Consider the following 72,089-nt stretch of genomic DNA (forward strand, 5'->3'; position numbering starts at 1 on the left):
TGCTGTTGACACTAGTCTGGGAATCAAACTTTGACAACAACTGCTTTAAGCCATGTTATGAACAACCTTCTTATTTTACAAATTTAATTTAGTGGGATTCAACCGTCACGTGGCATGTAGTTCCCTTGGTTTAGAAGAAGTCAAAGTTCAGCAAGTGGGCTATAGCTTGGCTTTTTGGCCATGCTAGATTCCAGGTCAAAGAACTGCTTATAAAAAAAGCATAGTTGATGAAATGATTCGATGCTTGAAGATGTCAGACTGTAGAATCTCTACGGGTAAGTGTGTGATTTCTTCAGTGACATCACATTTGCCTGCAGAGATTTTCCAGTCTGCCACTTTGAAGTTGTATTTAAGATGGAAAAAAGCTGTCGTCATTCTACAGTGATCTTTCTTGTCTTGCTAAATTTTAAAACTATATTTATTCAAGGTTAAAATTGGATGGTAAGTAGGAGTTATAGTTGGGATTCAGATAGGTGCATAAATGAGAATGGATACTCCCTAATTTTGCCACACATATCCATAGAGAATGAAGGAAAAGATGAAAAGTGAAGTTTCCCAAGCCACAACCAGTGGATGAGACTAGTATACCTTGGTCATGGAAGAAAGACTAGGATTCTTATGCCATCATTCATTTTTTTTCCCTCAAATTATGCTGTTTGTTTAATATGTGCTTATTTTTACCAGTGTTTTAGTTACACCAAAAGCCTTATGGTCAATCCAGGTAAATATCCTTTCATTTCAAGCAATTTTATCTAATGTTAGACTTTGCAGTTTAGTTTCTCAGTCCTTTGTAATTTAGTTATGCCTAAGTAATAACAAGATTAGATGAGTAGAATGAGGAGATGTGCCTTTTACTTTTATTGTCTCCATCTTTTTTCTGCCTAATAATGGTCTTATGATAATACCATCACCTGCTGCTAATCTTTAAAGTGCTGGAATAATGCGTAATATGCAATATTTACTTTAGAGCTCAAAAATCTAACTTATGAATATTGTGATATTATTAACACTACAATGTCGGGTTTTGGGACAATGTCAACTATAAATTTATTTCAACATTTTCCTAGAACAGGGACTTTATATATTTTGTTATCTTCTATATCCCAGCACATAGAATAATTCCTGGCCTATAGTAGGTACTCAATAAACAATGATTGGCTATTACTTAGGATGTTTTTTGCAAATGCTTGTTTACCATTAGAAAGGAGATATATATATATTCACATATTGTATTAATATTAGAGTGACATGTAATTTCAGACAAGATAAAATGAGAGAATAAATATGTAAATCTTGGTAATAAAGAATCCTTCTACAGTAAAATGTATTATAATAAAATTTTTTTGTAATACTTGGTTTAGGAGTAGATTAATAACTTCCTTCAAGTATAACAATGTTATATTATGTTTTTGAGGCATGTAGTCGAATTTCAGATGATGAGTTTTTTAGTCCTGGGTTACATCCAAATTTATGTAATAATGAATCACAAAATTAGGGTTGATTATGTTTATACTATACAACACAGTGTCTTGATTATCTGTTAATCTGCTATATACACATCCTTGGACCTCAAGATGACTTTAAAAGCATCCTCTCAATTGCATTCTGACTTTCCTTAATAAACCATAAATAGAAACTTAACATTAAGTCTCTCATAAGTGTGCAGAGGATATAACAGGTGGCCCTGATCTGATGTAAGTGTAGCTAAAATAATGTGTTGAAATAATTGCAGCTTAGAAAGATAGAAAACATCTGGGCTTCAAGGGAGAACATTTCCATCCTTTTTGCTGCTTTTAAAAATAGAGAACTACATCATTCTGGGTTGCATAGAAAGAATGGTCTTGTGTTAGAAACTCTATGATCCTCAGTCTGTTCATCTAAAGCTCAAAGGATGAGACTAGTATACCTTGATTATGGAAGAAACACTAGGCTTCTTATGCCATCATTTATTTTCTTTTCTCAAATTACTATTTTTGTTTATATGTGCTTGTAGGGCCTGATTAACAGTGTCACTTATTCTCTTGAAGGAAAATTGAATTTGTGAACGATGGAATTATAGTTGCCATTTCTTTAATGTTGAAAAACATCTCACCAAAGAAGATATAGTAAGTAGCATATGAAAGGTTTTCAATATTGTATGTCATTAGGGAACTGAAAATTAAAATGAGGTACCACTAAACACCTAAGAGGGTAGCTAAACTCCAGAACACTGACAACACCAAATGCTGATGAGGATGTGGAGCAACAGGAACTCTCAGTAGTCATTGCTGAAGGGAATGTAAAATGGTACAGCCACTGTGGAAGACCATTCCACAGTTGTTGATATCTTGTTTGTTTCTTTGCTCCACGGGAAGGCATGAATGGAACAGAGCTTTGAGACAGAATCCTCATTTTAGTTGCCTCTATGAGTAGGCTTTTTAGAGGCAGCCAGACTATTAATATAGGGCTCTTGTTAGTTTAAGCACTTAGGTAGAAAAAGACCCCTCTATAAATGCAAATTTTTAATATCTAAGCCTTATCTGCCCTTAACATTAGTACAGATGAATTTATAAGATTATTTCTAGCAGACAGTAAAGATCTGAAAAAAAAATTGAACAGTACAGTTACATCTTAAAAGATCAGAGGCCAAGATCTACCCAGTGATCCTTAACCCTGGCTGTACATCAGAAACATTTTGGATTTATAGAGAAGACAGATTTCCAAGCCCCAACTAAGACCTCCTGAACCTGAACTTACAAGATGTGGACTTGAAAAGTCTCTTTTTAAAAAAAAAAATAGTAAACTTTATTTTTTAGGGCAGTTTTAGATTCACACAAGATTGAGTTGAAAGTATAGAGAGTTCCCATATATCCTATCCCCATCCATGTACAATCTCCCCTATTAATGACAGCCCCACCATAGTGATAACATTTGTTATGATGGATGAACCTACATTGACACATCATTATCACCCCCAAATTCACAGTTTACATTAGAGTTCATTCTTGGTGTTTTCTGTGTTTTGATAAATGTATAATGATATGTACCCACCACTGTAGTATCATGCAGAATAGCTTCAGTGCCCTAAAAATCCTCTGCCTATCCATCTCTTCCTCTCCTCTAACCCATGGTACCCACTGAGGTTTTTATTGTTTCCACAGTTTTTGCCTTCTCCTAAATGCCCTATTGTTGGAATCATATAGCATTTAGCCTTTTCAGATTGACTTCTTAACTTGGTAATATACATTTACATTTCCTCTACGTCTTTTCATGGCTTGCTGGCTCATTTCCTTTTAGTGCTGAATAATATTCCTTTGTCTGGATGTATCACAGTTTATTTATCCATTCACCTACTGAAAGACATTTTGGTTTCTTCCAAGTGTTGGCAATTATGAATAAAGCTGCTGTAAACATCCATGTGCAGGTTTTTGTGAGGACACAAGTTTTCAACTCCTTTGGGTAAATACCTAGGAGCCTGATTGCTGGATTGTATGGTAAAAGTATGTTTAGTTTTTAAAGAAACTCACGAACGGTCTTCCACAGTGGCTGTACCATTTTACATTCCCTTCAGCAATGACTACTGAGAGTTCTTGTTGCGCCACATCCTCATCAGCATTTGGTGTTATCAGTGTTCTGGATTTTAGCCACTCTCTTAGGTGTTTAGTGGTACCTCATTTTAATTTTCAGTTCCCTAATGACATACGATATTGAAAATCTTTCATATGCTACTTACTATATCTTCTTTGGTGAGATGTCTATTCGGGTATTTTGCCCATTTTTAAATTGGGTTCATTTGATTATTGTTGAGTTTTAAATGTTCTTTGTATATTTTAGATAACAATCCTTTATCAGATGTGTTTTTTTTTTTTTTTTTGCAAATATTTTCTCCCAGTCTGTGGCTTATCTACTCACAATCTCTTTTTTTTTTTTTTTTTGAGACAGAGTCTCGCTCTGTCGCCCAGCCTGGAGTGCAGTGGCTGAATCTCAGCTCACTGTAAGCTCCACCTCCTGGGTTTACGCCATTCTCCTGCCTCAGCCTCCGGAGTAGCTGGGACTATAGGTGCCCGCCACCTCGCCCGGCTAGTTTTTTGTATTTTTTAGTAGAGACGGGGTTTCACTGTGTTAGCCAGGATGGTCTTGATCTCCTGACCTCATGATCTGCCCCTCTCGGCCTCCCAAAGTGCTGGGATTACAGGCTTGAGCCACCGCGCCCGGCCTCTACTCACAATCTCTTAACATAATCTTTTCCAGAGCAGAAGTTTTAAATTTTAATGAAGCCCTCCTTATCAATTATTTCTTCCATAGGTCATGCCTTTGGTGTTATATCTAAAACGTCAATGCCATACCAAAGGTCATCTAAGTTTTCTCTTGTGTTATCTTCTAGGAGTTTTATAGTTTTGCATTTTGTATTTAGGCCTATGAACCACTGAGTTACTTTTGTGAAGGGTGTAAGATTTGTGTCTATATTATTATTATTTTTTGCATGTGGATGTCCAGTTGCTCCAGCACTATTTCTTGAAAAGACTCTTTGCTCCATTGTATTGCCTTTGCTCCTTTGTCAAAGATCAGCTAACCATGTTTGTGTGGGTCTATATCTAGGCCCTCTATTATGTTCCATTATTCTATTTATCTATTCTTTCATCAATACTACACTGGCTTGATTACTGTAGTGATATAGTAAGTCTTGAAGTCAGGTTGTGTCAGTTCTCCAATTTTATTCTCTTTGAATAATGAGTTGGTATTCTGGATCTTTTGCCTCTGCACATTAGCATTAGAATTGGTTTGTCAATATACACAAAATCATTTTCTGGGATTTTGATTGGGACTTCTTTGAGTCTATAGTTCAAGTTGAGAAGAACTGCTTGACAAAATCGTTTTCTTACCCAGGAACATGGACTACTATCTCTCTATTTATTTAGTTCTTCCTTGATACCTTTCATCAGAGTTTTGCAGTTTTTCATATAGATCTTGTACATCTTTCGTTAGATTTATAGTTGAGTATTTCATTTTTGGGGTGTTAATATAAATGGCAATGTGTTGTTAATTTCAGATTTCATTGTTCATTGCTGGTATAGAGGTAAGTGATTGACTTTTGTATATTAACCTTATATCTTGCAACTTGTGCTATAATTGCTTATTTCCAGGAGTTTTTTTGTTAGTTATTTTGGGCTTTCTATATATATGATCATGTCATTTGTAAACAAAGACAGTTTTATTTATTCTTTCCAAATCTGTATATTTTCTATTTTCTTTTTTTGTTTTATTGCATTAGCTGTAACTGCCAGTATGGTATTAAAAATTAGTGGAGAAAATAGACATTCTTGTCTTATTCTTGATCTTAGTGGAAAGCTTTGAGTTTCTCACCATTAAGTATGATGTTTGCTGTAGTATTTTTGGTAGATATTCTTTGTAGGTTGAGGAAGTTCCTTTCTATTCCTAGTTTGCTGAGTTTTTTTTTTTTTTTTTTTACCATAAATAGGCGTTGCATTTGTTAAATACTTTTTCTGCATCCATTGATATGATAATGTGATTTTTCTTTAGTTTTTTGATACACTAGATTACATTAATTTTCAAATGTTGAACTATCCTCGCATACCTGGGATAAATCACATTTAGTCATGGTGTATAATTGTTTTTATACATTGTTGAATTTGACTTGCTAATATTTTGTAGAGGATTTCTGCATCTCTGTTCATGAGAGGCATTGGTCTGAAGTCTTTTTTGTAAAGCCTTTGTCTGATTTTGGTATTAGGGTAATGCTGGCCTCATGGAATGAGTTAGGAAGTATTCCCTCTGTTTTTATTTTCTAAAAGAGATTGTAGAAAACTAATATAATTTCTTCTTTAAATGTTTGGTAGAATTCATGGGCAAGCTTATCTGGGGCTTGTGCTTTCTGTGTTGGAAGGCTATTAATTATTGATCTAATTTAACTAATAGATATAGGCCATTCACATTGTCCATTTCTGTTTGTGTGACTTTTGGCAAGTTGTGTCTAGGAATTGGTCCGTTTAATCCAGATTATCAAATCTGTGGTCATAGAGTTGTTCATAATATTCCTTTATTATCCTTTTAATGCCCATGGTATCTGTATGATGTCCTCTACTTCATTTCTGATATTAGTATTTATCATTAAGATACTAGTCTTATCTTTTTTTTTCTTTTTTAACCTGGCTAGAGATTTATCGCTTTTACTATCTTTTCAGAGAACCAGCATTTGGTTTTGTTGAATGTTTCTATTGATTTCCTGTTTTCAATTTCATTGGTTTCTGCTTTAATTTTTATTTTTTTCTGCTTTTCTTGGATTTAATTTTTTTTTCCTAGTTCCCTACAGTAGAAGCTTAGATTATTTATTTCAGATCTTTCTTCTTTCATAATATATGCATTCAATGCTGTAAGCTTCCCTCTAAATGGTGCTTTCACTGCATTCCACAAATTTTGATAAACTGTATATTTTAAATTTCTCTTGAGATTTATTTTTTGACTCATATGTTATCTAAAAGTTGGTTAGTCTCTAAGTTTTTTGAGCTTTTCCAATTATCATTCTGTTATTGATATTTAGTTTAATTCCATTATGCTCTAACAGCATACCTTGTATGATTTCTATCCTTTTACATATTTTAAGATGTATTTTATGGCCCAAAGAGTATTCTATCCTGGCAATTATTCCCTGTGAGCTTGAGAAGGATGTGTAATATGTTGTTGGATGAAATAATCTATGGATGTCAATTATATCCTATTGATAGATGGTGTTGTTGAGTTCAACTATGTCTTTACTGATTTTCTGCCTATTGGATCTGTCCATTTCTGACAGTGGTAAAGTCTCCAATTATAATAGTGGATATATCTGTTTCTCCTTGCATTTCTATCAGTTTTTGCTTCACATACTTTGGTGCTCTGTTGGGTGCATACATGTTAATAATTGTTATGTTGTTTTAGAGGATTGACCCCTCCATCATTATAGAATAGCTCTCTTTATCCCTCCTAACTTTCCTTGTTCTGAAGTTGGCTCTCTCTGAAATTAATATAGCTACTCTTCCTTTTTTAAAAGCAGATTTTCTGCTTTCTTTTGATGAATACTACATGGTATTTTTTTCTTCATACCCTTACTTCTAAACTTTTTTTTTTTTTTTGAGGCAGAGTTTTGCTCTTGTTGCCCAGGCTGGAGTGCAGTGGTACGATCTCAGCTCACTGCAAGCTCCGCCTCCTGCATTCAAGCGATTCTCCTGCCTCAGCCTCCTGAGTAGCTGGGATTACAGGTGCCCGCCACCACGCCCAGCTAATTTTTTGTATTTTTAGTAGAGATGGGGTTTCACTACGTTGGCCAGGCTGGTCTCAAACTCCTGACCTCAGGCTATCCACCCACCTCAGCCTCCCAAAGTGCTGGGATTACAGGTGTGAGCCACCGCGCCTGGCTTACTTTTAATCTTTATGTGTCTTTATATTTAAAGTGGGCTTCTTGTATACAACATGTAGTTGGGTCTTGTTTTGTAATCCACTCTGACAATCTCTGTCAGTTAATAGGCATATATAGACCATTGAAGGTTAAAGTGATTATTATTATAGTTGGATTATTATGTAATATATTTTTTATTGTATTCTATTTGTTCTTCTTGCTCTTCATTCCTATTTTGTCTTCTACACTTGTTGTGCTTTTGTAGTTTTAATTGAGCATTTTATATGATTTCATTTTCTCTTCTTTCTGAGGACATGTCACATTAAAAAGAAAACAGTAGTTTTTCCCCAATGTTTGCAATAGACATTTATAATGAATTCAAGTCCAGTGAACAATGTACTGCTTTATGAGCAGTGCAGGTACATTATAATAACAAAATATTCCTAACTCTTCTGTTCTGTCTTTTGTATCATTGCCATCATTCATTCACTTACATATAAGCATACATTAGCATATATATGTATGTTTATGTGTGTGCACATATATATAAAACATATAGGTGTACATAATTGAATATATCATTGCTATTATTTTGAACAGTTTTGTGTTAAATCAATTAAGAATAAGAAAAATAAAACTGTTATTTTACTTTCACTGATTCATTCTCCATTGCTCCTTTCTTTATGTAGATCTGAGTTTCTAACCTATATAATTTTCTTTTGTTCTGAAGAACTTCTCTGAAGAATTTCTTGCAAGGCAGGACTACTTGCCAACAAATACTCTCAATTTTTGCCTGAGAAAGTCTTTATTTCTTCTTTACTTTTGAAGGATAATTTCACAGTGTAAAGAGTTCTAGGCTGGTAGTTTTTATCTCCATAGTTTAAATATTTTACACCACTCTCTTCTTGCTTGCATGTTCTGAGGAACGGTCGGGTGTAATTCTTATTTTTGCTCCTCGATAGGTAACGTGTGATGGACCCACTATGTCTGGGTCCTCCTAAGTTTTTAATTCTCAAACTTGTCCACACTGATCTTCTAGCAATTGCAGTTCTGGTTTTCTAACTCTGGCATTGGCTCCTGAGAAAGAGACTGCTCATAGACTTCTGCTCCAGTAAGTTGTAAGTCTCTCTGTTTGTCTGTCTCTCCAATTTGGGGGACAGTGATTTGTCCTGTGACCTCACTTCTCTGACAGATCTAAGAAGAGTTGTTGATTTTGCAGTTTGTTTGGCTTTTTACTTGTTGTTAGAGTGTTGACTTCTTAAGAGCCTAACATGCTGGACCTGAAACTAAAACTCTTGATGACTTTACTTTTTAAGATGAGTCTAATGATTGGATAGGTTGAGAGCTGGCTTTTAAACTTTAAAAAGTAATGCCATCTTATCTAAAAAAAACTATGAATTTATAAATTTATAAAAGTAATAAAATTGATAAAGGGGGGCTGTTCTGGTTGAATTGTGTGTGTTAGTGAGGGAGGGAACCAGGGTTTGTCCTCTCACCCCCTTTCCTTATGACAACCCAAACAGCCTCTTCAGAGCTTCCCGTTTGCAAATCACACTGGTCTTTCCAGCATGAGAACTACCAAATGATCTCTGACAGGTTTTGGAGGGTATAGTGTGAAATCTCTTGGTGCCTGGAGTGCCAGTCAAGTGAAGGAGGAACAGCACTCAAAGGAGCACAGACTTTAGATATCAGTCTTAAAATTGCCACTGGAAAGTGAAGGGGGCAGAGGGGTGATGCAGTTGAAATCAAAGTTAGAAATCTGTTTGCTGGCAAAAAGACCATTTTGCAATTTGCCTTTTTAAAATGACCTTACCCGTGTAGGGTGTTATTTAGTTAACCCAGCCTAAGGGGATGTTTTAAAGATGGAGAATTGCCCTGGTGATGAACAAATATGAGAAATAAACTTCCAGTGGGGCTGGGTTGCCTGCTGACTGTGATTTCCTGATGATCTATAACAATGGTTATTCACTAACAGCTGGCGCATGTCTCCCTCGGACAAAGCCACTGGGAAGCACAGGCGCTCTGATTGGTGAACCAGAACCGTTTCCCTGGTAACAGTTAACTAGCACGTGTTTTATTGTTTCCAACTGCTTTTCCTGGGGTATTTGCAGGTGGTGGGAGATGCTTTCTTAAAGAGGGGTCATAACCTCATGAACTTTCAGATGTTGCAACAAATTGGGGAACAAAACATTTTTCCTTTTTCAAATATATTAAGTAAATCTTATTACATAGCATTTTCAAGACAGATGCAGCCCAACAGTTTTTCCTTTTTACCATTATTTCCAGATGTTATCAATTTTAAAGTCAGCGTTCCATTTTAAGAACAGGATCTATAGGAAGGTGATATGTAATCAGTAGAGTATTATTTTGCCCTTTTTGGAGGTGTGTTCTGGTTCTACATTTTGCCATAAAATGTGAGATCAAACCATAAAATGTGAGTGTATTTTTAATTGGCCTTTTAATCATTTGTATATTTTGCCTCTTCATTAGTTAATTAATGTTTTTGCCTTTACCAGTCATTTTCTTTGTCATTTTTAATGCACCAGAAAAATTGTAGTGTTTTTATAAAATACAAGACTAAATAAGACTTGATTATATTAGAATTTTCTTCTGTATTTATTTGACGTTTTTGAAAGGCTTGGTTAATTTCCAGATGGATAGCTCCCTCTTCTGTCTGGTTTGCAGAATTCACATCTTTTGAAAGCAGAGATGGAAGATGAAGTGTATATCACAACATTCTTTATCTTGGCTGCAGGCTGAATGTAGTTACTATATGAAGAACAACAAATTCATGTATTGGAATATGGAAAGTGCTTCCTTTGTAATAATTTGGTTTAAAATAAAATTGTCTATCTTGCCGTAAATGCTGGCTAAAAGAAAATGAAAACATTTCCTTAAGTTAATATTGAACTTTATCTGCAGACATCCCTGAAAAAATGCAGACCTGATCAATCACTTGACTGAACTCTACTTGAAACACTTGGACTTTGGTCAAATAAGCATTTGCCACTTGATTTGTACAGCATTCCAACAAAAGTGCAACTCAAGTCTTCTCTTGAGCCTGATCTGCAAGGTTGTTTCTGGTAAGTGTTCTTCATGGGATTGCAAACGTGCACCTACTTATAAATTAGATCAGTGGCATTCAAATACTCTTCTCCAGGAACTCAGAATTTAAAAAAATTTAAAACATTTCTTTAAAAAATATTTTTCCTTTGTTTCCTTGGATCCAATTCAATCACTACACCCAGAATTAGGGTTATGCTCTGAAAGTGAACACAATAAAATCATAACCTAAGCTCATAACCATAGAACCAAAAGAGCTAGTAAAATTATTTATGATAATAAGGATACTTATGTACAGTCTGTGTTTCTAGAGATACAATGACATGATGCATTTTTACTGTGAAGAGGAAAACATTAATTCAGACTCACCCTTCTTGTTTCTCTCAGTGGCAGGGTGAAAGGGGGCGGTGTCACATAACCCTAATTATTTGAATATATATTAAATTAGCACTGTTTGCAACTCTCTGCTTTTGTTGAGGTAGGCATAACTCAGGGCCTTCTGAAAGAGAAACGTTTTACCTCACACACTCCTGTTGGTACCATGTCATTGTATTCGTTCTTTTTAGATTCATTAGAGGAGTACAAATGATATTTTTTATATCAAGGAATAATTTGAATATAGTGAAATGAGAATCAGAAAATTAGTCATTATCAAAATTTGTAGACTTAAGCATATATTTGAAAATTTTAAATTACTTTCTTATCTTCAAGTAGGTAAAATAACCAAGTCATAAAGTATTAGATAACAATTCACGTGGAATGAGGGATGCTGGACATCACAGGCTGTGGAATACTCAGTTCAGTCTCTCCTTTCACAGATGAAAAATTAAGCCCAGAAGGGCAGTTGTCTTGTTCAGGGTCCTGCAGCTAGCAGGTGGCAGAGCTGTTTTCTCTGGCTCTTATTCAAAAGTGCCGTTTTGCTCAGGCCATGCTCTGTGCAGTGGTCAAGGAGTTCTTCCCTAAGGGTACTTGGCTGTGGCTCCATGAATACGGATTCTGTACTTTCTTCCCTCCTCCAAATGAATAAACTCTGGCCCCATTTCCCAGATTTGCATTCCAGTGACTTACTTCGTGAGTGACTTTGGACTAGTTAACCAACCTCTCTGTGCTTGTTTTCGCTTCTACAAAATGAGGGTAATAATAGTGCATCTCTCAGAAAGTTAAGATCAGTGTTGTGTGTGGCACAGTGCCTGGTACATAGAAAGCTTTCAAGAAGTGTTACCTATTATTTTTATTATTGTAATTTTCTGCCTATTTTTCTCAAGTATTTTGTCCAGTGTGTCTTAATTTATTCTGCAGCATGTAGTAATCACATTCTGAAACGACTGAAGGTTGTACACCCATGTGTATAGCAGCCTTATTGACAGTAGCCAAAAGGTAGAAGCAAGCCAAGTGTCAAACGGCAGATGAATGGGTAAGCAGAATGTGGTGCATATACATAAAATGGAATATTACTCAGCCTCAAAAAGGAAGGAAATTCTGACACATGCTACAACATTGATGAACTTTGAAAACATTATGCTAAATGAAATAAGTCGCACAAAAAGACAGATACTATAATGATTCCATTTATATGTAAGGTACCTAGACTACTCAAATTCATAAAGACAGAAAGTAGAATGGTGTTTGCCATGGGCCTGGAAGAGACGGGAATAGGGGAGGTGTTGTTTATGAGTATAGAGTTTTTGTTTTGTAAGATCAAAACAGTTCTGGAGATTAGCTGCACAATAATGTGAATGTACTTAACACTACTGAACTGTACTTTTAAAAATTATTAAGATGATAAATTTTATGTTATGTGTATTTTACTACAGTTAAAAACAACAACAACAAAATGACTGAAAGGTTTAGTGCACTTAGAACATACTAGTTACATTCGTTAGCCCTGGATATTTTGACTTCTTGGTCCCAGAGCTCTGGGCCAGTGCTGTGGGTTAGAACCAGAAAGGATTTGGTTGGAGACTAAGTATGGTATGTGGTCATAGTACTCAAACATTGTATCTGTTTTAGTTCTGTTTCCTTCCTCTAAGATTGCTGATTTCCTGCCAGAGATGGACTTAATTTCCAGAGCCTTATAGTTTATGAACTTGGATGAAAATACAGAAGCACACTTTCCCCATAGACACATGAAGAAACCCCTCAGAGACTCTTCAAAAAATGCAAACACATAAAAAGCAAATTTGATTCAGCAAGTTTGCCATTAACAAAACCTCCTTTGGGGGCAGGGATGGTGTAGTGATAGTATAGGCTGTTAGAAAGAAGCTTAGAAACTGCCCTGTTGAGCAAAGCAAGCTAAAGGCAGACAGAGAAAACGAGAGAAGAAAACTGCATTTTAGTTTAGAATATTTTTTGAAATTTCTGTTTAATTATCATCATTATCTACAGAGATGATTAAAAGCATCAAACATTTCCAGGATAAAACCCAAGCACAAATGGAAAGAGATTTATGCTAAATTGGCATTTGATAATTTCTTACAATAATCTGATGTAAGAGGTGTCTTCCTTTTATTTCAGCTCAAGAATTCCTTTCATCTTTTACTCAATAGTCAATATCCTTTTTATTTCAATTCATTAACATTTACTGAATATCTAATATGTAGTACAGGCCCTGTGTCTCAGAGAAAAACACTAGGGTAGGGTTTTTAAAATAAGTTTTAAAAGAAGGTAAATATTTTAAAGCTTAAATTTTTTTTTAAGTTCAATGTTCAAAATACTAAACTATACTGAAAATCATAATAAATGGTCATTCTTCCAAATAAATCATTCTTCCCTTTATGATTATGGGATTTCTATAAACTAAATATTTGCAGAAGAAATTTCTTCAACTATATTGTAGGTAGAATGTCATCTTTTCAGATATGCTGGTTGGGAATGATCACTACACTAGTGGAAATGTTTGCTCAAGCCAGCATCGAAAAGAGACAAGAGATTTCCCTTTATCAGCTTCTCAAAAATGACAACTAAAATTCTTAGTATTGGGACAGGACACAAGTCTAAGTCTGTCATTTTTTTAAATGCCACATTTTTGAAATAACAATCAGGTGTTTCACTTTAAGTGTATTAAATTTAAAAGTATATTAATATTTAATATAAATATTGAAATATAATTATTAGTTTATTCAGAAGCAAAACCCCAATCCTAATTTCAGTATCATCTTAATAGAAAGCCTGGGTTTATGAATCCACAGGCTTTTGATTAAAATCCCAAGAGGTCAATAACAATCTTGTAATCACAAAATATGCATAAAGGAGAACATCAGACTTACCAAGAAATATAGCTGTAACAGTGCATGACAAAAGGCACATTTTGGAGACATGATTCAATTTCCTGTTTTTCAGCATCAGGTACTTTATCTGGCCATCTGAAGCCTTTAGAAATAGGTGAAAAAAAGGAGTGAGTTTTTAATATTAAGAGCTGTGAAAGGTGAAAAACAGGCCCTGACAAACACATCTAAACAGATCCATGTATTTCATAATAGAAGCAGTTCTCTTTTCATTCTCAACATTTCTAGTTGAATAATTATCCACTACCCCAAGGATTCTTAATAAAAAACATTTTACCCTTTTGAGAGGAAGGCAGCAATGAGTTCATTTTGAAAGGTTCACATTTAGCTTTCAGCCAGAAGTGAACCTTTGGTGTCTTTTGAATCCTTTTTAAGTCTTGAAACCTTAGAGAGAAACCAGAGAAAGAGATCAGATCGCGGCCTACCTCTTTCAGCCCTTGAGAATTCCCTTTCCAAGTAGTTTCTTAAATAGTGAGGCTGCATCAGAACCCCCAGTTCTTCTCCTTAGAAGTTATTAAATCAGCAGAAAGACCGACAATAATGGCAAATGAAATCTAAGTTTTGTATAGGAAACAGGCAGGCAGTCTACACTTTGTTATTCACTTGATAGACAGAGCCATTTTGACAGCTCTAACCTTGGAAACCACAGGTCCTGCTGAGCTCAGCAGGAGTCAAACGCTGAGTACCATCTGTCAAAGCTTTATTTTTCCCCCTCCTCATCCACGCCTTTACTATAAGATGCTAACAAGAGCCCTGAATGAAAGTAGCTAACTACAGTTAAACTTGTGTGCATTGTAACACTAATGTTGGGGTAAGAAACTCACTCCCGGAATCTACCAAATTTGAGTGAACAGAATTGAGTATTCTATGCCTTTTCTTAATGGTTATCAATGTTGGAAAAGTGTGGGTTGAGAAACTCCATAACCACACTCCAAACAACTAATGCTCCAAAATAAGGAAATTGCACATCATCTTGTATGTTTTTGCCAATTCTGTAGCTAAAATAAATGGTTTGGAAAGTTCTCAACTCTAAGGCCTTTTTTTTTTTTTTTTTCTTAATGTAGTTTAATTAAACATGTGCAAGAACAACAAATTAATTTCTTTTTAAGAAATGAGATTTTGATGCGTTGAGCTTGTGTTTTATAAAATAAATCTCATTCAGAACAAACACTCCCTCTCTCTGGCATAATCAATTCTAAAACATTAACAGGCCTGATAATAATAAAATCAATTAAATCAAGTGTGGGATAGTTCATGCTTCACTTGTGTAGAGACAGTATATCAATTGAAACAAAAAGGAGCTCGCAAAGGCATTGCTTTCCACTAAGTACTACCAAAATGCTACATATTTTTTAAAGTACAAATTTATTTTGCTTGCATTTAAAATTTTTATATATTTAATGAAAAAATTAGATATCAATTTAAAAATCCTTAATTTAGAATACCATTTTTAGCACACAGTTCCTTAAAAAAATGTAGAGAACATTTCCATAAATGCAAATTTTAAAAAAGTAGCTTAGAAGTAAAACGCTGAAAAAAGCTGAGATCTTTTTAGCAGAATTATTCCTAATTTTAATTTTTAGTTATTCTACTTGAAATAGTAATGTTTCGTTTTTTTCTAATCTTTTTCCCAATTCTCCCAAATGCTGAAAATAGATATAAAATATTACTTCATGAGAATAATACTATATATATGTACTAGATATACTATACTATAGCAAGTAATTATTTATTGTTTAGTAGTTAATAACATTGTCAAGAAGATACTGTGAAGAAGTATTATTAATCAATTATTGTATTCATACAAGTGTGTACTTTTTTTTTACATTTTATTGAATGTTCCATGTGTGCAGATTCTGTAGGGATTTGAGAGACCTAGTGTATAAACACCTGAAATGCTTTATGTGAAATAGTTTTTATAAATCGCATATCCAGAAGGTGATTTTGCTTTTTAAAATGACCAGGTGGTGATTTATTTGCAATGTGAAAACTAGCTAACTCATAAGTAATAGTTTCTAATATCACAAGGTTGAATTTTGTCCATCAGTTTTGCAAGACAACTTCAGTTATATATATGCATGAATGCATCTGAAAGAAGTCTCAATAGGTACTATTTGAGGCTTTGCCCCTTCTCCTAGTTTTCCTCATCTGCCCTTCAGCCCAGGAGCGGCTGAGAAAGGAGGCTGCCTTTGCTGGCAGACAGGGTCCCTGATTGGTAAACACTTCTTCCACCACTGTGCTTATGCCTGAAATCCTTTCTTAAGGGGGCAGGACACAACTTTCACTGCATTGAGAGAAGATTCAAAGGCAAATGCCCCAGGGAGAGGGAACACGTGGATCTAAATTAATCTTGCTGACAGTTATTCTGAAAGCAAAGAGAAGCAAAGGAGAGCAGGAGGGGAGGCACCTCCAGATGGAGAAGGGGCAAAGACGGGGAGGCAAACTTGGTCTTCCTTAAGGTTTTACCTAAGAAGGGCTGCTTGGAGTGTCCATGTGTAGGTTTGCTTTGCATAATGCCTGTTAGACTTTCTTGATTGTCATTGTCGTGCTTTTGATTTTCAGAATCTCAGAATCTCAGAGTTGGGGGAATGTTAAGGGTCAGTTAGTTCAACCCCTCTTTACAGAGATGAAGAAACAGACCTAGATAAGGCTACTCCATGGTTTATCCAAACCCTGATTTTTTTTTAAAGCCCCGTCTTTTTGTCTGTAAAATAGGGGTGATCATATTACAGACATCAGAGGATTTAATGAGCAATGTTGAAGCCTTTAGTACCAGTCCTGAGCCCAGAGCAAGTGCTCAATAATTGTTCATTTTTGTTATCATCCATGGAGTTCAGAGCCAGATTTAGTGACAGTTTATAGTAAGTGTATTAGGTCTCATGGTTAATAATTTGTTTTCATTTCCTGTTCAAAAATTTTTTCTTGTAGGGAGCTAATAGAAACAATTAGCAACTACTGAAAATTTATAAAACAATTACCTATATTCTACTTATCTTGATAAAGTATGATGCATTTTGCAAATATTTTTCTTTTTTTCTAGCTATGTACATTTGTTTACATAGCTGGAATCATAATGTACTACAATTTTATATCCTGCTTTTCCTGTTGACATCATACCAGAATTTTTCATGTGGCTACCAATTCTTGGTGAATATCATTTTAAATGAGTAAATGTCCCATAATTTAATTAGCCATATCTTGATGACAGAGTTTGTTGGTTGCTTTCAGTTTTTCTGTTATAAATAATATTCTGGTGACCATTTTAGTACATATAACATTTTCTTCTTTGGATGTGTTTTTTAGGTTACATTTTCAGAAATTAGATTACAAATTAGATTAGAACTTGTATATTTTTGTAGTATTTGCTACTTACTGCTAAATCATGGCCCCACTTTTCTATTTTTGTTTTATTAATCTTATTTTATAAATGTCCTTTTAAAAATTATTATTATTTTGTAGTTACAGGATCTGGCTATATAGACCAGACTGGTCTCAAACTCTGGGCCTCAGGCAATTCTCCCACCTCAGCCTCCCAAAGTGTTGGGATTATAGGTGTGAGTTACAGTGTCTGGCCTAATGTCTTTGGGCTTCTAATCTGTTTTTTTAAAGATGTAATTGTTTTCAAAGTCATAGGGATGAGTAATGGCAGAACCAAGACTTGAAGCCCTCTTTTTACTACACCATAATAATAATGTGAACGGGAAAAACTTCCCAACGTTAAGATGTGGAGGAATCATCCATTCCTTAGGTACTAGCTGAGGTAGCAGAAAGTGCAGAAGTCTAGGAGTTGGGAATTCTGAGTTTGAGTCCTACTACCACTAATAATGAATTGTAACATAGATTCACAGATTCTTGACCATATTTCCTAGAGAGTCTGAGATTTAGAGAATACACTGGAGTGCTCTTGAAGCTGTGTAAATCTCTGCATTGGAGAAAGGCAGTGTCTCACACTCTGAATCCTGAGAACTGAGTTGCTCTAAGAAGCTGTAGCATAGAGCTTCTTAGACATGATATTGTTACATTCTGGATCTCATTAAATTCTGTTTCAATAGGTTTGCGGTGGGCCTGAAATTTTGCATTATTAAAAAGCTCCCAAGTAATCCTGATGATGATGCTGGCCCAGGGACCACTCTTTTAGAAGTAGCCACCCTGAATGGTTGTTGAGTTTCATGGATGACTGTCCCCATGGTACAGAGCACCCTTAATCACAGAGCAATTTTAATCACTGGATAAAGGATGGGGATTAACAGTAGTCAGCCAGATGCTCCCGAAGTGGTGTCTAATATGCAGGAGTATGTGAATATTGTGACCTGTATGTGGAGGAAGTATTATGTGATCTGTTTCCTCTTTGATGCTAGAGATCCTCAGAACCTAGGAATGTCCCTTTTCCTGAGATGTGGGAGGAAGTGGAAAGCAGCCACCTGGAATAATAGAGTAATATGGAAAAGCCCTGGCCTTTTATTATCATTTCCCTTATCTGAACACAAACTCATTCTTATTTTATATTATCAGAGATTCCAACCAAGGTCCCTTAAAAGCTGACCAAGAAAATTTGCCAGAAGCACTTTAGAAGCCATAATGCTTTGTGGCAAATGTTTCCAAACATCTGCTGCGTGAAAAGGAGCAAAAATCCTGCAATGACTAAGGGCAAGAGGGCAACTTGGAAGTGGAATGTCTTGGCACAGCTCTGTGGAGGCCCTTTCTCTGAGCACAGGCGTCCCCAGGAGGCCCCAGCACCTGTTCTTACATATTCCTGCTGGCTTCTGTTGTCTGCAATTGCTGTCAAAAGCGTCCCAGGAGAGGGTGGGGACAAGTCTTGTCAGGGAACAAGAAAAGCTGGGAGTGTGGCGGTTGGTCTCACAAATGTGAGGATGTACACCATCCCAGTAGGGACTCTCATTTCCCGTTTCACATCACCATGTACCTGATGTCAAAAGTAAATCTTTTGAGTTTAGGAACTGTGGTAGAGAACAGTCTTTTGAAACTCAGGTGATATCGATAGCCTAGTTTCATTATTCTAAAACTGAAATGCCACGAGTGGGATTTGGAACACAATCATTAGGTCTTCTGGAGTTATTGTCTAGAGAGGTGGATGGTGCATTTTAAGAAAGAATCCTAGGTTAGGAGTAGAAGAAAAGTAGTTTGTGTGTTAGGCCTCAGCTTTGAAAGCCTAGCTTTCAAGGAAATAGTCAAAGGGAGAATATGATAAATGTCCTTTTATTTTTGCTCTGAAGATATCCTTGATAGAATTGCTGCATACAGTTACTTCAGCTTGATAGGACAAGTGATTCTGCCCTTAACTGTCACCATAAGCTTGCATTTTAGGATGCTTGAACAGTTTTTAATATAACAAAGACATGGTTTTTAACATTTTTTTTTGTATTGTCTTATTATAAGCAGAAGAGAAGAGAATTCTTTTGTCTCTTGTTTATTGGTCATCAAAGTCTCAGTTTAAAATTTAAAAGTCTGAAAATAGATTCTGAAATACAGAGAACTACTTTTCAGGGAATGTTTAGCCTGCAGATCTTATGTGACTAAAACTTAATGCAATAAAGTTAATAAAACTTAATGCAATATAAGGTGCATTATTAATATGCCAGAAAGATAGTGTTTACAATTAAAAATCTCTGTCTTTCTTTAGCATGAACATTCCTTCTTCCTAGTAGCTTTAGCACAAAATGAAATTACAGTCTGGGTTTTGGAATAAACTTATTTCTCAAAGACATAATCACTATTCTGGTCCTGAGTTTTCTTCACTCAAAATATTAATATTATTGACCAAATTGAGTTTTGATTGTGATAAAAAATGTCTGAGCCACTTTTTGAAGCTCTTAAAAATTTAAATTGCAGGCCGGGCGTGGTGGCTCAAGCCTGTAATCCCAGCACTTTGGGAGGCCGAGACCATCCTGGCTAACCCGGTGAAACCCCGTCTCTACTAAAAACTACAAAAAACTAGCTGGGCGAGGTGGCGGGCGCCTGTAGTCCCAGCTACTTGGGAGGCTGAGGCAGGAGAATGGAGTAAACCCGGGAGGCGGAGCTTGCAAGTGAGCTGAGATCCGGCCACTGCACTCCAGCTTGGGCGACAGAGCGAGACTCTGTCTCAAAAAAAAAAAAAAAAAAATTTAAATTGCAGAAAAACAATAATCCAAGCTGTATGTCTTTGAAATGGTCTTCCTCTTTTGACCAAGTATAATAATTAGGTTTTGTCTTAAATGATATTTATTATTTTAATCCATTTAAGGTTCTATGTATAGTATAACATAGAATAATCTCTTTGATAGATTTTTTTTTTAGAAAACGATAAAATGATGTTTTTAATGTTAACTTTAGGTCATTTGGCTACCAAATAAATCATTATTTTCCTTTGTAGTTTTTAATTCTCTTGTATTCCTTGTTACAATTATGGTCTTTTAATGTAAATTGCAACTATATGATTTTACAATGGCTACCAATTGTTAAACTAGTGGAACAAGAGTTTAAAAAGTGTTTTTGAAAACACTATGATTCACAAGTAAAGAAATCTGATTTTCAAAATGTCTACTTTTAGCTGTTGTAGAATCTTGGATAAGATCTATAGTGCAAAATTCAGAAAGGTATCTGGTCACCTTCTCTCACCAAGACACCTGAAAATGCTTAGGATTAAAGCTGTCAACCTAAAGGCAGATGTATTTTCATTCACTTACACATAGAGGAATGCCTTCTGCCAGAGGAAATTCTGCTGAGTGTTTTGTAAGCCCTGTTAATGAAGGACATTGCCTGCTTTGGCTATTTAGTGGGTGACATCTCTGCAAGCTTGGTTCTTACTCTGATATTCTTACTTAGTAGTGAATGGAGGAACTCTCCAAGCTTAGGATGGTTAGAGGCATTGTCAGAGGAAAGGTAAAATTGCTGTTCTCATAAAGGGGGCATAAATTGCAAGCCTTTCTTTCAGCCCTTCAATGTCCTACTCACCCTTTTCAATCTCAGTAGTGGGACACTGACTCCAAAGAGGAACATTATCACTTCAGGGAAGGAACTGGGGCTGTGGGATTGGGAACTATCCTCTGATATCCAGTTTGTCCATATGCAGCAGCATCAGAGAGACTGCTAAATAGAAGCCCACCTCTAAGGGAGAGGTGCCTTTGGTGTTGAATGTTAGTAAAGAAATACCTCTATATGGATATCCAGACAACTTTCAAATGAGCTTTTAAATTCTATTTTGGAGGGGCTCTGAAAAGAATAAATCTCTCTCTGGAGAAAAAAATTGCCCAAAGATAAACTCCAGTGCAAACTGGTCAAACCAAATTTAGTTTTTTTAGGTAAAAGTAAAAATAACTGGCTGGGCACGGTGGCTAACGCCTGTAATCCCAGCACTTTGGGAGGCTGAGGTGGGGGAATCACGAGGTCAGGAGATCGAGATCGTTCTGGCTAACACGGTGAAACCCCGTTTCTACTAAAAATACAAAAAATTAGCTGGGTGTGGTGGTGGGCGCCTGTAGTCCCAGCTACTCGGGAGGCTGAGGCAGAGTGGCGTGAACCCGGGAGGCAGAGCTTGCATGAGCCAAGATCGCACCACTGCACTCCAGCCTGGGCAACAGAGCAAGAATCCATCTCAAAAAAAAAAAAAAAAAAAAGAAAAAGGTAAAAATAACTATAACATTGCATTTCATAAACTTGTAGTTTTTAACATTCTGAAAGCATACATATTCATTTGTAAGCTCATGTAGTATTTGACTTACAGAAATCTTGAAACATGTTCTGTCAGAGTAAAATGCTGTTTCATTGTATTTATTCAGCTTATAGAATGGACTTCTCTTACACTATATCCTTCCTGCAAGTTGTTTATTTGTATATGCTTTATGGGGTTAAGCACTTGTGGTACATTTTTCACATCAGACAACCTACGGAAGCTAGTATAAGTATGGCACGATTTAGTTTATAGGTCATGAGATAAATTTACACGGAGAGGCAAGTTTCCAGCTTCAAGCAAATGACTTATCTGTAATTTGATGCAAGTAAAATGACTGACCTTTCAAATGTTTGTTGGGCTTCAAGTGTCCAGAACAATCAATATGTACATTATTGTTTATATTTTATGCTCCTGATCCCATTAATGTATGCCTATGGAATGCTGGGACGCCATTAGTTTCTGATACTTCTGAAGTATTGGGTGGCATTTATCAAACAGAAAGGCAGCACATATTGACTCGTGACAGTTTTTGCATTTCTTGAGCTCAGTGTTTCATGAGCTGCTTATTCAGTTTTGGTGAGCAAGGCTTTTATTGCTCCAAAGCCTCCTCAATTAAATAATAATGAACCAATTTGTTTAAAACGAATCTTTAACTTGCAGACTGATTAATTTCTCCATTGTGAGCATGAGAAGTTGTGTTCTTAGGCAGGAGAGATCAGAGAAGTGTGGTGGAGTGGAATAATTGCTGGATGTGGAAATTGGAAGAATGATTGGCGCTGTCTCTAACTGTGTGACCTTGGACAGGTCTCTAAGTATTCCTGAAACTCTGGTTCCCCAGTTGTAAAAGGTGGTCAGGTGGACCAGATAATCACCAAGATCCCTTTCAGCTTGGACATTCAATGGATAACGGAATATCAATAGAGAAACACATGAGCAATATGCAGCTCTACCAATAAGTGCAAGACTGAGAAGTGGGGAAATCTTTTGACCACTTTACCCCCCACTTCAGAGAAAGATTTAAGGGAAATTTGTATTCTTTCCTATTTGTGTAGAGTATGTTGGACTTATTCTGGGTCTCTGGGGGAAAGATATTTGGGAAGTGTGCACACACACACACAAACACATACACACACACACACACACTACACATAGGCCGCTCTCTTTCTCTATTTTACTCCTTTCCATTCCACACACCTAATCCTCATCCCGCGCACCTACTCCTCATCCCATGCAAAGGTGCTTAAACTAAAAAGTGCCACTTGTTGTTGGGGTGGAACAGGAACTCAGTTCTTCACTGAAGAGACAGGAAACAGTTACTCACTTCTGTATTAATTAACTCTCCTTTTCTAGGGTTTTATTATTGGAGAGTCTAATGACTTAAAATTAACCATCCACAGTCCAATTAAAAATCATGAATTGATGAATTGCTTTCTAAATTCTCTGTTATTGACAAGTTGCTGCATCATTGAAGCTATAAGACATGTCATCCATTATTAACTTTGATGGTATTAAAACAGATAAATTAGATCTTTTAAGCAGAAATGAGTTCTCACAAAGACTGCTCTTCTAAAGTGCACACGGTCTCAATTTTCTCTGAATTTCAGCCCACTTATTTGAGTTTATTCTTGTTTCACTTAGATTGTATTGATTGTTTAGTAAACATTAACTGATGATAGAGGCGTCTTAATATGAGCAGATAATAGATAATCAATGTGTAATGCAACTTAAGTGATAAAATACTTTTGCCAGGAAGATACAATCTGCCATAAGGGCTGGAAATGCCTGCATTAAAAAAAATTAAAACGTACAATGAACATTTTAGAAAGGAAACCTGTCTCTTCAATGTATGAAAAGTTAAATTTACTCTCAAGACAATGACAATAGATAGCAAATATATGAAAAATGCTATTTCTAAGGCATATTTAAGATATAAACATATTTATTTAGAAATAAGTAAGTGTTCTTTGAACACATAGTTTGCATTAGGATGGGGTAAAAGGCAATAATAAAAACATGATTAAAATACATTCAAAATTTGAACTTAATAATTGACTTACTACAGAGGCAAAACATTCTTACCTTGGCTTTTGCAAAATTCCTTATTCTTACTACTATTTACTTCTTCAACTGAAAACAACCTTTTGTTTCATAATCAGAATCTTATTTTTCTAACATTGTAAGTATGAATTTACTGTTAACAGCTTCAGTATCTGCTGTGTAACACATGGTATGCTGGGAGTAAAAAGGACTTACACACGTTTTTAATACTTCCAATTGGACCCGCCCTTTATCCCACAATCCCTTTTGTGTGTCTCGTTCTTGATCACAGTTATGCTGTTCTTTGAACCCTGGGAATTACCAGGATAGTGTTTTATCTATTTGTCTCTTTAGCAAAATTGTTGCCATCTTTGACCTTTCAAAAATGTTTGTGACAAGGTGTTTGCTGTTAATTGCACGCAGGAAGGAGTGAAAAGCCTCCCAGTTGAATCTCATGTTTACCAGAAGATGAGATTTCTTTTTTTGGTAAAATCTGAGTCTTAAGAGGAGACAGGTTTGGGTTGTTGTTTTTACTTTAACATAGCAATGTAGCTTGAAATGTTTACTATTTTCTATTAGCAGATTCATTAACAGGATAAAGAAAGGATATGGCTTTATATAAAGTATATTGTAGCTCCACTTGCCTAGATCCATTTTTCACTGCTAGTGGAAATTCAGTTCAATGGAGATATAAAATTGCAGGACTGGAAAGGGCCTTAAAGATCATATAATCATATCAACAGGTGCAGAAGAAACTCTTAATTAATGCCAGACTCTGTTCTATGCACATATAGAAAGCACTTATTAATTCATTTAACCCTTAGAGCAACCTTATGAGGCATGTACAGTTTATTATTATTTCAATTTCCCTTTCTTTCATAGATGAGGAAATTGAGGCACAAGGAGGTGATGCAGTTCCCTATAGCTAATAAGTGTCAGAGTAAGGAAATGAACGCAGGTGGTCTGTCCCCAGTAGACAATCTCCTTTTTCCTTCATACCCTGCTTCCCGGTTACTGTGCCAATTTGATTTTCTTTGTAGCATTTTTTTGCTAGTTGAAATGATCCAGCTCATTTTTTCCCCTCACTCCCTCTGCCACATTAGACTCTAAGGTCCAGGAGAGCAGGGACTCTTGCTCACTGCCATTTCCACTCAGGTCTGGAGTAATGGTGCATGCAGTGGTTTCTTAATAAAAAATCAGTGAATGAATGAATGATTTTGAGAAAATGCAGTAGGGACAGTGAGAATGGAAGAGGCTGTTGGGTTGGAGGATGGCTCCCTAGTGAATGTGATGGGAGAATCCTCTTACCTGATGAGAGTGGGAGTAAGGGAATGGGGGCATCAAGAGTGGGCTTAGTTTTCAAGAAGGTTGGCAGTAAGGAAAGCAGGGGCAGGAGAAATAGCAATTAAGGTTTTTTTGCTTTCATCAGAAAACCTAACAGTAACCTTCCTCTTTTGCAATGGAAGAATGCCCCATTGCCCCTCTTTAATGATTATTATTATGTGAAGACCCATCTCTGGCTCATTTTCTCATCGATTTGATCTGCTTACACACTGAAGTAATGGTTTGACCACAGAATTATCATCTGCCGTTATGCATTTCACCCGGGGTGCACTCCTGGGTAGTAATTTCCCAGGATCATCCTTGGGGGAGCAGGCCTTTCCTCATCAGTATCTGTGGAGTCAGAAACCCTATAAAGTACCAGCAAATTGGCTTTGAATCCCGGGAAACATGTCCTCTGTCCTTTTCTACACACTCTTTGAAGTTGCCTATAGCTTTATAATTTCTTTTCCTGGACATTACATCAGAATAGAAAACATAGAAAGAAAGAGTGATGTGTTGACATGGGTGGTGCTGAACCACCCCATTGTGGTCTGTGTCCTGCGAGGCCAACCAGAAACATTTCCATGGCATAGTTCTGGTTCTTGATGTGTGCAGTAAGCAGCCCCTTGTATCCCTATAGCATTTCCTACCATCCAAAGGAAGGTAATACCAGAAATTTCACATTTAAAAGTTAAACCCCTTTAAGATGGTTTTGGTTAGCTTTCCCTATGGTTTCTCTAATTAGGTGCTTGTATGAAATCACAGTGGAGGGAACATCTTGTTTTTACAGAGACTCTATTTTGAAGCCAGATACTGCTACCATTTCAGGGAAGAAAATATTGCCCTCTTATAAAATATAGTAAAACATGTTGTCTCTGTCTCAGCATCGGTTACAAATCAAGACTCTCTTCTAAATTCTTTTTTTAATCTGTGTTCTCTTGTTCATAATTTAGAAATGTTAATAATTCAAGTAGGACTCTACTGGAATTAGTAATACTAGCATTATCAATCAGACAATAAATATTAAGATTTAAAGTGCAGATTTTGTACCGTGACATTACTTGGCCCAGTGTTTCTCAAAGGAGGTGCTTCAAGCATTTGGGGGACAGGCAAATCTTCCCTATGAGGAGCTTTCCCAGATGTTGCAGGATGTTGAGCTTCCTTGGTTCTGGGTCACAACTTCCAGTAGTACCTGCCAGTTACTGGATGACTCAAAACATCCTCATGTGTTTGCAATAGGCCTATAAGGGAAGGTTGTATTTCCCTTGGCCATGACCTGGCTCAGGAATCATAAACACAAATGCTTATGATGCCAGAGGCCAGCCAGATAACATAAATTTGTTAACCTGCCTCAATGTAAGGGAATTTGGAATGGTATGCCCTGTGCTTGCTGGAAAAGTGTGCACGATTTGTTTGGAGGCATTCAAGATCAAAGTTGTAATAAACACTATACTGGTCAGCAAAATTCGCCTTTCTGCCAAATTTGGCTCCCCAACCATCAGGCTTTCACCCCAATCTAGCTCCTGTCTATCAGTCCAGCCCACCTATCCACTCTCCACTTTGTACGCAATGATTTAGCTACACTGACTCAGCACATCGGAGGCTTGGCTTAAATACTAGTTGAATAAATGAATAAATGAAAATTATTCTAGGCCTTTAACCAATTTATGAGAAGTTTATAAGAGGAGCATTGATTATTAAAATTTCCCCCTAGGCCACAACTCCTGTGGGTTTTTAGGTGGCATCCCTCGGTTTCCTCTAAGTCCTCTCCTGGCATATGAATTGAGGCTTATTTATAGTTCCTGCGTCTGTTCCATTTGTCCAATAGTGCACTGGTTTTGATGCACAATAGGTATAATTTAAACCTTAGATTATAAAAACTTACCTCACGAATTCTCCTTACTGTGCTTTGCCCAGTAGTGTGCTGCTTTCTCAGAAATGCCAGGGAGCAGTGACCTGAGATTTCTTTATACTAGTAATGTGCTCTATTTCTTCTAGTTCATGGCAGGGGACAAGGAATTGCTCCCACCCCAGGCTGATCTGGCCTTATTGGTGCTAGAAAGTGATTTTAGTGGAACTAAGGACTCCTCCCATTTCAAAGAGTTTTCCGAGTATCCCCTAAATTCTTCCTCCCTTTCTTCCTTCTCTCTCTCAAGTAATTTTAACCTGTTCCCCTGGGTTGTAACTCTCCATGAAAAATGAATTTTGCTGATTTTTCACCCTCTTCTTGTGATCTTATTTGGTCATATAACTCCCAAACTGAGCAGGAAATGTGGCATTCAAAGGTAACAGAGTAAACTTCTCCTCTGTACCCAGGGGCTTAAGCAACTCGGTCTCCAGAATTTTATGTAGAAAATCTTTTTACTAATGGGTCAAAGATTCCCAGATGCTCACAACATTCAATTTTTTTCCCTTGATATTATTATTTCCTGAGACTATTCACACACCCTTTCACACCCTTTTTTCTTCTTTCCCTTGCGCAGTCTGCATGCATTGGTTTGGTTGGTTTTGAAGGAGAACACACACTTCACCAGCCATTTGGTTTCCCACAGCCAATATGCACATGTCCAGGGTGTTCCCCTGTGGTTTTCAAGGCCTGGTTTTCTTCTGATAAGGTCAGAAGCACACACAGCTTATCCACATCTGCTGTGTTCCTTGAGGTCAATCAAAATATTTTTCCTTCTGGGACTAATGGGAATCTCCCAGAGAGAAACAATTATTGCACGTGAAAAATCTATTGATTTGCATTGCATGGTTCACCTATTATTTAGGGTTCAGGGACACTTTTTTGAAACTGGGAGAGCAATTCAGGGGATTCAGAATGGGAAGATACTAGTGAATACATTCATGCCATACATTTCTGAGTATTTGCTTTTACTGCCATTAGAAGTGCAGAATGCTGAATTCAGTTGCCACAAATTGTCAAGAATGTAAGTCATCCAGCATTACTGACTTCATTGGTTGAATTATAAATACACGGTAATAGTGTTGGGCACAATCACAGATTAAAAAACGATCAGCAGAATTGTGAGTGTTCCCATTTGTGTGATTTCCCACTTTTCTTTTTTCTTTGCTTTAAATGTGAGGCCCATTTTCTATGGCTCCTGATGCTGATTTGGATGGAAACAAGGAGCAGATGACTCCATGTTGCAGAAGGCAAGAGCACTGAGTTTCCAGTAATAGGGGTTTACTTCTCATGTGGTCCATGTTGATTCAAAAGAAATGTGGGACCATGACAACATACTATGTGTTGTCATCTGGATCCAGGAATCAAGCAAATAATTAAAAGCCTTCAATAAACTGTCTACCCTTTGGCTCTTTGTTTCAATATATTTTTGTCACAAAATATTTTTTCCAAAGTTGCAAACCAATTAACTAGACTCATAGTCCCTTACCCTCCTTTAGGAATTAGATGACCTGCCTCTAAATCTCAGTTGCAACCCTGATTATCAGCTGTCTATCTCTTTTTTCTGGGTTTATACCTATGGAATATGAAAGACACTAAGCATCTCATGATCATCTTGTGAAAAATAAATAAAATAACTCACAAAATATCTAGCGTAATTGACACTACACATTAAACAACATTAGTCAAATTTGTATCTTTACATTCTGAAGAGTCTAAAAAGTAATGAAGTAACCTAAACGCTGAATAAGATGCTGAATTATAATTTTCTTACGAAAGTATTTGGATGCAAGTTTTTTTTTTAAATTTATTTTATATTTATATTTATATTTTTATTTTTTGGGATGGAGTCTTGCTTTCCTGCCCAGGCTGGAGTGCAGTGGCGCCATCTTGGCTCACTGCAAACTCTGCCTCCCGGGTTCACACCATTCTCCTGCCTCAGCCTTCCGAGTAGCTGGTACTACAGGCGCCCACTGCCACGCCCGGCTAATTTTTTTTTGTACTTTTTAGTAGAGACAAGGTTTCACCATGATAGCCAGAATGGTCTCGATCTCCTGACCTCATAATCCGCCCGCCTTGGCCTCCCAAAGTGCTGGGATTACAGGCGTGAGCCACTGTGCCTGGCCAGCTTTTTTAGAAATAAAGATATTTTCTGCAGGCTTAAGAGATGGCAACTTGAAAGTTGTTATTACATTTGGTATAGGACTAAGGCAATTCTCTAAAGATTTTGTACTGGGGTCTTTATTTCAGGCCCTTTTACTTTCACATCCACCGAAGCAGTCAATAGAAGATGCATTAACTGGTAGCCTTAGTCTTATCATCCGTGAAACTGGGTTAGTAATTGTGATGATATCATAGGATTTGGTGATGATTGGATGAGACAAAGTATGTAAGGAGCTTTGCATAGTGCCTGGCACAAACTAAGTATTCAATAAATAGTCAATTAATAGTATTATCATTATTTATAAAGATCCTATCACAGAAGTTGCTACATTTCCATAGGGAGATTGAAAAGGATGGAACATATTATATCCAAGCTCATTCTAGCTATACCATTTACACTTCTGTAGTTTTGATAAATCTAAGATAGTAGAACAGTATTGAAGACTCCATTTTTGACTTGGATAATTCTGAATGGCATTTCTCATATAGGAAAATTCACTTTTTAAAATCTCAAAATGGTAAAAAGCCCCAAGACAAACACTAAGTAGCATCTAGCTATTTCTCCCTTCAAATGGGTATAATTTTCTGACAACATCCTTTTCAGCTGCAGAGACCTTCAAATCTGTTTTAGAGTTATTCTGTTTTTTTCCCTAGAAAAATAATAAACACAAATGGTAATAAATAAATCTGTATGATTTTTTTCTCCTGATTAGAGGGCATGATGGCTTCAGTTGTTTGCAAGGCAAAAGTGCTGATGCGGAAGGCCTAATTGATTAGAACAATATGTGGTCTGGCTTAATGCTTTAGGTCAAATCCTTGGAAAATTATACATTCTTTACGCAAAATTAATTGTGTTGCAAGCATCTTTCCCGTCAGATGTCATTTTTTTTCTTTTGCCCATTTGGCTCCAACTTTGACTTGTGGGGATGAGTCATGAGTAGCATTGTCACATAGATTCAGATGCTGTTTGTGGGCAGGAATTAAGTTACGACTATTATTCTTGTTATTTTTACATTTTGTCAATGTCTCCTTTTGCCATTAGAATAGCTCAGCATTTCTCTTTCTTTTTGGGAGTCTGCAGGTTGTGGTTTGGTCCTATTGTGGGATAGGTTTTTTCCTCTCTGGCTGACAGACTTTCTCATCATGGGCTTTGGCTCCCTGATGGATGGGTATTAGGCTTATGCTCAACCTGCTCTTATAGTGTCATGGCCCTCAGAGAGGCTAGAGATACCTTCACTCGAAATGGCATTTTTCCCATTATATGCTCTCCCCTGTAGTTTCTTGTCCTTGCACCTTACTGCACTGGGTTGGGTTGTTTAGATGTGGCTGAGGGAACAGCAGGCCCTTTGCTCCTCCCTTTCTCCTCTGAAGCGCTCAGAGTCTAGGCCAGTTCATTGTTGATGCACTGGCAGGTGGGGGCTTTCTGGCCTAGAATTGACTGGTCATGACAAGTAGGTGGATGTGAGGATTGAGGGAGATGGGGGACTTTGAACATAACTCTCAGGTTTACAGATTGGGCCAGTGGGTGGCTAGGGCTGGAGATAACTAAGATAAAGAATGGGAAGTAGGTTTGGTTGGAAAAATGGTAAGTCCAGTTTTGGAGGTGAGTTGGCTCTGCCTTCAGATCATCCTTCAGGTGGAGATGCACGTGTGGGCTCTTGTGAATGAGCATCTGCAGCTCAGCATCTGTCAGGCATAGGAGCATGGAGGCTCAAAGGGAGGCTCTGCTCTTTAAAGCCACTTTTAAAATTGCAGTGCTGAATACATCTGGCTCCCCAAAACTGCTGATGTTGTTGAATATACCAGATGTCTCAGAATTTTGAAGAGCAGGAATCAGGGTAATGCATTCCCAAACTCAGCAGCACAACTTTGTATTATAACCATATGTAGAAGAAAGGTGCCTGCAGGATGGAAGTCTCCCAAATGCAAAGCAGATTAGGTGAGCCTGAGTCATTTCATGTATGGGGCTGGCATGAGGCACTCAGAGTGGTTTATGCAATTCCCTTCAATACCTTACACTCAACTCAAGCTTAAATACAACACAATAAATTAATATTAATCAAACGATAGAGTTAGTTATCCTAATTGTCATCAACATACATTTATCAGAATTCCCCTATTTTGGGGTTTACTCAGGTTTGTCACTATTCTTGGTTACCATTGAAGTCTTTAGTTGTGAGGGTTTAAGAGTGATTTTCTCTGAAAATTTCATTCCCTTACACCAAACATTGCATGGCTAAGTGAATATTTTGCTGTTGGTTATGTGATAGCAAAAAATTTTAAAAGGAACTTTTAAAAATCAATTTTACATATGTGTCTTTATCGTTAGCCTTCATCTTTAGGCCATGGACCTTGGGATTTTATTTTCTCTGTAAAACTTTCTACCATCGCTCTGATTAAAAGAGGGAAAAGCTAAAACCCACATATTTAGAGGTGTGTACAGACTGGGTTAGGGGCTCTTGATCATAAGCCTGAGAATCGGGAACACTTCAGTGAACTCTCTGGGACATTCAAGAATAAGAGAAAAATGCTGAAAGAATCTAGCAATGTTGGCATTGTATAGAATACCTTTTTTGAAAACAAACATGCCGGGAGGGGCTTTGAGAAATCCTCTTGGGGCTTCCTTTCTTTGGCAGCTGAAGCAGTATTGTCCTCATTGTGCGGCCAAGGAACTGAATCCTGGAGAGCTTCAGAGAGAGCTTTGGTGACTTGGCTAACATGCAGCACAGAAAATGCAGTGGAGGCTAATGGAACACGAATGTTGGCCCACCATTCTCACCACCACCTTACTCTGCCATCCATAATAGAAGGCCATTGTCAGCAAAAGGAGAACATGAGCTTCCTTAGCTCTCTCTAGAGTTGAAACTCCTGGAGGTTGAGCACCCATGACATTTCAGAAGGCCTTCACTTTTCAGACTTGTGGCCCCATATCAAGCTCAGCAGAGACACCACAGTGGACACTGGTTAAGAACTCAGCACTGGAGTGAGATAGTCCCGGGTTAAATGCCTTCTTTGCCACCTACCAGTTTTATGCCCTTGGGCAAGATACTTAATGTCTCTAACACGAAGTTTATTTATCTGAAAAGTGGGGACAATATAACTATTTGATTTTGTTGTCAAGATTAAATGTGTGATCATCCCTGTAAACCACGCAGCACATAATGTCTAGAAGCATCGGCCACTGTGGTTGCTGTCAGCTCACCACCCAAGGGTGGTAAAAATGAGTGCTTACTCACACTCGTTTGACTTGTGTCTCACAATATTGAACATGCTCATGCACATCTCAGGCCTTTTCCCTCTGTGTTTTCCTTTCCACATCCCCAGCTATTGCTAACAATTTACACAATGTGAAGAAAGCAAAGCCCCTTTCCTTTGTCTCTTCACCTTCTATTTCTTTCACCTTCTCTGCCCCTCTTTGGAGACACTGAGTGAGGAGATTCTCACATTGGCGCTTGTGTGTCTGGCACTGCCCACTCTGCCTATTCAGGCTCCCACTCCCTGGACCCTTTACTTTCTTTTCAGCCAATCAGAATTTACTGTTTGCTGCCTTTTACCCAGATTCCTGGTCTGCAGGTTGGATCCAACCTCAGAAGTATTTTCTCTGACGGGCACAATGTTTAATTTTTTTAAAAAAATTATTAGTTACTTGGGAAATTTCATGTAAAAGCCGAGAAATGGTATGTGTCTTTGGGTCCTACCTTTCCTAATGGCAGTCACTAGCTGAATAGCAGCTGTCCTCTCCAGGCGGGCATGTGCTGCTCCCGTTCACCACAATCCTCACCCATCACACCTTGTACCAGGCTGCCATATTATTTGCATTCCTATCTGAACCCTATAATCATTTACTTTTGTGACCTAACAAATGTAAATCCCAAAAGGTAGTAATTGGTGGAGTGGCTTAATGTAGCCTGTGACTTTCTTACATTCTCCATATATTAAGCATTAGTGTACATTAACTGCCTTTTTCATGCTGGGTTAAGGCGACGAACAGACATTTCAAGCCGACGCACAGTAGTACTAATTGCTAGTGTAGACTTGGGAGTATTACTGTCTTTTCGTATGTCAGTATTTGGGTAATGTTTGCATCTGTATCTGACTTTTGCTTTTTCTACTTCAAATGTTATAAAAATGAATGGAGGTGAGAAAGGAGCTAATATCAATGTTATAAAGTTTGATGTCACTCAGTGCAATATTTGTTAGTCTCGTTCAGTCGTTCACTGAGATTTAAGCTGGAAACTTAAAGAGTATATGTCAAATGCAGGAAACAAATCTTCAAAGGCCAGGTCCATAAGGGGAGGTATATTTTCTAACATTTTAGCTTTCTCAGAATGGAGCTGCTCTTAGAATGTATCAGCCTATTGTTCCATTTTTCAACCTTCAAATCTGATAGAAGTTTTCAGGAATATTATATGCATACAAAATGCTCTGCCTGTATTTTTGTTGGCTTATTTTTCAGAGTACTCCTAGAGACACAAAGCTTACTCAAAGAGAAAAGATTTCACTGGTAGATTTCGTTAGGTCTGATACAGGCCATGGGGGGAGATTGTTGGGGAATATATACTAAGCACCTAGCAGGTGTCAGGTTCTCTTGAGCTGTCACAGCAGTCCTGTGAAGTAGGTTTTGACCCTGTTCAGTGAGGCAGCATGGTGTCTCAGTCTGCCTACGTCTGTTTTTTTTTGACTTCTCTGCTGATTTGCTCTGGGGCCTTGGGCAGGTAACTTAACTTATGTTTTTTTTTTTGAGCCAGGGTCTCACTCTGTCACCCAGGCTGGAGTGCATTGACATGATCTTGGCTCACTGCAACCTCCACCTACCGGGTTCAGGTGAATCCCATGCCTCAGCCTCCCAAGTAGCTGAGATTACAAGCGTGCACCACCACGCCTTGCTGATTTTTGTATTTTTATAGAGACGGGCTTTCCCCATGTTGACCAGGCTGATCTCGAACTCCTGGGTGATCTGCCCACCTTGGCCTTCCAAAGTGCTGGGATTACAGGCGTGAGCCATCACGCCTGGCCATAACTAAACTTTTATAAGCTTTAGTTTTATCATCTGTAAGATAGTTTATGGTAATACATAAAATAATAAGTGTTAGCAATTCCTGGCACAAAATTAGTGGTCAGTATGTGTTGGCTGTTGTTATTTACAGTAAGGTCCTGAAATCCTTCCATTTCAGACAGCTGACTGCTCTTCCTCCAGGCTTAACCTACCAAAGGCAGAGGTGGTTACTCTCTGTTGTGGGTTGGGGGTAGGGGGCCCTCCTCACTTCACAGAGTCAACTGTAGAAATTACTTGGAACTGGAGATTAGCTTTTTGCCACTCTGGTTCTGTCCTTGGTCCCTGCCTTTCTCACCTGACCTTTTGCACAGCTTGACTTCCTGTCTACTGCTTCTTCCTTGCTTAAATGAAGTTAATATCCCCCTCTGATACCCTTCTCCACAGTAGCCTACATGTTATTTCCCCATAAAGCTCAAATGATTTCATTGAACTTTATGATGCCTGTGAAAGATGTAGATGATTATCCTCAGTCTGGCCAGCAGTTTTAATTAGAGTGACTGTGAAGTGTGCTGTTAATTAAACAAGGAGTTATTTTTAGATATACGTGTTCATTAGTCCTCTGGAACACCTCTTCCTTCAGATTTTTAAAAATACAGGTTAATTTATGGTCTGGATAGGAGTCATTAACTCTTTAACTTCATCTTGTCTAGCAAAATCCCTCCTGGGGTTTCTCTGTTGCTAGAGAACCAGAGTGAAGGAAAGGTGGACGTGGCATCTGGAGAGCAAAGCTGCCTTTCTTCCCATTGTGTGTTCTCTTCAGTGACACCTCCCAAAGACAGTTTGAAGCTGCAGAGATTTGCTCCAAAATACTCTAATATTAACTACTTTTGAGCTTCAAGATGGAATTCAGGCCTAAGAACGATTGAGCCCTTTTAAACACACAGAGCTATGCTGTCGTCATGAAATGATTCACCCTTCAGTTTGCATTCTGGCAAACTTACCCCCAGGGCTGTCTCTAATGTCTTACAGATTGGATCAAATTAAACTTAAAACATTTTTATAAAATTTGAGGCAAGAATATACCAATTAAACATATGTATGTTATTGTATGTATATGAGCCACATATGTATTTTAAAAAATAGATGACTTCAAAAGATACATACTGTATGATTCCAATTTATGTACTTCTTGATTCCATTTATAGAACATTCTCAAAATGACAAAATTATAGAAATGGAGACAAGATCAGTGGTTGTCAGGTGTTAGGGACATGGTGTGACTATAAAGGGGTAAACGGGTAATTATTTGTAGTGATGGATTAGTTCTGTGTCTTGATTGTGGTAGCTACATGATAGCTACATGATAGTTACATGAATCTTTACATGTGACCAAATTTCATAGAACAAAACACAAACACACACAAAGAAAGACAGAAAAGAAAAGCAATCACAGCAAAATATTTATGTATTATGACATGTATTAGGTCAACTATGCATAACTACAACAAACAAAATAGAAAGTAAATAATTGCATGTGGCTTTCCCTATGATCAAGACATAAAAATCTCAAGTTAACAAAGGGTTATTTTTGCATTAGAATGTAACGGGGCTTTAACACATGAGTTTATAAATGCTCATTCTTATTGTGAACATTAGCCTCTGTGTGGTCAGTCATCAATAACGCAGAATTTATGGGAAATATCTCTTTTTTCTCTTTCCCTTTATCACCATCATCTCACTTCGATGTGACTATTGACTGTGATTGATTTTTAGGAGTGTGACTGTAATTGAGAAGACCACCTTCTCTCTGTTGTTGACTCTTGATTTTCTTGGAAACATTAACTCCTTACACATGCCCAGTCTTGATAGATTGTGATGGGTTTAAGCTTATCTTGTGGGATTTCCCCCCTTCTTTGTTTAATGGTTCCCAATCAGTGATCCCTCACACCAAATTCCTCATCCCTTCATGGGGGAGGGGTACTATTTCTCATGGTGGAAAGTGATCTAACAGGTAAATAATATGACAACATGTTGAATCATCTTGGGGTAATTCTTTTTTTTTTTCTTAAGATGGAGTTTCGCTCTTGTTGCCCAGGCTGGAGTGCAATGGCGTGATCTCAGCTCACCGCACCCTCTGTCTCCCTGGTTCAAGCGATTCTCCTGCCTCAGCCTCCTGAGTAGCTGGGATTACAGGCATGCGCCACCACGCCCAGGTAATTTTGTATTTTTAGTAAAGACAGAGTTTCTCCATGTTGGGCAGGCTGGTCTAAAATTACTAGAAAAATAAAAGTAATTCATTATAGCAATTTATTTAAGTTATTCTTATATTTAAAATACCAGCAGTTAAATATGCCTAGAAAGATCTAAATAATGACCTATTGGTATTGGAAGGAAATTGGGGCAGTGTTTAACCTAAAGGGATGACTAACATCAGTAGCATTTCAGTCACTGTGATACCTGGGAAGGGAAGAGAATTTTTTTGGGAGGTGCACGCAGTTGGCTTTTTTCATGCTGTTTGAGTTATAATAATCAAATAATTATCTAAATTGAGCATGAAGGTTTTCTTACTTCTTCTTTTTTTTTTTTTGTGAGACAGAGTCTCGCTCTGTCGCCCAGGCTGGAGTGCAGTGGCACAATCTCGGCTCACTGCAAGCTCCGCCTCCCGGGTTCACGCCATTCTCCTGCCTCAGCCTCCCGAGTAGCTGGGACTACAGGCGCCCGCCATCTCGCCTGGCTAGTTTTTTGTATTTTTTAGTAGAGACGGGGTTTCACCGTGTAGGCTAGGATGGTCTCGATCTCCTGACCTCGTGATCCACCCGTCTCGGCCTCCCAAAGTGCTGGAATTACAGGCTTGAGCCACTGCGCCCGGCCTTCTTACCTCTATATGTTCAATAATGTATTGAAATTTAAAAATTTATGTAAAACAGAATTTAAGGAGTCTGTTTGCAAATCTTAGTATCCCTAATAGATTTTAAGTTCTCTGAGAGCAGGGGCTATGCCTTTTACAGCTTTATTTCTCAGTACTATATAGTAGAAATTTTATATACTTACTTATAGTTAATATCATTAATATATTTGATAGTAGATATTTAATAAAGATTAGTAGATTGGATATGTTGATTTTTTTTTTTTTTTTTTGAGGCGGAGTCTCGCTCTGTTGCCCGGACTGGAGTGCAGTGGCCGGATCTCAGCTCACTGCAAGCTCCGCCTCCCGGGTTCACGCCATTCTCCTACCTCAGCCTCCCGAGTAGCTGGGACTACAGGCGCCCGCCACTTCGCCCGGCTAGTTTTTGTATTTTTAGTAGAGATGGGGTTTCACCGTGTTAGCCAGGATGGTCTCGATCTCCTGACCTCGTGATCCGCCCGTCTCGGCCTCCCAAAGTGCTGGGATTACAGGCTTGAGCTACCGCGCCCGGCCATGTTGATGTATTTTTAAAATTTAGTTTGTTTTGAAGCAGAGCCTGACTCTGTTGCCCAGGCTGGAGTGCATGGCGTGATCATGGCTCACTGCAATCTCTGCCTCCTGTATTCAAGCGATTCTCGTGCCTCAGCCTCCTGAGTAGTTGGGATTACAGGCATGTGCCGCTTTGGCATGGCTAATTTTTGTGTTTTTAGTAGAGATGGGGTTTTGCCATGATGGCCAGGCTGGTCTTCAACTCCTGGCCTCAAGCAATCCACCCGTCTCGGCCTCCCAAAGTGCTGGGATTATAAGGCGTGAGCCACAGCACCTGGCCAGATATATTTTTAAAATTTAGATATAAACATACTATTATATGAGTGAGAGCAATCACTAATTGCCGTATTCATGTTCTCTGTTTTCTGGTTCTCCTTATTCTCCTTAACTGATATCATATTCAGGCCCCATATAGCACTAATTACATTTTTTGTCTTAATATTCTTTAAGAGGTCATTTGAGATATTAGTGTTAAATTTATATACATGTAAGAAAATTCTATTTTATGTCCATTTCTTAGTTTTTTTGTTTTTTGTTTTTTTTGCGATGGAGTCTTGCTCTTGTCACCCAGGCTGGAGTGCAGTGATGCGATCACAGCTCACTGCAAGCTCTGCCTCCTGGGTTCACACCATTCTCCTGCCTCAGTCTCCCGAGTAGCTGGGACTACAGGCGCCTGCCACCATGCCTGGCTAATTTTTTTGTATTTTTAGTAGAGATGGGGTTTCACCGTGTTAGCTAGGATGGTCTCAATCTCCTGACCTCATGATCTGCCCGCCTTGGCCTTCCAAAGTGCTGGGATTACAGGCGTGAGCCACCACGCCTGGCCTAAGTTCATTTCTTGAATATATGCTTCCTTGCTTAAGAAAACTGTGCTTTGGAGAAATGCCAGCCTCTTCTATAATGAACATCCATAGTCATTGTTTGAAGAGAAAATTTAATTTTACTTTTTCATAAAAGTAGCAGATGGCCAATATACAATCCATATCATCAATAATCTTTTACTACATTTCTGAGTTTATTTTTCCAAATTTCATTCCTAGGAGTTGAAAAACAATTATATATTATTTTGCTCTAAAATAATGTTAAACTTTCAATTCTATCTAAGAAAACTCTGAAAACTGTGGAAGAAAAGGGTTTTAATTTTTGTTTTTTTCTTTTTATTTGTTTATTTTTAAAATCCATGTTACCAAAGTCAGAAAACATTTTCTGTAAAGAGCTAGACAGTAGTAATTATTTTTCAGTTTGGCAGTTCACAAAGCCAGTTTTTGTTGCAACTACTCAGCACTGCCTTTGTAGGGAAAACAGCCAGAGACAAGATGGAGACAAATGGGCATGATTGGATTTAGCCTGCAGTTCTTAGATTCTCTCTCCTGTTATAGACACTATTAAGCTAGTGTTATGGAGGAGATTTACCTGGAGGCACTACTGAAGTTTCAAAATGTTGGCAGTAATGAATGTGTGGGAGGAGATGGATGATAAATCTGTGGAATCTGCAGTGACTGAAACTCAGCATTAGCACTAGCTTTAAGCACAAAAACCAGGTCCTCTGGTGCCCAAATGAAAGGAGAATACTTTGTTCTTCACTCTGCTTTAATGGTATCAGTTGGTAGATGTCCATTGGCCCTGTCACAAGGTGATGTGTGTACAGCAGATGGTACCAGCACAAAAGCAAGTAGAAGTTTGTTTTTGATTGGTTACTCATTGCTTCCTCTTTGATACCAAACCGATAGCATGGGCTCAGTTTCTATAGTAGATAAAGGAAAAAAATGGCAATCCATTATTCTTCCATTTAGACCAATCCAAATTGATTGTCCTCATTTCCAATTTATCCTGCCCCATGACTCTTTTAAACCATAACTTCAGGAGCAAAAGTATTTATATATTTTTGCTGAGTTCAAGGATTTAATGTGCTGAGCAACATATCATTCAAGGAGCTGACCTACCAGTTTCTGATTGATAATGGAAATGTTAATGTATTGTTAGTCCTCTTATTTTTAGCCTAAAGTGAGCTAATAACTAGAATCATTATGTTGTGCCTATAAAGTGTTCAGGCAAAAGGGAAGGTGCAGAAGTTGAGGTCTATTTGTCAAGTTAATTATAATATTGGAAAAGCGAATTAGATTGAAGGAAAAATCCAATTTCATACCCTTTTGCTGGTAAAAGGGCAATGGAATATCTAATTTCTGAACTCTTGTAATGCTATTCTTTGGATAAGCTTATTGCTGAAAATTTTACCCATTAAATCCATGTCTTATAATAATTATTAGCTCAACACTTACTACTGTAAAACCTAATATTTCACTGCATGAAACACACCGTTTCTCTGAAACTATTGTCAGTCTCTCTGCCCTGATTCTCTCATGTTGCCATGGCATTCCATAGAGCAGCCACCTGCTCACCCTGGGCCTTCTAGCTCTATGCTCTACAAGGTACAGGCTCCTACCAAATCTGAAGGGGAGTGAGAGAAAAGATGAAGGCCCACCCTCTGGGTGGGCCTGCAACATGCATTCTTCATGGAGGGATATCGCCCCTCCCACCTCTGAGTGGGGAAGGGGTACAAATATCAGTTTTTGAGGAGCAAAATACTCTGAGGCATGACAGTGGCTTGTGGCCTTTCAAAGGGTCACAGTACATAAACAGATATTTAAACAATATATCTGTGGCATTACAATGTCAAGGGGGAGCAATTAGAAAAAAGGCTAAAAAGACTCCAAGGTGGGGGAATATACTTTTTAAAAAGTTCAGATATACTGCTGTGTGATGGAGAAGGAGGGCCCCTTTGCCTTTTTTCTTAACCACTCCAAAGCCCCTGATTTGGCCAAGTGAACAATGGACACCCTTGTGCTGGCAGATCACGTCTGAAGTCCCAAAGGTGCCCATGTTTGCCTTGTTGCAGGCAATGAGGGAAGCTTGGGCAACCCAGGCTGTCTTCTCCACTGAGCCTCATCTCTAAAGCACTGGTTCATAGATGGCGTCTTCTAGCTCCAGTTCTCCAGATCCATATGCCTATTTGAAAAACACTCAGACACCAGTTGCAGTGTTTCGAGCTACTTCACAGAGGGGTGTTCATGAAGAGTTATTGGCAAGGAGAAACTCCAAAAGACTTGAACATCCTGGGAGCATTTTCATGCTAACCAGTTTTGCTGTCTTTAGAGAGAAAAGGATTGGCATTTTTCTTTTCCACCAGAATAATATAACCTTAAACTCTTGGTAAATGTCAAAATTCCAAATAACACTCCTCTAATATGTTAAAGTGGAAGGGGAAAAAGAATGACACACATCAGTTGTCCTTTCCTTGGTCTCTTGATCCCACACTCTCCCTTGGTGAGGACCAGCAGAAGTAAAAACGGAGCACTCTGGAAGAGTGAGGATTTTCCTAAGGCCGCCTCCTGTGCTTCCTCATCCCCAGCTCTCCATTTCTGGAGTAAAACAGCAGCTGTGCAGTGAGGACCCTGAGCAGCTGAAGATCCAATTAACAGAGTCTCGGACTGATGTGTTCACACTTGGAAACCTCTTTGGAGACAGGCTACATGGCAGTTACAGAAAAGATGTTCTTGCCTCTGAGATGAGCTCTGTCAGTCAGAAATTTATTTAAAACAGTTACCCCCCTACCTCCTGCAACAATTAGTGAATTTGGGAAAGATACTAGAGTCTAATGATCTTGTTTCTTTGCTATATATTCTCACAAAGTGAATCTGACAGAATAAAAGATTCATTGAAGATTAACTGAAGGTCAAGGAGATATTTGTCAGTGCCAGGCACTGCTTTCAGCACTGCGGAGGAGTAAAAAGCAGTCTGGGTGTGAAGAAGCTGATGGGAGATAAGAAAGTATAAGCTCAACAGCAGGAAAAAACAGAACTTGAGTATGCCATGAGAAAGGCACAAGAAAGGTACTGTGAGTGATCAAAGAAAGGTAGATAACATCTGATTGGAAGGAGTAGGAGAGGCTTCCTGGAAGAGGTGACATGTGAGATAAGCCTGTAAACAAGCATACGATTTGAAGGCAGGATGGTGGGAAGCCTATTCCAGAGGGAGGAAAGTGTGTGAGCATAAGCTTGGGTGGGAAAGCACCAGGTGTGTCCGGGGAACAAGCAGCTGGTTCTTGGAACTGGAAGTTCCAGGTGATGTTTGAGAGAGCAGTTATTTATTTTTGTTTTTTTTCCAGTGTAGGGCAGAAGTCAGCTGTAAGAGTGAAGGAAGGAGGAGGAAAAGAGCTGGCAGAGGCTGCAAGGTCAGATGGCTCTTCAGAAGGCCTGAAATGGAGTTGAAGGACAGGGCAGCTCATTCTGCAGCAACCCCCATATATTTTCATCTGAATTTTCAAGGATTGTGTGAGCTGACTCCCTTAATATCAGGCCAGACATCTTGGTGTCTGTGTGACAGGTTAGACTAGGGGGAAACGGAGGAGAACCTTAGAGGGGAAGGCTCCTTTCTCTGTCACACCTCAAAATTTAGTAAGTCTCTGCAGAATCCAAGAGGAAGTCCTAGGGAAAATGTGTGACTCAGGTTGGATGGACACCAGAGCACCAGCCTGCAGACCTCTGGTCTTACTAGAGAAGTAAGACTCATCTCTAGTTTTAATGGGTGGCATAGTCAAGTCCTGACCAATCTGGGCCTCATTTTTCTGTTCTTGTGCATGGTACTATTACCTTCCCTACATACACAAGATCCAATTACAATCTAAGATGCTCGATGCTCACATCTGTGAAAGCACTTGGAACATTTTTTTTTTTTGGTACTGGTATAAGATGGTAGTGTGAGTCATAAATTACAGGTTTTTTAATAAGCTCTTTGCTCCACTGGTCTAAAATGTAGAATCTGAGACTCTAGGGGTTATTTTAAACTCACAGATCCATAGACTGTAAACATTGAAAGGGACTTTAGTACCATCTAAACTCCCCTTGGTGAAAGGCAGCATACCATCATGGTTAAGAATGTAGATGCTGGAATAGATTCAGTAGATGCAAATTTCATCTCCACTACTTACTATTACATGATTTTGAACAAGACTATTTTAACCTCTCTGTGCCTCAGTCTCCACATCTATAAAGTGGGGGTGAAAAATGTTCTCTAGGTCATAGAATTGTTGTGAGCTTGAGTTTGTATGTGTAATGCCCTGAGAACAGTACCTGTGTGTAATAAGTACCATATGCACTGTGATAGCTAGTTCGACTGACTGGTTTTTCACATGAGGAAACAGAAATCTAGCGAGGTGAACTGACTTGCTCAAGGCACTTATTTGCCCTGTGGCAGGGCCAGGACATTAGAATGTGTTTCCTGACTCCCGGGCCAGTATCTTTCTACTTCCTCTCAGTGTCCTCTGTTGATTGAGTCAGCAAAGTTTGCTTTTGGTAAAAATGTTTAAATGAAGAAAAGCATGCCAAAATCTTTCAGGTATTTTCAATGGGGAAAAAAAATCACAGAACTTCAGGAAGAAGGAAGGGTCTCTCAGAAAGACTTCTGTAAAATCTGTCCTTTGACTTGCACGTGGGCCACTGAGGAGAGAACGTCTGGTCTTTCACTGACAACATCTCTCAAATAGCCTTCATAGCATCCTAACTTGGAACAAATGTAGACTTTCCAGATCACAGCTGGATAAAAAACAATATTTCAAATAATAATATTATTTGTAGTAGTCATTGGCTAAATTTATATATTTTTATTTTTATGCCTCATAACAATCCTGGAGGTTGGATGAATTATCTTTATTTCAAAATGAAGGCTGGGTGAGGTGGTTCACACCTATAATCCTAGCACTTTGGGAGGCCAAGGCAGGAGAATTGCTTGAGGCCAGGAGTTTGAGACGAGCTTGGGCAAAGTAGTGAGGCCTGTCTTGACAAAAAAGTTTTACAAATTAGCCAGGCATGGTGGCATGTGCCTGTAGTCCCAGCTACTGACTCAACATCTCTAGTGGTGAGGTCAATAAATCTGTATTTCTTCTGCACGCAAAAATTTGAGCAGCACTGTGCTACCAGCCTTCTTCCCAAGTCCCATTCTGTGTTAGCCCTGCAAGTGCCCAAGCTTTAGGACAGAGATGCCAGGAACTGAGCGCTCATCGCTTATTTGGCACTGGGGCCCGATGCTGTGGGCCACACCACTTCCCTATCACTTTCTGTAACCACGCAACAACTGCTGAAGAAGGTTCTCAGGCTCTTTAGGAAAGAGCCTTACATTCTACATGCGAAGACAGTTATCAGAAGGGATGACAAGTCACGTCGATTTCTGGAATATGAGGAACAATCAGTTGTAATTGTGAAAATACCTCTATGTTAAACCTTCCGGTAACACTTTTACTACAAAATAGGAAAGAGAGAAGCTTACTATGGACACAGAAATCAATGTCTCTGGATTTCAAAGGAAAATAAAGGAGCTTTAAAAAAACAGAAGCAGCCAAGGGCAAATGGTCAAATCTCTCGCCTAAAGAGGAAGAACGTTTGTGTCCACTTTGAAATGAGTGAACATATACAACCTGTTGTGTTGCCAGATGCTTTGACCTAACATATCCCAGGTACTATGTTTTTAATTTGTTGGTGACTCAAAGGCACTCGTAGGGTGATCTGGCAGAATCCATGAAGACGATTTTTGCTATTGCTTTTAATGGCAAAAACAGCAATTACTTTTGTACCAATGTAATGTTAATAGTTACTTATAGATATCTCTCTCATCAAAATGCCTGAAATGCCATTGTTAGAGATGCGTTGCTTATGGCTAAATATTTCTTCCAGGCATCTTTCCTAACAGATCTGGGGAAATATGGTGTGTTGACATTAAAATCCCATTGTGAGATGGGACTCTGGAGAACTGGAGCATGTGGGGATATTGGGGTGGAGATTGGAAAAGGAGGAAACTTTGCAGAAAGGAAAATAATAACTTTCTTAAGGTTTACCTTGTGTGAATCCATCACTCTTTCTAACACTTTGTGAAGCTCCAGCTAACCAGCCTAGAGCCAACTTTAAGAGCTGACAGCCCTGCCTTCATCAAATACCCCTGGTCAGAGAACCCTGAGCAAAGACACAGTTGGTCCCTTTGACTTTGGTCTGTGATTGAAGAAAGGGCAATTTCTTTTGCCAGTGGGCCATTGCTGCCAGCAAGCTGTGGGCAGTGCTAGATCTTCCTCCCTTCACCTGGTAATATGCAGCCAGGTCACATGCCAGACCCTGACATATACCTCCTTCACTTTCTGATCTCCTTTTCCAAATATCTCCATCACCTCCCATCCACATCTGTAATTGTACTCTTTGGGTCTTGAAGACTTCAGAAATCCCTTCTAACATGAAATATAGCTGGGTGTGATCATACTTTGTTTTCTGTTATCTCCTTAAACATTACTTAATTCAGCAGATACTAATTGATGGTCATTGAGAGCAAAAAGGAGACAATTTGAGAAGATTATGATATGATGATGCCAAAATATTTTGCACAGAGGAGGACTTTGTAGAGATGTAGAAAGGATAATAAAAAATAAAGTGAAAAAAATATAATTTACCAAGATAAATAACAAGTTGTTCTTGTATGTAAAATATGTGAAAGAGTAGTGTTGTAAGAGGCCCCAGAATTTGTAAATGGGAGTCATTTAAGGCATTGGGTTTTTTCTTTAAAGTTGCTATTTAATAGGATTCAGATATTTAGATGCATTTTCTATAGCTTTGGTGTATATGTATATATGTTATATATAACAGGTATATGACATAATATGTCCATTTATTACATGTATTTGTTTAATTTAGATATAGCAGAGGATAAAAATGGAGGAATTTCTGAAGGAACTGGATTGTAAACCAATTTGAAGAAGCAGGTATTGAAGGAGAAAATTGCCATTTAGAGGAGATGGCATAAGCTCATGGAGGGGGAAACCACACATAAGGGGGCTACAGGCTGCTTGAACGAGGCAGAGTGGCCAAAGGGGCGAGGCTGGCCGTGTGAAGTTCAAGCCAGGTGGAGGGAGCAGCTGATGAAGCAATCTGTAGGGGCAGCCTTGGTGTGGATCTGGAGGGTTCCCAGTAAGCTCCTGGGCAGAAGGATGACTCCATATGAAGACTGTGAAGGTGGCACTGGACAGATAGCTGGGTCAGGGCTATTGAGGGAGACAGGGGACTAGAGTAAATAAAGTGTCTGGTTGATCTCCAGCCATACACAGGTGAGTCTGACGAAGTGGGCAGAAATAATGTCTCCACCTCTTTCAGGGTGGGTGTGGAGGATCTGCTCTCATTTCCCTCACCTAGGCAATTTCTGGCGTAAAGATGAAGAGACTCGGGGGGATGGTTCGCTCTAGGTAAGGCCGCAGAGTGGGTCAGGTGGTCCTTTTCAGATGGCTCCTGCCCCTCCCCGCAGAAGGGGCTCAGGCTCCCTTCTGTGCATCATTTTTTGAGATGAACTATTAGGAAACCCATCGTGTTCAGGGAGCTGAGTCTTTTGCCTGGTGGTAGAACAATGACACATGCATTCTGGCTGATGTCTGGCTCTATTTTTGGAACCCTTAACAATTATTCCTTTAAAATTCCAGATTGAAATGGAGAACTGAAATCTGAAAGTGGCTCTTCAAATGAGTGGGGCAATGTGTTTTAAGCATTTAATCTCAAAAGACTCCACTCGCCTCCTCCGATTATTTTAGAGGCTGACTTCCTCTGAGAATAGAGAAGCAAAGAGAGGAAACTCATTTTGATCTAATGTACTCTTAGTCAGTTTAGGGGGCTGAGGCCACAACTGGTGTTTGCAGGGAAAAATATAGAGCCCCAAGTGGAGCCAGGAAAGCTTCCATTTTCTTCTCGGCCTTAACACACCCTCAGCAAATGATTGAAGCCTGGGAAATTATGAATATCAGATTAATTGAACAGGAAAGCCAGTGAACAGCTGCAATTTTCTGCCATGGATTTTTTTTTTTTTTTTTAAATTTAAGTGATAGGAAACCTTTTTATGCATTGGGTTTTCCAAATTGATTTCAAGAGTGTACTATGCTAATATGTGGTAATTTTACACAATAAAAAATTGGCTTTCTACTTGGAATTTTAGGCATGAGAGTTGCATCATGATTGTTATACTTATTTGTTCTCTGATGAAAGAAAAGAAGATTGAACATTAAAAGCTGAAGGTCATCCATACAGTTGTCCCAATAGCAATCTGTGTACCTTTAACCCTGAGGAGGAAAAGTAATTACCCTTTGGCTTCTGGTGACCTCAACCAACCTTTGTTGAAGGGCCAGAGAAAATAAAAGCTGACCATCAGCCTGCCCTGGCTGCCCTGGGCTTAACCTGCTGTGTGAATGAAGAACAACCCAACAATAGGATGAGAGGATGTTGCCATGGAAATAGCCCTGGACGAAGGAGCAAAAATCAGAAATTTATCACAATTAATTGTTCTATTAAGAACCTCCCATCTTTTGGATTATTCTCTGGGGGTAGGGATGGAAGATGTGTTCTCATTTAGATCTTATGAGAGAAAATTCTGCTTGCATAAATGAGGCAGCCCATATAGTAAAACCATTCTAAGTAGTGGCGAGAATTGGACAGATTTGTGAGAGATGGAAGGATCTATGTCTCCTCATAATCTATAAAGATGCAAATGTAAACAGCCAGGACGAGGGCCAAAGAACCTCATTCTATCAGGGGAACCAGCTGAAGTGTGGGTCTGGACATACGTCTTTTTAATATTTTCAGTAGACTGTTGCCTGCACTTTCATGCCTTGGCAAGGTCTGCAAAGTACAGGTAATGATATTTTAACAGTACAGAATTGTGTTGTCATATTTTATTCTGCTTATTTAGCCTTTCTGTTAAATAGAATCCAAGTTCTCTGTATTTTTAACATGAGCTTGTTTAGATTAGAAAATAGAAGCTTGCTATCCAATTATGCTCAGATTAAACTAGAGTAATCCATGATGCTCTGGGTGCTATAGACTAATTGCAGAAAAAAGAAATAGAGTGAGAAATAGTTCTTTTATGGAGAGCCTACAAGTTATCTCTTAGGTAGAAGCAGATGTATTTAAAAGTAATAATATTTTTATTTTTAACGTGAGAATGTTTTCATTTATATTCATCATACAAAGATGAAATCAGACTTTAAAAATATGGACTTTTTGATCAGTTCTTTCATTTATTTGTATTAAATGGATTAATTAATTATTGAGCAAAGGACTGTATGTCAGCTTAACTTCTTTTTCACATGACAGATAGCAATATGAAACACTATTTGCTGTATTTCCTAAATAGTGAGTTACTTGTGTTAATCAGTTTTTAAAATAATTTGTGGTGCTAAAACAAAGCAGGTGGTTAAGCTCAGACATTGATTTTCTCTTTAATGGGTATTTCATCAGTGAAATTTTAACCACTGATGAAGGTGAATATAAACCATAGTAGGTGTTCACTGAAGACTCTTGCTTACAATGAGAAGATATGTTTTTCTGTCACAGCATAAGATGCCAACATGAGTTTCATCCATGAATTTATGAACCTATGAATTTTAACTCCAGATGTTGATAAGAAATTAATCTCATACTGGGGAGCATTGTCAGCTTTCATTAGAACTTGGGAAGTTTACATTTAGTAGAAATAAACTTTTTAAACGACAGGACATGTGTTGGAAGTGTATTAACTAACAATGAAATCCAGCTCTTGGGCTTCTTATTTACCCGTCTGCTCCCTGCAGTTAGTTTATTACGCGTTTGGTGTGATTCTGGTATTGTTAGGGCCAGGATTCTGTTTGCTAACCCCCCAGGTACCTGTGGTTGGAAGGCCCATCTCAAATAATATAATAGACTTGGCCAAACTCATTGAACACTCTCCGTGGCCTTTGGCAGGCTTTTAAGCTTTTTCTCTGCTATAGATAATAGTTTTTCTGAAGTGGCAGCAACATAGCTCTAAAAATACATCTACAATAAGGTCCTAGTTGTACTTACCTTATAGTTCAGCAGCACCTCGCTGGTGGCGATCATGCTTCATAATTTCCATTTGCTTTAGTTTGCTGGTAAGCACATACCTGCTTGTAGGGTGCTAAGAGTGTTCTTTCTGGCTAAGATGTTTGCAGCATTGGGCTTCGTCTTTACAGTTCTCAGTTTATTTGGACCCTCTCCAGGTTTTCTCTGTTTATTAACCCTTACCTGGATGGCTTGGCTGAGGCAGCGGAACCAAAAGTAAAGATGGTAATGGGTTTCTGTTGTTTCACCTGTCTGGGCCAATAGAAGAATGAAAAGGAGAATGAGGAGCCAGATCAAAATGTAAAAAACAGTGCTAATCTTTCCTTACGTAGAGAGAGGCAGCAGATATCTACTTCATCTCCCCCATTTAAAATGGTTATGCATAATTTCTGCTGGTTTGGATAATCAGTTCTGTATTATAATTATGTACAGTTTGCTTATGGACTACATTTTTATTGTTCTCAGTTTTGTTCAGAGGAAAAAAATTATATATATTTAGTGAAGTTTACTTAGAAATCTTCCCAAAATAATTCTGTAAGGAATAGGGTAGATCAAATCTCTCAATGACTAGATATTTAAGTGCAGACATGAGAGTATTTGCTGATTTATAACTAATAAAGCTTCAACTTAACTACTCTTCAATGACACCTATAAAAATGGTATTAAAGTGTGATGAGCAATTTAAAAGACAAGGACTACTGAGAAGAGTTTTTTATATTTTGTAGCTATCTGCACTTTATTTTTAATCTTTTATTCTATGTGTGCAAACTTATAATTTTGCACACATAATACATAATTATGTCATAAATGAAAGCAAAAATTAGATGATAAATATATGTGTGGAAAAATGCCAAAAATTGCCATCCAGGACACTTTGAATGTACGTATGGAAAAACCAACATGGAATTTTGTGAAAAGAGTTCAAGATAATTTTTATAGGGTTAACATTACGTATTTTAAACAGCATGGTATTTAGTCAATAGAGTTGAAGATAATTTATATAAGGTAAACATACAAATTTTTAAAATTACATGGCATTTTGTCAAGAGAGTTTATGATAATATTCGGTTGAATAGACACTTTCAACTGAAGGGGGAAAAGCTATTTTAACAGTTTTTGGGTGTTAACACTACCAGCTCCCAATTAAGCAAACATTAACAACGTGACATTATTCTGACATACTCAGTATTTAAAATATCTTTCCATGGATTACGTGTGGTGTAATGAATCATATACAGAATATAGGATATTTTAGTGGAATATCAAACTGTGGTGTTAATACTGTGTCTGGGTTAAAGAATGTGAAAACATCATAAAAAATTATATGGCATCAGTGTTCCTCATAAAAGGACATAATTCAGTCTTGTTCAACAGACTGATGGAAATGAAATGCTGTCAACCTTTCTACATTTTCAAGCACAACGTATAAAGAAGGTAACTCATGAAAACAAATTTAGATCTATTTAAATACACCGCAGAAAACAAAGATATTCCAAAAAAATAGTCAAATCTGCCTCTCATCAAGTCCTGCAAGGTTCATCCTGGATTGAAGCAGGGAATTTTATAAACGATTATGTTATTTAATAAACATATATATATATATATCCATATATTATGTCATCCTGAAGCAAATGATTAACCCAGTTTAAAGTCACAACTACTAGAATTCAATATACAATAGTACCAGGTATCCAGCTGTGAAGTAGCTGGGCTTGGGGCTTTCTATTTCTACCTCCCCACCACAAGCACGTAACTACAGTTCATATCTAAGCTTTGAGTAAGAATATCAGCTACCCTAAAAGTTACCTTCAGGATGAAATACCTTTAAATGCTGCAGTGCCCTGGATTTCCAGTTAACCAAACTATATTTCCAGCAGAAACTCCTGGGGTATAGAGTAGTTCTCGTCTGTAGGCTCTTCCCGCTGGTCTTCTTAGGGAGCGTTGCTGGAGCACTTTATTTATTTATTTTTAATCCTGTTGATAATTTGACTCTTTGTCAACTAATGCTTGCCGACTCATCACTAGTCTTTCTTAGGGTGGAGATGACTGGAAGGTTGAAGGACTGCAGGCCATACATCATTCTCCCCTTCTCAGTGCACCTTAATATGAACATGGCATCATGACTCTGAGGAAAGGAGGGGAAAGCTGAGCCATCAGATATTCCACGAATTGCAGGCTTTCCCTATGTCCTGTGGTGCCGGAAAGGGGGATTATTGCTGCAGAAAAAAAAAAAAATCTGGCCACACTGTAGAAATAATCACTGCAGTTGAGCTCCCTGCTATCTCCCCTTGTTTCTTCTCTCTCTCTTTCTCTCTCTGTGTCTCTTCCTCTCTCTTTTTCTTGCTCTCCGTACGAGGCCCCAGCTGATTCAGGCTGCATCCAACCATACATAAATCATTCCCCTTATTCTATTGGTTACATGGTACATGGCAAGTATTGATTTTTTCCGTTGCCTCATTGCTGGAGAACACTTGGTTTTTGTGAGACAGAAAAAGATAAAACCAAACCAAACCAAAGCAAACAAAAAAACCCTCACCAGAGTTTTGTCTAGATAAGAAATAATCAGGTAGATGTGTACCATGCTGATGATAAGTGCATTCTAAAAACAGCATACTTTTGGGAGGTCTTTTACTGTCTATTTGTATGTTCCCAATATCTCCTGTCTCAAAATTAAAAAAAAAAAAAAAAGAATTGTTTCTAGTGGTGGAGAGCTCTGGGCTAAGGACTTAGGAAGGATACACACAGAGAGAGATCTTCTCTAATTGTTCCGGGTAAGGAGGCAACTAATTGATCACTGCTAACTCCAGGAAAAAAAAGAAAGTTTAGTTAAAACACAACTCACTCACAAAACAGGAATAAAGGGCAAACATAATGTCTCCTGGCCAAATGACAACATATAAGACAGGAATAAAGAGATGTTTGCCTACGTTTATTTTTTGTGGTGATAAAATGTGCAATTACGCCTTGTTTGTGTGAAGTATAAATGTAAAACACTGTCAAAATATTGTGTCTTGTAATACTCAGAGGCGGGAAATAGCAAAAAAGCAAGTGTGTCTTAGTTTAGGATTCTGACATTTAATTCTTCAGAACCTAAGTTAAAACACACAGGAGTTTTAATATTTGTCGCCAAGAGCCATTTGTTTTAAAGTGATAGCGGCTCTTGGACTCTATCCAAAGGGGTTTTATTCCTGAAATATCAAAATGACTTCTTTATGAGGTAATGGTGTCCAAAGGAGCATCCCAATATATGAGGAAATTGTTATAACGAGGAAATCATTAGAAGAAGGTGATAGTGCTAAGGTAAGATGTGAAAAGATGGCAAAAACTCACTTTCATTTTATGAGCCTATGTTACAACTGATTATTAATCTAACAAAAGGCAAAGTTTAAGAATAAAACAATTCAGTGAGTTACACAGGTGGCAGGGTATTTCTGTTTTTTTGTTTTTCATTTTTTTGAGATGAGTCTCACTCTGTTGCCAGGCTGGAGTGCAGTGGGCGATCTCGGCTCACTGCAACCTCCGCCAGGTTCACGTCATTCTCTCGCCTCAACCTCCCGAATAGCTGGGACCACAGGTGCCTGCCACCATGCCCGGCTAATTTTGTTTTTGTATTTTTAGTAGAGGCGGGGTTTTACTGTGTTAGCCAGGATGGTCTCAATCTCCTGACCTCGGCCTCCCGAAGTGCTGGAATTACAGGTGTGAGCCACCGCACCCAGCCAATTTTTGTATTTTTGGTAGAGGCAGGGTTTTACCGTGTTGGCCAGGATGGTCTTGATCTCTTGACTTCATGATCCGCCTGCTTCAGCCTCTGGTGGCAGGGTATTTTCTTTTGTGTTCTACTTAGAGCTGTCAGCTAATACATTTACCATGTAAAAATTGCAAGTGAGAAGTGTAATGGCTTCTTTAACCTACTTTATGAAGTTAAAAAATTTCTTTTAAACCCAAGCCTTTACCCCTTACATAAACAGAGTCCATTAAACTGTCACCAGCCTCAAAAGTCAGACTACGATTTCTCCTTTTTTATTTATTTATTTTTTTTCCACAAAAGTTGTGCTGGAGGATTCTTTTTGTCTTTTTGGTCTGTCAGTTTACTGTGTGGCCCTTGGTCCTTAATCTATGTTTATGATAAGGTCTGCCCAACAGAGGATTCTGTAGAGTTGAGCTGTGAGGGCTACCCAGGTAGAGCTGTGGCCAGCCCTTTGAGTGTTTAGCCTCTCAATGCACAGAATACTACTCATCTCTCTTGTCTTTATCAATCCCTTTTATTGAAGCACTCAGAGCTTTGCTTTTTACATTTAAGTACTGGTTTATCTAAATTGCCATTTCAAGGGAAACCATGAATTAAGATGTGGGAGAAGGCCTTAGGAAACCTGTGTGGAATTTTGTAGATATTAATGTTTTGTTGTTTTGTGTGTTTGTTATAGTTTAGGGTTCCAGCCCACTACTTATTTTCTCAATCATCTCATATCCATGTATTGGAGAGAGTAAGATTGCCTGTCAACTTACCTAGATGGCAAAAGAGTTCCTAACGGACTTTGAACACTTTGAATTTAAAAGGAAACAGACAAGAAAATGACAAAAACTACAGGCAATGCTTTGAACCTGACCTTTTTTCTTTTCTCTACCTCATCCTTTCCTAACTCAACAACTTGAACATGTTTTTTGACCATTAGTTGTTGCCAGTGGTTTGCTGGGCCGAGGGGAAGGTGCAGAGCTAAATGCCCATGCCCCTCCAAATGCAATGGGCTCACTGGGCGAACACACAGGCATACAAACTTCTGCACAAGCAGAGGTGCATGTCCCACACATGGTACAGGTTTCTGCTGTGTAACTCTCGTACTCTCTATAGGTCTGTTTCTCTAGGAAGATCATATAAGAACCTTAAGTAATGAATACCAAAAGTGCTCTTCGTTTCCATGTTTTATTTTCATTCACTCTAACAAGATTTTAACTGACAAGCAGAGCCTTGCCCACAGTGGACACTCAACAGGCATTTGTTTGTTTAGCTTAGTACAGTGTGGGCTCCAAAGGAGAGGTAACTATAACCAAGGCTAGCAATTATTATGCAGTTAGGGGGTTACATGTATTACTTCATGTAATTCCCATAGCAACCCTGTTTTTAACCAACCTTATTTTTATGCCCATTTTAAAAATGAGGGCATTGAGGCTGAGAGAGCCTAGGTAATTTGCTGAAGGCCACCTCGCGAATCAAAGGTGGAGTTGTGTTTCAGATCCTGTTGCTGTTAACCATCACCCAGTGAGGTGGGGCCGTGGCTGCCTGGCAGAGGCCCTTTTTGCCAGCTGGGAGTCTTGAGCAAGAGCTTCAGCAAGAGCATAGCTTCTGTGCTGGACTTGAAGCACATTGTATCCCATGATTTTCATATTCTGTGGGTATATGTTGGTTCACCGTAAAAAAAAGAAATCTTTAGCATTTCCTAGTGGCGATTGCCATTGAAAGGAGTTTCTCTGTGAACGTTTTGGAACATGAATATCATTTTTGGGAGGAAAATATCTACCTGCTAACTGGTGTGGTATAGCTAATGTGAGGCTCACACATGGAAGAAGTGACGGTGGCAGGGCCCCAGCACATGAGAGTGCCAGATAGAACCCACACCCTGCTCTGAGGAACCGTGATTTTCTTCAGAAAGTGGTAAGAATGCTCAGTTGAATTAATAGGTTTCTCTGAGAACCCAAACACCACTCTCTCTTTTATCTCTTCTACTGAAACACTGCCAGGGGAAACAACAAAGTGAGTGGGGCTTACCTTAGATGGTCTCCTGTAACAACAGGTCGTAATGGCTTCAAAATGTTAAGGTAGGAAGAAATGTAGTTGAGAAGCTGGTTGTTTATCTTGTCTGCAGCAAACTCCTTAGAGGAGGAAGATGGCTCAAACCTATTCTGAGGGGACTAAACTGAGGTTTTCCTGCCAGAGTCCCCTTTCACGCAGTGCTCTTGGTCTCTGTAACAGGGTGTTTTACTTAAAAAGCATTTATGCTTAAGTATTGAGGGCAAGTATGTATTTCAAAATGTAAACTACTACTACTACTACTACCACTAATAATGAAGTTGGTAACTGATACGGGCACACATCACCAGGCATCCATTTACCTTTCTTCTCGTCACATTCCTGCCATTGTTTTTGCTCTTCTTCGTGCCCATCTGACGGATATATTGGCCAATTCCCAAACTAAGATCTGGAAGGGGCTTTATGACAGTGGCTACCTCAGAGCACATCCCAAGAAATACTGCTGCCCAGCCATTTGCTTACTCCTGGACTGCATTAGCAGTTGATAAGTCCCAGTAAACAGGGCTGTTTCCAACTCATCGGCACTCATTTCATGGCCTGGATAGAAAAACAAAAGAGGTGTGAATGGGCTATGGGAGAAGACAGTGTAACCAATACCCTGTGTTCTAAAACTGGACCAAAAAGAACCAGGGAAAGGTATTTTACCTGAATTCATTGCTTAGCAACAAATACATTACCTCCAGAGAATGCTGTCTATAGGTTACCGAGTAACTGTCTGTGACAATTACCAAACAGCTGGCCTACTAATCTACATGCCCTTTAACCCCAGCCAACTGAAAAGGGACCATGGACAGTTCACAAACAATAGACACACATCTAATGTTTTATTTAAGAGCTGACAGAAGTCACAGCTGTATGGGTCCTGCAGCCACTTGGCTTGAACTGTTGTAACTTGGATGTCCTGCCCTCTAGGGTCTGTGGCACATGAAAAAACAGTTTCTACCAGAAGGCAACCTGGTGGAGCTTTAGGGAGGAAATACTTCTTGTAACTAACACCAAAGTGCAAAGTTTTGTTGAGGAGGAAGAACTGGATGCAAAGAGTCATTTAAAGGCAAAATAAAATCTGCTTCCTCCCCATTTCTAATTGATAAATACTGAGTTGGCCTGGCAATCGAATATCATATACAACAGATTAGAGACTTACAATATTGTTAGATATAGACAGTGCTTAGCACAATTTTGACTTCAGGAGGGTTAGATTCAGATATCCTTATTCTAAAAGACCACATTATAAGCCAGGATTTCTTACTAAGTAATTTCTTTTCTGGGACTCTGAGAAAAAACCTTCAAACCAAGATGTATTTGTCCACATGTATTAATCACGTGCATATCTTGAGGATTTTTAATTCCTAACATCGGAAAGTACTTTCCTCTGTATCTGTGAACCCTCAAAAGGTCTACTTGCAGGCTGATGTGAAGGTCAATCTATTGCATGATGTACTGTCCAGAATAATTTAGAGGAGGTCTCACTACAATCCCCTGCCCCACCTGCCTTCGTAAGACCCGTTGGGGGCATCTGAGAGACTCTATTTCTAGTAAATGGAACGAAATTGGTCTTTAAAAATGAACATCCCAGAACCTCCAGCCTCCACAACTAAGTCATGAGTTAGGACTGGGAAGCTTTGCTTCCATTTCAGTTGTGCTGCTATTGAGTGAGACATCTTAGGAACTCTTTGGAACTTGTTTACCATCACATAAGGAAGCCCATTATCTTACTTTTTAGACATGTTTCATTTTGGAGCAACCGAGAAAAAAAAGGCCAATAAAAAGAAAAAAATCTGACCCTGCTTATCAGAATGGCACAGTAGTAGTGCAGTTGGATGATCGGAGTTTTATTTAAAATAATGTGTTTTAATGGATTAATGGCCTTTCAGCTTTAGAAGATAATCTGAAATGATGTGTTGAATGCTAAAATGTAGTCAGACAGCCCTTGTAGATGCTAATGTTTCTAGGATTTCACATAATATTTTTAGCCCTGCACATTGTAGAGGTGCTAGCTTTTCTATACATCCATAAATATACTGGTTATTTCTGGTGATGAAATTTTTAAAAATCATCATTGAGAAGTAATTCAAATATCACACATTTTCTACAAGTACATGACTCTCTGGGTATTCCCTAGCTATTTCATCAATTAAGTTAGTATGTCCAATATGAATAATAGCTGCCATTTATTAAGTGCCTACTGTGCACTAGTTGCTTTACAGGCATACCTCAGAAATATTGTGGGTTTGGATCCAGATCACCATAAAAAAGTGAGCCACATGAATTTCTTGGTTTCTAATTGCATGTAAAAGTAATGTTTACACTAAACTGTAGTCTGTTAAGTGCGTAATAGCATTATATCTTAAAAAAAATGACGATACCTTCAGTTAAAAATATTGCTGAAAAATGCTAATGATCATCTGAGCCTTTGGTGAGTCATAATCTTTTTGCTGGTGGAGGGCCTGGCCTTAATGTTGATGGCTGCTGACTGATCAGTGTGATAGTTGCTGAAGATAAGGCCACAATAAGTTTGAAACATCAGTTGACTCTTCCTTTCATGAAAGATTTCTCTGTAGCATGGAATGCTATTTGATAGCATTTTACACACAGTAGAATTCTTTCAAAGTTGGAGTCAATCATCTCTGACCCTGCTACTGCTTTATTAACTAATTTTATGTAAAAAATAAGTTATATAATAGTCTAAATCCTTCATCATTTCAACAATTTTTATAGCATCTTCACCAGGAGAAGTTTCTATCAGAAGAAACCACTTTCTTTGTTCATCCATAAGGAGCAACTCCTCATCTGTGAAAATGTTAGGAGCTTGCAGCAATTCAGTCACATCTTCAGGCTCCACTTCTAACTCTAATTTTATTATTATTTCCACCACATCTGCAGTTTTTCCTGTAGTAAAATCTGGAACCTCTCCAACTCATCCATAAGGATTGGAGTCAACTTCTTCCAAACTCCCATTAATGTTGATATGACTCCCTTTCATGAATCATGAATGTTCTTAATAGCATCTGAAATGGGGAATCCTTTCCATAAAGTTTTCAATGTACCTTTCCCAGATCTATCAGAGGAATTGCTATCTGTGGCAGTTGTAGCCTTACAAAATGAATTTCTTAAATAATAAAACTTGAAAGTAAAAATGACTTCTAGATCCATGGGCTACAGAACGGATGTTGTGTGAGCAGGCATGAAAACAACATTCATTTCTTCGTATACCTCCACCACAGCTCTTGGATGACCAGGTCCATTGTCAATGAGGAGTAATGCTTTGAAAGGAATCTTTTTTTTTTTCCCTAGCAGTAGGTCTCAATAGTGGGCTTAAAATATTCCGTGAACCATGAAGTAAACACATGTGATGTCATCCAGGCTTTTTTATTCCATTTAAAGAGCACAGGCAGAATAGATTTAACATAATTTCTAAGGGCTGTAGGGTTTTCTGAATGGCACATGATAATTGGCTTAAACTTAAAGTCACCAGCTGTATTACCCTCTGAAAAGAGAGTCAGCCTGTTCTTTGAAGGTTTGAAGCCAGGCATTGATTTCTCATCTCTAGCCATGAACATCCTACATGTCACCTTCTTCCTAGAGAAGGCTGTTTTACCTGTGTTGATAATCTGTTGTTTAGTGTAGCCATCATCATCAATTATCTTAGTTAGATTTTCTGGAAAATTTGCTGCAGCTTCTATATCAGCTCTTGCTGCTTCGCCTTGTACTTTATATTATGGAGATGCTTCTTTCCTTAACTCTCATGAACTAACCTCTGCCACCTTCATACTTTTCTTCTGCACCTTCCTTACTTCTCTCAACCTTTACAGAATTGAGGAGAGTTAGTACCTTGCTCTGGTACTAACTTAAGCTTTGGCTTAAAGGAATGTTATACCTGGTTTGATCTTCTATCCAGACCACTCAAGCTTTCTCCCTATCAGCAATAAGGCTGTTCTGCTCTCCTGTTATTAGTGTGTTCACTGAAGAAGCACTTTTCATTTCCTTCAAGAACTTTTTCTTTCCATTCCGAACTGTTTGTGCAAGATGCCTAGCTTTGCTCTATCTTGGCTTTCAGCATGCTTTACTCACCAAATGTAATAATTTCTAGCTTTTGATTTAAAGTGAGGAACATGCGACTTTTCCTTTTACTTGAACAATTAGAGGTCATTGAGGGTTATTCATTGGCCTGATGTCAATATGGTTGTGTCTCAGGGAATAGGGAGCCCAAAGAAAGAAAGAGAGACAGCGGAATGGCCAGTTGGTGAAGCCATCAGAACACACACAATATTTATTTATTAAATTTTCCATCTTAATATGATGCACTTGATATGAGCACTGTTTGCGGCACCCCCAAAATTATAATAGTAAAATCAAATATTGCTGATCACACATCACCAAAGCAGATATAATAACACTAACAGTAATAATATGTTCGAAATATCACAGGCATTACCAACATGTGACACAGAGACATGAAGTGAGCAAATGCTATTGGAAAAATGGTGCTAATACACTTTCTCAATGCAAGGTTGCCTCAAACCTCTTGGTAAATAACCTCTTTGTAAAAAACACAGTATCTGCAAAGTGCAATAAAGCAAAGAGCAATAAAATGAGTTTTGCCTGTGTATATTTCACCTGTAATTCTTTTTTATTTATTTATTTATTTATTTATTTATTATACTTTAGGTTCTACGGTACATGTGCATAACGTGCAGATTTGTTACATATGTATACTTATGCCATGTTGGTGTGCTGCACCCATCAACTCGTCAGCACCCATCAATTCATCATTTATATCATGTATAACTCCCCAATTCCACCTGTAATTCTTAAACCAGTTCTGCAAAATGTTGTCACCTGCATTAAAAAATTTGTTTTGATTTTTAGATCCCATAAATGAGAATATGTGACACATAATAATTGTACATATTTATAGAGTACCTGTGATATTTCGATACCTATATACAATGTATAATGATCAAGTCAAGGTAATTGGTATATCCATCACCTCAAACATTTATTATTTCCTTGTGTTGGGAATATCCAAAATTCTCTCATCTAGCTAATTTGAAATATACAGTAAATTATTGTTAACTACAGTCACCCTGCTGTTTTACAGAACATTAGAACTTATTCCTCCTACCTAATTGTAATTTTGTACCTGTTAACCAATCTTTTCTTATCCCTCTCTCCTCTTTCCATTCTCCGTCTCTCATTAACCACTGTTCTATTTTCTGCCTCCATAAAATCCACTTTTTTAGCTCCCACATATGAATGAGAATATATGATATTTGTCTTTCTGTGCCTGGCTTATTTCACTAACACCGTGTCCTCCAGGATCATCTGTGTTGTCACAAATGACAGGATTTCATTCTTTTCCATGGCTGAATAATATTCCATTGTGTATATATACCACACTTTCTGTGTCCATTTATCCATTGATGGATACAGGTTTATTTCATATTTTGGCTGCTGTAAATAGTGCTGCAATAAGCAGGGGAGTACAGGTGCTCTGACATACTGATTTCCTTTCCTCTGGATATACACCCAGTAATGGGATGACTGGATCATATGATATTTCTATTTTTAGTTTTTTGGCTAACAGCCATACTGTTTTCCATAATGGCTGTATTAAATCACATTCACATAAACAGTCCATAATAGTTCCCCTTTCTCCACATTCTTGCCAACGTTTGAATTTTTTGTTTTTTTGATAATAGCCATTTTAACTGGTAAGATGATATCTCATTGTGTTTCTGATTTGTGTTTCCCTGATTATTAGTAATGTTGAGCATTTTTTTCATAGACCTGTTGGCCTCTTTTAAGAAAATGTGTATTTAGAGTGTTTGCTCATTTTTTAATTGGATTTTTTGTCTTTGCTGCTGCTGTCTGAGTCTTCATATACACTAGATATTAATCCCTTGTTGGATCGATAGTTTGTAAATATTTTCTCCCAATCTTTAGGTTGTCTCTTCACTCTGTTGATTATTTCCTTTACTGTGAGGAGCTTTTTATTTTGATATAATCCCATTTGTTTTTTCTTTTTGTTGCATGTGCTTTGAGATGAATCCAAGAAGTCTTTACCCGGACTAATGTCCTGAAGTATTTGCCGTATGTTTTTGTCTAGTAGTTTTATAGTTTTGGGTCATATGTTTAAATCGTTAATGCATTTTGAGTTGATTTTTGTACCATGGTGGGAGGTAAGGGTCTAGTTTCATTCTTTTGCATGTAGATATCCAGTTTTCTCAAAACTGTTTATTGAAGAGATTGTTCTTTCTGCAATTTTGTTCTTGATGCCTTTGTTGAAAATCAGTTGACTGTAAATACATGGATTTATTTCTGGGTTCTCTATTCTGTTCCATTGGTCTATGTATCTATTTTAGTGCCAGTACCATGCTGTTTGGTTATTATAGCTTTTGTATTATATTTTAAAGTCAGGTAGTAGGATGTCTCCAGCTTTGTTCTTTTTGCCCAGGATTGCTTTGGCTATTTGGAGTCTTTTGTGGTACTATACAAATTTTGGGATTGTTTTTTCTATTTCTGAGAAGAATGTCATTGATATTTTTATATGGATTGCATTGAATCTGTAGATCACCTTGGGTATTATGGACTTTTTAAAAATATCAATTCTTCCAATCCATAAACATGAAATATCTTTTTATTTTTTTGTGTGTCCTCTTCTATTATTTTTAAATCAATGTTTTACAGTTTTCATTGTAGAGATATTTTGTGTCTTTGGTTAAATTTATTCCTAGATATTTTATCTTGTTTTTGTAGCCATTGTAAATTAGATTTCTTTCTTTCTTTTTTAAAGTTATACTTTAAGCTCTGGGATACATGTGAAAATTGTGCAGATTTGTTACATAGGTATACATGTGCCCTTAGCATTTGCTTGTCTGTAAAGGATTTTATTTCTCCTTCACTTAGTTTGACCAGATATTAAATTCTGGGTTGAAAATTCTTTTCTTTAAGAATGTTGAATATTGGCCCCCACTCTCTTCTGGCTTGTAGCATTTCTGCCTAGAGATCTGCTGTTAGTCTGATGGGCTTCCGTTTGCGAGTAACCTGATCTTTCTCTCTAGCTGCCTTAACATTTTTTCCTTCATTTCAACCTTGGTGAATCTGACAGTTATGTGTCTTGGGGTTGCTCTTCTCGAGGAGTATCTTTGTGGTGGTCTCTGTATTTCCTGAATTTGAATGTTGGCCTGTCTTGCTAGGTTGGGGAAGTTCTTCTGGATAATGTCCTGAAGTGTTCCAACTTGGTTGCATTCTCCCCGTCACTTTCAGGTATACCAATCAAATGTAGGTTTGGTCTTTTCACATAATCCCATATTTCTTGGAGGCTTTGTTCATTCCTTTTCAATCTTTTTTCTCTAATCTTGTCTTCATGCTTTATTTCATTAAGTTGATCTTCAATCTCTGATATCCTTTCTTCCAGTTCATTGATTCTGCTATTGATACTTGTGTATGCTTCATAAAGTTCTCGTGCTGTATTTTTCAGCTCCATCAGATCATCAATATTCTTCTCTAAACTGGTTATTCTAGTTAGCAATTCCTATAACCTTTTATCAAGGTTTAGCTTCCTTGCACTGGGTTAGAACATGCTCTTTCAGCTTGGAGGAGTTTTTTATTCCCATCTTCTGAAGCCTACTTCTGTCAATTTGTCAAACTCATTCTCCATCCAATTTTCTTCCCTTGCTGAGGAGGAGTTGTGATCCTTTGGAGGCATTCTGGGTTTTGGAATTTTCAGCTTTTTTGCACTGTTTTTTTCTCATCTTTGTGGATTTATCTACCTTTGGTCTTTGCTGTTGGTGACCTTCGGATGGAGTTTTTGCGTGGTTGTCCTTCTTGTTGATGTTGATGCTCTTGTTTTCTGTTAGTTAGTTTTCCTTCTAACAGTCAGGACCCTCTTCTGCAGGTCTGCTGGAGTTTGTTGGGGGTGCATTCCAGACACTGTTTGCCCGGGTATCACCAGCAGAGGCTACAGAACAGCAAAGATTGCTGCCTGCTCCTACCTCTGAAAGCTTCGTCCCAAAGGGGCATCTACCAGATGCCAGCTGTAGCTCTCATGTATGAGGTGTCTGTCGACCCCTGCTGGGAGGTGTTTCCCCATCAGAAAGCATGGGGGCCAGAGACCCACTTGAGGAGGCAGTCTGTCCCTTAGCAGTGCTCAAACGCTGTGCTGGAGATCTGCTCTCTTCAGAGCCAGCAGGCAGAAAGTTTAAGTCTGCTGAAGCTGCACCTGCAGCCACCCCTTCCCCCAAGTGCTGTGTCCAAGGTAGATGGGAGTTTTATCTGACTGGGGCTGCTGCCTTTCTCTCAGAGATGCCCTGCCCAGAGAGGAGGAATCTAGAGAGGCAGTTGTGGCGCTGTGGTGGGCTCCACCCAGTCCGAACTTCCTGGAGGTTTTTTACATTGTGAGTGGAAAACCACCTACTCAAGCCTCAGTAACTGTGGATGCCCCTCCCCCCACCAAGCTCTAGTGTCCCAGGTCAACTTCAGACTGCTGTGCTGGCAGCAAGGATTTCAAACCAGTAGATCTTAGCTTGCAGGGCTCCATAGGCATGGGATCTGCTGAACTAGATCACTTGGCTCCCTGGCTTCAGCCCCCTTTCCAGCAGAGTGAATGGTTCTGTCTTACTGGCATTCTAGGACCCACTGGGGTACGGAAAAAAAAAAATTATTGCAGCTAGCTCGGTGTCTGCCCAAACAGCTGCCCAGTTTTGTGCTTGAAACCCAGGGCCCTGGTGGTGTAGGCGCCCGAGAAAATCTCCTGGTCTGCAGGTTGCAAAGACCATGGGAAAAGCATAGTATCTGGGCCTGATAACACCATCCGTGATGGCATGGTCTTTTAGGGCTTCCCTTGGCTAGAGGAGGGAATTCTCCTACCCCTTGCACTTTCCAAGTGAGGCGACACCCCACCCTGCTTCTGCTCTCCCTCTATGGGCTGCATCCACTGTCTAACCATTCCCAATGAGATGAACCAGGTACTTCAGTTGGAAATGTAGAAGTCACCTGCCTTCTGTGTTTGTCTTGCGTTGCAGACTGGAGCTCTTCCTATTTGGCCATCTTGTCCGAGAATAGATTTCTCTCTTAATTTCTTTTTCAGATTGTCTACTATTGGTACATAGAAATGTGGACTGACTTTTGTGTATTGATTTTGTATCCTGCAATTTATTTTTTACTTTTAGTAGTAGTTTTTTTTTTGTAGAGTCTTTTGGTTTTCTAAATATAAAATCATGTCATCTGCGAACAGAAACAGTTTGACTCTCGCCTTCTCAATTTGAATGTCCTTTATTTCTTTCCCTTGCCTAATAGCTCTGTCTAGGACTTCCAGTACTATGTTGAATAAACATGGTGAAAGTAGACATCTTTGTCTTGTTTTGGATCTTAGAAGACAGGCTTTCAACTTTTCCCTGTTCATTACGATGCCAGCTATGGATTTGTCATATATGGCCTTTATTGTTTTAAGGTTTGTTTCTTCTGTTCCTAACTTGTTGAGAGATTTTATTGTGAAGGGATGTTGAATTTTATCAAATGCTTTTTCTGTATCTATTGAGCTGATCATATGGTTTTTATCTTTCTTTCTGTTGATGTAATGTATCATATTTATTGATTTTGTACATGTTGATCCATGTTTGTATCCTTGGGATAAATCCGCTTGATCTTCGTGTATAATCTTTTTGGTGTGCTATTGAATTTGGTTTGCTGGTATTTTGTTAAGGATTTTTGCATCTATGTTCATCAGGGATATTGGCCTATAGTTTTCATTTTTCTTTGTGTTCTTGTTTAGTTTTGTTATCAGGGTAACACTGGCTTCATAAAATGTGTTTGGAAGAATTCCCCCCCTTCAATTTTTTGGAATAGTTTGAGAAAAAATGGTATTAGTTCTTCTGTAAAAATTTGTAGAGTTAGACACTGAAGACATCTGGTCCTGGAGTTTTCTTTCTTGGGGGAATTTTTATTACTGATTCAATCTCATTGCTTGTTATTGGCCTGTTTAGGCTTTCTATTTCTTCATGGTTCAACCTTGGTAGATTGTATGTGTTCATGAATTTATTCATTTCTTCTAAGTTTTCCAATTTGTTGGCATATAATTGTTCATAGTAGTCTTTAATCATGCTTTTTATTTCTGTAGTATCAGTTTTAATGTCTCCTTTTTCATCTCTAATTTTATTTATTTCAGTAAAACAAATTTTTTTTGTTAATCTTTTATATTTTCTTAGTCTTAATTTCATTTATTTCTGTTCTGATCTTCATTAATTTTTCCTCTGATTTTGAGTTTCATTTGGTCTTGATTTTCTAGTTCCTTAAGGTGCATCATTAAGTTGTTTATTTGAAATTTTTCTACTTTTTACATGTGGGCATTTATTGCTATAAACTTTTCTCTTACGACTACTTTTGCTGTATTACATAGGTTTTGGTATGTTGTATCTCCATTTGTTAATTTGTTTTAATAAATTTTATATTTTCTTCTTAATTTCTTCATTGACTCAACTCATTTGTTTTCCAAGAGCATGTTGTTTAGTTTCCATATATTTGTACAGTTTCCAAAGTCTATCTTGTTATTGATTTCTAGTTTTATTCCATTGTGGTCAGAAAAGATACTTGATATAATTTTAATTTTTAAAAACGTATTGAGACTTTTGCTATGGCCTATATGTGGTCATACACATTCTTCTCATCAGCACATGGAACACTATCCTGAAGAGTGTTCCATGTGCTGATGAGAAGAATGTGTATTCTTCATCTGTTGGATTAAATGTTCCTTAAATGTCACTTAGTCCATTTATTCTAGAGTGTAGTTTAACTTTGATATTTCTTTGTGGATTTTCTGCTAGATGATCTGTCTGTTTTTGAAAGTTGAGTGTTGAAGTTCCCTACTATTGTTGTATTGTGTCTATCTCTTCCTTTGGTCTATTTCTATTTGCTTTATAGAGTTGGTTGCTCCAGTGTTCGGTGCATATATACTTATAATTATTGTATACTTTTGCTGAATTGACCTCTTTATCATTATATGATGACCTTCTTTGTCTCATTTAACAGTCTTAGCCTTAAGGTTTATTTTATTTGATATAAATATAGGTATTCCTGCTCTCTTTGGTTTTTGTTTGCATGGAGTATCTTTTTCCATTCCTTTACTTTTAGTCTAGGTGTCCTTATAATGTGAAACAAGTATCCTTGTAGGTAGCATATCGTTGCGTCTTCTTAAAAATTCATTTAGTCACTCTATCTCTTTTAACTGGGGAATTTAATACATTTACGTTCAAGGTTATTATTGATAGATAAAGGACTTGCTCCTGCAATTTTGTTAATTGTTTTCTAATTGTTTGGTAGATCATTTGTTCCCTACCTCCTCTTTTGCTTGCTTTCTTTGTGATTTGATGACTTTCTATAGTGGTGTGCTTTGGTTTTTTTTCTTTTTCTCTTTTGTGTATCTATCATAGGCTTTTGCTTGTAGTTACCCTGAGGCTTACATAATACATCACATATGTATAACTAGTTTATTTAGACTGATAGCAGCTTAATTTTTATTATATACACAAACTCTCCATTTTTACTCCCCCTCCTTCCATGTTTTATGTTTTTGATGTCACACTTCACATCTTTTTGTAATATGTATCCCTTAGCAAATTATTGAAGCTTCCATTGTTTTTAATAATCTTGCCTTTTGACATTTATACTAGAGATATAATTGATTTGCCCATCACCATTACAGTATTAGGGTGTTTTGGATTTGACAATGTATTTACTTTTACTAGTGAGTTGTATAATTTCATGTATTTTTATGATACTAATTAGCATCCCTTCCTTCAGCTTGAAGAACTTCCTTTAGCATTTTTTTGTAATGCAGATTTAGTAGTGATAATATCACTACTAAAAAAGGCTGGTTTTGAACTCCTGGTTTTGAACTCCCTGCTCTCTCAGCTTTTGTTTGAGAAAGTCCTTATCACCTCTTTTTTTTTTTTTTTCCCGAAAGACAGGATTGCTGGGCATATATTTTTGGTTGACAGTCCTTTTCTTTTAGGATTTTGAATATATCACCCCCACTTCCTTCTGGCTTGCAAAATTTCTGCTGAGAAGTCTGCTAATATTCTGATAGAGACTCCCCTGTATGTAACAATTTGTATAGAGACTCCTCTGTATGTGACAATTTGCTTTTACCTTTACTGCTTTCAACACTCCCTTTTTGTCTTTAAGTTTTGACAATTTATTCATGATGTGTCCTGGTGTGGGTCTCTTTGAGTTTATCTGATTTGGTGTGCTATGGGCTTTCTGCATCTGGCTTTCTAATTCCCTCCCCAAACTTGACAAAGTTTCTGCAATTATTATTTTGAATATGTTTTCGTTTCCTTTCTCTGTTTATTTTCCTTCTGGCATGCCAATAATGCATAAGTTGTTCTTATGCTTAGAGTTCTTAAGTTGTTCTTAAGAGCTTAGAAGTCTCTTAAGCTATATTCCCTCTTGTTCATTCTTTTTTTCTTTTTGCTCCTCAGATTGGATGATTTCCAGTGATCTGTCTTCATGTTTACTCATCCTTTCTTCTGCTTGATCTAGTCTCCTCTTGAACCCCTCTATGTACATTTTCAGTTCAGTTATAGCACTCTTTAGATCTATGATTTCCATTTGGTAATTATTTATACTTTCTGTCTCTTCTCAAAGTTTTCAGCTTGCTGTTTTATTGCTGCCTTGACCTTGTGAACATCTTTATAACCATTATTTTGAATCCCTATTAGGCAAATCATAAAACTTTACTTCATTCAAGTTGGTTTCTGGAGATTCACTTTGTTCCTTTGTTTGAAATATATTCCTGTTTCTTCACTTCCTTGATTCTCTGTTTTTGTTTCTGAGCATCAGATAACTGCCTGTCTCTTCGTGTTGTTAGACTGACTTTGTATATAAATTTTCACCAATCTGTCTGGCCAGAGATTTTAAGGTGCCTCTCAAATCTTTGTGTTTGTCCAGACTGTTATGTCTGTTTTGGTGGCTCCCTGGAGCTTAGGATGTGCCACATCTTGATAGTAACCTGAGATGGGTATGATAGGAGCCAGGTTATTAAGATGTAGCTGGAAAGTTTAGGGTGTTAGATGTGTATCCCAGTTCTATCTTCATGGTGTGACTGGGTGCAGGTACAGTAAGTTGGGGAGAGGATCTGCAGCAAATATCTATTCTCACAGTCAGATGTTAGCTTCTGATCCTAGAGGGAAAGTTGCTAATATTGGGATAATTATACATCCACTTGTTTGTTTTCTGTGGTCTTGGGTCACTCAGCATTGCAAAGTCCATAGCTAGATCATTAAGGAGACAGTCTCTTGGGTGGGTGTTATGGAGGCTGTGGGCTGGCCACATGGCCAATTCTTTCCAGAAGGAAGGAATAGGCCTGGATTTGTCTCTGGAGTGAGCCAGAGGAAGGTCTTGTGAAGTGCCATGCTCTGACTCTGGCTACCTAAAGGCCATTGCTTGTTTGCTCCATTAGCTCTCAGTGTAAGTTGATTAGAAACCAAGCCCTCAAGGAGCCACTGAAAGTGCATGCTATAAACCCTTATTGAAGAGAAAGTGATAGCTATACATTCCTGCCCCTTTTCTGTACTGTTCCAAGAGGGTATGGCCCCTAGAAGTGTTTGAATGCCTGTTTAAAACCACCTATTTGTTCCATGATCAAGGGAGACTCACATATGCATAGTCCCTTCTGTTGGCAGAGCTACTAGGTTTAGGATGGAGTCCTTTGGGAGATGGCTTTAAAAACTAGGGCTTTTGGTATGTATCCCAAACCCCTTCTGGGGAGAAACAGGGAGTTTTATTAGTCTTAAGCTGCTTCTCTGCACTGCTCCAAGGAGTTGAAATCCTTGGAGATGCTTGCATCCCCATTTAAAAAACAACTCTTTTCCCATAGTTTAGAGATGCATGTATATCCCAGTCTCTTCTGCTCCCAGTGCTAGGAGATTTAGGATGCAATCCCTTAGGTAGATGTTATAAGAGTTAGGGTGGCTAGGCCAGGCACAGTGGCTCATGCCTATAATCCTAGCACTTTGGGAGGCTGAGGCTGGCAGATTGCTTGAGTCCCGGAGTTCAAGACCCACCTGGGCAACAAGGTAAAACTGGATCTCTACAAAATATAGAAACATTAACCAGGTGTGATGGTAGGTGCCTGTTGACCCAGCTACTTGAGGGGGTGAGGCAGGAAGATCTCTTGAGTCTGGGAGGCAGAAGTTGCAGTGAGCCAAGATTGCACTACTGCACTCTAGCCTGGGTGATAACCTGTCTCAAAAAAATAAATAAATTAAAAGGTTAGGATACTTTGTGTGAATGCAGACTTATCTTAGGCTGGTGGTGGTTTAATAATTGACTGTCCGTTTAACTGCCCAACATAAGTTAGTTAGAAACAGGGCCAACAGGTGGCTGCTGGAGGGATGTTTGAAGTCCCTGGAATTGGTGTGCACTTGTATAAAATTGCCTCTTTTTTTTTTTTTTTTTAAGTCTAGAGGGATGTGTGTGTATAATCCCCTCTGCTCCCATAGTTAGTAAATTAAGAGTCAAACCATGGGAAAACTTACTGTTAGAGCCCTATTTTTGGGGATCCAGATCCTCCTTTCCACAGGGAGAGACTGGGTGTTGGGGATTCCTTTCCAAATTTTATGGTGCAATGCCTGGGATGGGGCCCGTGCCTAAGTGTGCCTCAGCTTTTCCTATCCATTCAATGTAGATGTTTTCTCAGCTGTCAGTGGGTAGGAGCTTCTCTGTTGGTCTTGGATCTTCTCTCGCGCTCTCTCTTTTTTTTTTTCTTTTTTGAGACGGAGTCTCGCTCTGTCGCCCAGGCTGGAGTACAGTGGAACGATCCTGGCTCACTGCAACCTCTGCCTCCGAGGGTCAAGCAATTCCCCTGCCTCAGCCTCCCAAGTAGCTGGGATTACAGGCGTGTGCCACCATGCCTGGCTAATTTTTGTATTTTTAGCAGAGACAGGGTTTCAACATTTTGGCCAGGCTGGTTTTGAACTCCTGACCTCGTGATCCGTCCACCTTGGCCTCCCAAAGTACTAGGATTATAAGCGTGAGCCACTGCACCCGGCTAGACCTTCTCCTAAAGGGAATTGATCTGTGGTTGATGTTTATTTGGTGTATCCATGGGTGGAGGGAGAGTCAGGAGCTTCCTTTTCTATCATGTTTCTGATGCCACTCTGTCACCTGCATTTTAAAGACGAGGAAACAGAGCTCAGAAGAGCTTAATTTACCCAACTAGTGAGTTGAGGCTGGGATTCAAAACTGATCTGCTGGGCTCTGAAGTCCATGTTTTTTTTCAGTATGCCACAAACTTACTCTTTTTTTTGTGAAATGCTTTTTTAGTATGAGGACAATTTGAAATAACTGAAATATAGAAATAATTCCTTAAACTTTCAACATTTATTCAGTAAAACATTCATTGAGAACCTACTCTTGCTCATGTCCTGTGCTAGCTCCTTTTTGAAGCAACATTCGTATGACTGACTATCTCCCTAAAATCAGCTTCAACTATGTATGGAAGGACAGGGGCATAAACAGCCCAGGAAGACTGGGCTGAGAGGCACAGAGAAGGAGTTGGGTTGGGGTAATGGCGATTGAGGAAGGCTGACTGTTTCATTCCTGCCATGAGGGATGAGGAGCAGCCGCTGAACAGAGAAAGCCTGGAAGGACATCTAGTCAACATGGCTACAAGAATGGTGGAGTGAGTGTTGGTGGGGTCTTCAGGGAATTGTCTGTCATTAACTGAGGCTGGAGTGTATCCATAAGTGTAGAGGGGAGTAATGGGATTGAAAGTTGCAACATGTCACAAAAAATGACCTGAGAACTCAACCTAAATTATATATTTGGCACTTAGTTTTCATACTTTTGACTTTTCTTCTTCTGGTCTTTTACTTCATTTCTTTTCTGATTATCAGGGTTCTGCATGTTTGTGGTAAAAACTTTGGAAAGTACAAATACAAATACAAATACATCAGATTAACAAAAGTCACTCTTGTCTAGTTTGGCTAGCATATCCATGCCTCTCTGCCTCCACATATCAGAGACAATTTTGACCATAAGACTTTACAGCAGGCTTTTCTTACTTTACTTCTTATGATGAAGTTCCATGTGAACTTCATTATATTCCATGAAATGTGTAGTGTCTTTGCTGTCTGCTCCTCCTACATCCATTTACTGAAGATGCCTTGCACCCAGATCTGCTGAGAAGCAGGTAGGCCTTACCAGTTCTATGTCCATAGGACAACCCCTTCCCCAGTGGTCACACCCAACTGAACCATATGTAGACACCTGACCCAAGTTGGGCCTGTTATATTGTATTCTCAGAAGTTTGGGACTAAGGCCCTGAAGGAGTGGGTCAATAAGATGGTGCTGGGTTCTGGAGCCAGATTTGGCACTAAAGCCAGTCAAAGCCACATGCAAACTAAAGTTGTGGAGGAGGATCAGGCATGGTTTTCTTTCTCTCCTCAGGAGAAAGAAAGAAGGAAGTGTGCGCAGGGCCAGAGAAAAGAGACCGTGTGGACCAGAGAAGAATGGAGATGGAGACAGTAGCTGCCTAACCATTTTCCTATTCTCATGAGATCCAGCTATACTTCCTATACTTTGTCTCAGTCAGATTCTCCGTAAGTTTTTCACAGGGAAGTCATTTGAATAGATGCCTGCTCCTGGTAATCAAAACATTTCCTACTGGAGCAGTTTACTTAAATGGGTTTTGTTTCCTTCAGTTTTTTCTTCCAATTTTTGCTTTGGTGTTTTTAAAATATACATATGTTTAAAATTTTTTGGTAGTTATAGCTCAGATCTTTTCTTTGTCATTACTTGCATTGCATTTAAACTTAAATATCTAGTCAGAGAGCACTACAATTTTATATCTTTTCTGTAGGTTTCAAAAAAAGATATAACATTTCACATTTAAATGTATAATAGATGTGTTCTAATCCATAGAACCCATGGATTCTAATCTACCTAAAAATTATTTTGATATATGTGTGAGATGAGGATCTAATTGAACTTTTTTTAAATAAAATGTAAATAGCTAATTAGCTGGCCCGGAATCATGCTTCATTTTCCAACTGATTCATGATCTCTCCTTGATTACATGTTAACTTTATATGCATATGTTTCACGTGGATTTGTTAATGAGCTGTCTATTCTGTTTACTCAATTATTTAAAAAGAAAATGTTAAAGAAAATATTTCTAGTCTATGTATAATTATGACTCCTAGAGATATTGACTGGATTTAGAGAAGGATGGTGCTAAGTTAGAGAACATAGGTTACCAAGTCATTTGATTCCTTTGATTTTTCCCTCCAGAACTCCAAATGACACGTTGGTGTTTATATTGGAATATATCCATCTTCTTCCTGGGGCGGCTTGAGTAGTCCTGACAAGTTTGCTAATTTTGGTAATTTCTTGAGTCTAAGGATACTTTTTATATTATAGAATTTCAACTTGTTAAACTGCTTTAATTTGAAAAATACAGAACTACCGAGAGTTTTAAAATGTGCTAGATTTGAGCGCCTGACAAGGACGATAAGCACATACTGTCATTCTCTCTTTTTGCTTCCATAGTAAATATTGTTAATTGATTAGGGTCTTCCCTACCACTAACCGTGGACAACTTCAGACTCCTTCTAAACGTAGTGCTCCAAACAACCAGCTCTATTAGTGAAGCTCTAGTATCAGCTTAGTACCAGTTGGTATTGCCTGTTAGGATGTAACCAATTTGCAGATTAATTCTAGCAAGCAATATAAATCCCAAGGTTAGAGGTAAAATAGTGTAGCTATATTATAGAAGTGGCTAGTATAGATTTAAGGCATTGTTTTAAATTTTTTTTACTGCACCCCTTAATAATTAATACATTTTACATGTTCACATTTAGCTATATAAAGAAGAGGACAACTGGATAAAAGTTTGATGTGTTTTAGGGAATATATACTTTATGTTAATTCTGTAATGTTGGAATCAAAATAGGTTACATTTAATATAATTCTAATTATTCAGAAATAAAACACTCTTGTGTTTACTCTTCTCAGTGATTAGTGTAATTAGTCGGAATGATTTTTGTCCTAATCTCTTTGTGGTTTATATGAGGAAAAAAATCCATATTTTTATTTTCCTGAACTTAAG

The 72,089-nt window shown here is 38.1% G+C and overlaps 1 long non-coding RNA gene across 1 annotated transcript; it reads right to left on the reverse strand.

Annotated features, from left to right (window-relative positions):
* Positions 1 to 9,969: 9,969 nt before the first annotated feature.
* LOC117099667 lies at positions 9,970 to 48,306 on the reverse strand. Its single transcript, XR_004443938.1, has 3 exons — positions 48,157 to 48,306; positions 13,702 to 13,804; positions 9,970 to 10,141 (listed from the first exon to the last, which is right to left on the reverse strand). It is a non-coding gene; the product is annotated as an uncharacterized LOC117099667 (long non-coding RNA).
* Between the last annotated feature and the right edge of the window lie 23,783 nt (positions 48,307 to 72,089).

This window comes from Trachypithecus francoisi, unplaced genomic scaffold (assembly GCF_009764315.1).
Source record: "Trachypithecus francoisi isolate TF-2019V2 unplaced genomic scaffold, Tfra_2.0 Lachesis_group17, whole genome shotgun sequence".
Classification (NCBI taxonomy): domain Eukaryota; kingdom Metazoa; phylum Chordata; class Mammalia; order Primates; family Cercopithecidae; genus Trachypithecus; species Trachypithecus francoisi.